The sequence below is a fragment of the Hypanus sabinus genome, chromosome 29 (genome assembly GCF_030144855.1).
Source record: "Hypanus sabinus isolate sHypSab1 chromosome 29, sHypSab1.hap1, whole genome shotgun sequence".
Lineage (NCBI taxonomy): Eukaryota > Metazoa > Chordata > Chondrichthyes > Myliobatiformes > Dasyatidae > Hypanus > Hypanus sabinus.
Window position 1 is genome coordinate 9601526 of NC_082734.1, and position 72089 is coordinate 9673614.

Sequence of the window (72089 nt, forward strand, 5' to 3'; positions counted from 1 at the left end):
AGCTTTATTTGTCATGTGTACATCAAAATATCTGTCTGTGGGGAAGACAAATTTCAGGGTGTCTCCTGCCTACGTACTTTAATAATAAATGTACTTTGAACTTTTTTTTGAACTTCAACTATCAAAACATACAGTGAATTTTGTTTCAAGGCAAATCGGCGGGGACTGTACTGGGGACAGCCCACGAGTGAACAAACTGGAACGAACTGGAGCACCCGAAGGGGAATCCCACATGGTTAGGGGTAAAATGTATAAACACATTTCAGACAGCAGTGAAATTGAACCCAGGATACTGGCGCCACGATAAACGTTAACCGTACAATAAGTGTGAAACTACCATGCTGCCTCTGGAATGGTGAAGAGCAGAGCTGAAGAAAAAAGAAGTTGAACTACCTGCTAGCAACCCCTGCACAACTCCGCACAATTACTTGAGGGCCGAGTTTCCACTTATTTCTCACTTGCTAAGTCAAATGAAAAACAGGACTAGACCGCTCCTCCCCTGTTACCCATTCAATAGAATTATGACTATCTGATTGTAATCTCAATTCCGATTCACTGATTTATTGGCGGACGTCGGGGAAGCTGCAGTGTCACCTGTTTACAGCCGCCAGGACAGAGATGTTGAAGCTGGTGCACTCCACCAGGGGGCGATATGGCACACTGTCCAGTCTGGAATTGGTGCTGTCCTCGACAAAAGACGAGCTGTATTGTGATCAACTGTAGACATCTGTGGCATTCACGGACTCGGGTCCTCAAGCTGCACTGTTGCCTGTTTACAGCCGCCAGGAGAGAGACATTGAAGCAAGTGTGCTCCACCTGGGGCAATATGTCACGGCATCCATGCTGGAGTCGGTGCTGCCCCCAGTGTTCGTCTGTCATAAGACAGGCTGTATTGTGGTCAACTGCAGAGTTCTATGGCATTCATTGACTCAGGGTCTTGACTTTTTTTTTCCATGGTTATAATTTACTGATATTTTACCTGTGCTATGTGTGACTGTCAGTACTGTGTTTTGCACCCTGGCCCTGGAGTAATGGTGCCTCGTTTGGCTCCATTCATGGGTATTGAATGACAATTAAATCTGAATTGAATTGAATTGAATTCTGCAATCTCATCTCCCCAGAATAATGTTTCTCACCTTTTCCCTGTCAAGGTTCTATTTACCTCTGTGTTAAAAATATTCAAAGACTCTGCTTGCACTTTCAAGTTTTCCCTCTTTGCTGCCTTAGAGTAACATTGACTACTAGATATTCCCAAGGGAATATTTCAACTTCCTCTCCACCTCCACCCTGTCATGATCCCTCAGGGTCACGTTTACCCTATTTCAATGAAGTTACCTGTCACTCTTCTGAGCTTTACCAGGAACAAGCTTTGCTCATTCAACAAACACAAAATACTGGAGGAACTCAGCAAGTCAGGCAGAACCGATGGAGGGGAATAAAGAGCTGATGCTCCGGGCCGTAAAAGAAAGGGGGCAGAAGCTTTCCCTCCATTCCCTTCCATTGATGCTGCCCGTTGAATTCCTCCAGCATTTCGTGTGTGTTGCTCAAGATTTCCAGCATCTGCAGAATCTCTTGATTGGGCTTATTCAACCCTTCCTCATTAAAAAAATACACCCTATTTCATATAAGAGTCCTGTAAATCTTCTCCAAACTATCCTGAAGGCATTTTGATCCTTCCTTAAACAAAGAGATCCAGTACAGAGCACAGTGCTCTGTCCTCCGTATGTGGTCTCACTGATGCTCCATATCTAGTGTCTAGTCTCTAGTGTCTCATAACTGAAGAAGACTAACCTCTCTATTTGAATATTCTGCCCCTGTCTAATAAATAAAAACATTAGGCTAGATTCCCCAATTATAGTACCTGTGTTCAAGCCTCTTGGGAGTCATATGCTGGGACAATTAGATGAGTTCCGATGATGGATCTCAGTCTAAAACATCGACTGTTTATTCCCCTAATAGACGCCTGACCTGCTGAGTTCCGCCAGCATGTTGTGTGTGTGGCTCTGGATTTCAAGCATCTGCAGAATCTCTTGTGTTTAGATCTTTACCTTAGAGTGTTCCAATCAATCACTGTTCAGATTAAATTTCTCTTACTTAATTTTTATACCAAAATGGACAAATTCACATTTATCACATTATGCTCAATTTGCCAGATTTACCCACACATTTAACCTATCTATATCCCTTCGTAGCCTCCTGCTGAACAGTGCCAAGGGATGACCTTGTTCTGAATATTTTTGTGTTGCTGCTGGTTTTTATGCTCCATCTGTAGCAGTCTCTTGGTAATAGAAGTAATATTTCAGGGCTGGGAGGGAAGGAATTAGCTCCTTCAACACGTTCTGATGAAATATTGCTTCATTGACCAGGACTAGCTGTCCGGTGAACTATGTCCATTATGGAAATGAAATCAATTGGACAATTCATTCAAGTTAATAACCAGCTGAGCTTTCCCAATGGCCCAGTGATTGATGAGAGAAAGGAAGGGCCTACAGTTCTGTAGTGTTTTTCTCAACCTCAAGATGTCCCTCAGGGTTTCTGCCAAACAAGTTCCTCCTGAAACATAGTTGGTGAGGGTAGTTTATCAATTCCCAACCTTAAAACTTAGGCTTCAAGTTTTACTCCAGCAGCTAAGATCTAGGTTGACATACTAATGGTTGACATGGGGATTGCTACAATGCTGGAGATGTCATCTTTCAGATGAAATGATCAACTGAGCCCCTGATATAGACTCAGTGGGGACTGTGTTAGGTACACCTGTAAACCTTCTCATTAATACAAATATCCAATTGACCAATCAGGTGCCAGCAAGTCAATGGATAAAAGCATGCAGACATGGTCAAGAGGTTCAGTTGTTGTTCAGCCCAAACATCAGAATGGAGAAGACATGTGATCTAAGTGACTTTGACTGTGAAATGATTGTTGGTGCCAGTTGAGATAGTTTGAGTATCTCAGAAACACCTGGGATTTCCATGCACAATAGTCTCTAGAGTTTACAGAGAGTGGCATGGAAGACAAACAAAAACATCAAGTAAGTGGCAGCTCGGTGGGGCTGGAAACGCCTTGTTAATGAAAGGATCCAGAGAAGAATGGTCAGACTAGTTCAAACTGACGGGAACGCGGTAGTAACTCAAAAAAAAAACGTGCAGTGTGCAGAAGAGCATCTCTGAATGCTCAGTGCGTCAAACCTTGAAGTGGATGGACTGCAGTAGCAGAAGACCAGGAGCATACACTCAGTGGCTACTTTAATAGATACAGCAGGTACCTAATGTACAATGTCCTGTGTATGTTACTCAAAATGGATTTTTTTGGTTTGTTAAGAGTAGGAATGCTTCTTTGATAAGTGTTTCTCTCACAGTTGTTTTGCTTTATACTTGTTGATATGGTAATTGTATTCATTTGTTAACCAATGGGGAATGTTATTTTGTCTTGTGAGGCTGGGAACTTGGGGGAGGGGTTTTTCACGGGCTTTTGGTAGCGCTCAGGAGGAAGACGTCGAGGAAGGTGGACGTGCGCTGCACTGCTCGGAAGACCACCGGGGGTGGTCCTAGGTGCGAAGACGTGGAGAGTCGGGAGGAAGACGCCGAGGAAGGTGGATGTGCGCTGCACTGCTCGGAAGACCACTGGGGGTGGTCCTAGGTGCGAAATCATGGAGGTCGGAGGCAAGCGACGAGGGGTCGAATGGTTCGATGTTTGAGCTCCAACGATGTGCACTAAACTGACTGAACTTTGATAAGTTGGCGCCTTTTTGTTTTTTTTCCCTTGCATATATATTGTATTGCCTAATACTCTTTTAATTTTAGTAAACTCTTTAAAGTGTATTTCATAACGGTATTTGTTGTGGGTTTGATACTGTGGGCGGGCGCGGGGCATAAACTCGATTCTCACAGCACCTGCGTGTACGGGAGGTGGGATTGGTGTGTGGCTGGATCTCCTTTTCCCCTAGACATATACCAGCCTGTTGGGTAAGTGTTACACTAATAAAGTGAACACTGAACGTATACTACCATGTGCTACCTGACAAGTCACTATATACAACCTTAGGATTCATTTTCTTGGTAGTATACGGTGACAAGCGCATACTTTGATATAAATTTACTTTGAACTTTGAATGTCCCCTCAAATGGACATAAACTGCTCTTGATTTACGTAATGGTTCCCGCTACCTAAAAGTGCTCCTCACGGTACAGCATGCGACTCAAACAGCCTCTGAAAACCAATTCCAACTCCTGGCCTTCTCGTGTGGCTTAGCCTCTAAGCCCGGCGGAACTGTTTCTACTGACAGGAGAAGGGGCGAAGGCGGGTCCTGGCGCCTTAAAACCAGTGCTTTGGGTAGATGGAGCTCATCAGCCTGGGTAGGCAGTCCATCTAAGAGAGGGAAAACTCTGATTTCAAACCTCTGCAGCCTTGCGGCCATACCCACTCATGGGGAAGGCTTCGGGAGTAAACCCTGAGGACAATTCTGGAGCTGGAGTCCCTAAGGCAGTCCAACGTTGCCTTCAACCTCGTTCTGGCAACTCCTGTGATGACACCAGTGCCGAGTTGTATCGGCCCTTGACCTTCCCTCGGTGGCATGGAGAGGGGAGACTCGCTGCATGGGCAACTGCCGGTCTTCCATACAACCTTACCCAGGCCTGCACCCTGGAGAAGACTTTCCAAGCACAGATCCATGGTCTCGTGAGACTAATGGACGCCACCATTAACATCACATGTACCAAGAAGCACGCGTGGCAAGGTGGAAATACGACTCTACCAAAGGAGGTGTAAGGTGCTCCTTCCCTCTGCTAGCCTGCTGGTCACCCTTGGGCAAGGTGTAGCACCTGCTTAGACCCCCTGATCAGGGTCACGTGAAGCCACGAGAGCAGGTAGTGGATGGCCATATGAGCAGCTGGTCCTGGTTATGTGACCACTGACGTCAGGCAGACAATCTCTGAAGAGTATTGATAATGGCTGGGGTCACCCGTCTAGTAAAGATACTGCCCAGAAGAAGGCAATGGCAAATAGTTCTGTAGAATCATGGTCATGGATAGACCATGGTCACCCTTGTAAATACAACATGCACAACACTGACCAAGGTCCAGTGAGAAGCTTCTCTTGCATACTGTTTGTATGGATCAAATCTGCATTGAGCTAGGATAAGGTAAAACAATGCCAATGCAGAATAAAGTGTAAAAGTTACTGAAAAAGTGCAGACAAGTAAACAAAGTTCAAGATCATAATGAGTTCGATTGTAAGGGCAAGAGTCCATCTTAGTGCACAGAAGGTCCCTTCAAGACTATGATAGTGGAATATGAGCCTGGTGAGATCTTCTGTTCAGTGGGAGAGGGGAGAAGAGAGAAAGCCAGAGGTGAGTGGGGTCTTTGATTATGTTGGCTGATTTACTGAGGCAGCGAGAGGTACAAACAGAGTCAATAGAGGGGAGGCCAATTCCCGTGATGTGCTGAGCTATATTATGTCCAAAACTCTGCAGTTTCTTGCAGTCAAGTGCAGAGCAGTTGCCATACCAAGCTGTTATCCATCCACACTGAATGCTTTCTATGGTATGTTGATAACAATTAGTAAGGATCGAAAGGGACTTGCCCGATTTCTTTATCTCCTGAGAAGGTAGATATTAGTGAGCTTCCTTGATCATTCCATCAATGCAGTTTGGTTCAGGACAAGCCGTTGATGACCTTCACTCCTAGGAATGTGATGCTCTCAACCTCTCAATGTCAGCACTGTTGATGTAGACAGAAACATGTGCACCAACCCCTTACTGAAGTCCATGGCCAGCTCTTTTGTTGACCATGAGGGGAAGGTTGTTGTCATGACACCGTGTCACTCAGCTCTCTTTCTCCATCCTATACTCCAACCCATTGTTATTTTAGATGTGACCCACTACAGTGATATCATCTGTAAACTTGTACGTGGAATTAGAGCAGAATCTGGGCAGGCAGTCATGGGAACAGGGGGCTGAGGACACAGTCATGTGGAGCAGCAGTGCTCAGAATAATCGTGATGGAGGTCCTATTAAAAGAATGCACTCTGTTTCCATGTCTGGACTTATCTTAGATATAATCATTATCACACTGAAATTTGTGGGATCTTTCTATGTGTGAAATGGCTCCTATGTATCCTACACAGTGCTTTATATGGGAATGGTGCCTCACTCTCAGTCCTTTCCCCCTTCCTTATTCCTACCTCCTCCCTTTATTTCTTTCTCCTTCACGTTGCCTTTCATTCATTCTTTCCTTTTGCCACTGTCTCTGGGACTGTTGAATGACCTGATTAAGAGTCTGGAGAGACCTTCATCCAGTTCCTGCCATGCTTCCTTCTCACCGCTGCCTTTGGGAAGGATCTGCAGGAGACTTGGGTCTCTCACCATCAGGCTCAGGAACAGATATTACCCCTCAACCATCAGGCTCCTGAACCAGCGTGGATAACTTTACTCACCTCAATGCTGAACTGATTCCACAACTTGGACTCAATTTCAAGAACTCTACAACTCATGTTCTCAATTTTTATTCAACCGTAGAACTGTAAGATGCGGGAGCAACATTTGGCTCATTGAATCTGCTCCACTATTTCATCATGGCTGATCCATTTCTCTCTGAGCGCCAATCTCTGGCCTTCTTCCCGTAACTCTTCAAGCCCTGACTAATCAAAAATCTATCAACCTCTGCCTTAAAAATACCAAATGACTTGGACCCATAATTACCGGTGGCAACAAAATTTCACATTTATTTTGGTATTTGTTTTTGTTATTTTGTTTTTCTCTTTACATTTGCACAATTTGTGTCTTTGCACATTGGTTGTTCATCCATCTTTGTGTGTAGTTTATTTTGTTGATTCTATTGAGTTTCTTTGTACTCACTGTGAATGCCCGCAAGTAAATGAATCTCAGGGTAGTATATGGTGACGTAATGTACCTAGATAATAAATTTTCTTTGAACTTTGAACTTTGATAGGCATGAATCTGAGGACCTGAAACAGAGGTTGTAATGCTGAGGCTTTATAAGGCTTTGGCCAAACCGCATACGTAGTCCATGGGCATTTAAAGTCAAGAACACAAGGAAGTTACTTATTGCTATTTATTTATAATCACATTTGCACAGTTTGCATTGTTTACAGTTACTGTTCTGTAGATTTGCCAACTATGGCTGCAGATAAAGAACATCAAGGTTATACGTGGTGATGTGTATGAACTTGAATTTCTTTGAACTTTGAAGTATTCTGATGCTGGAAATCCAAAGTACCACACATGGAATGCTGGCGGAACTCTGCAGATCAGGCATCATCCATGGAAAAGAGTAAACAATCAACATTTTGGGAGAAGATCCTTCTTCAGGGCGGAGAAGATAGGGGGAAGATGCCAAAATAAAAAGGTGGTAGGAGATGAAAGAGGCCAGCTGGACGGTGGTAGGTCAAGTCAGATGGGTGGGAAAAGTCAAGGGCTGGAGAAGAAAGAATCTGATAGGAGGAGAGTAGACAGTAGGAGAAAAGGAAGGAGGAGGGGACACGGAGAAGAAGAGGAAGGTCAGAGTGGGGAATACAGGAGGGGGTGTGGGAATTTGTTCACCGGAAGGAGAAATTGATATTCATATTATTAGCTTGGAAGGTAGCAAGATGGGAAATAAGGTTTTGCTCTTCCAATCTGAGGGTGGCCTCATCTTGGCACAAGAAGAGGCAATGGACTGGCATGTTGGAATGGGAATGGGAATTGGAATCAAAACGTTTGGCCACAGGAAAGTCCCAGTAGTGGTGGATGGTACGGAGGTGCCTTAAAATCAAATCATTGTTTAATCCGGAATCCATGTCATGCAGCAAACAGAGACCACGCTTCAGAAGTAATACATTCAGTGCAAGGTGCTTTGGGACGACCTGCCAATGTTCAAAATGCAAAGAGACAAAAACCAGCACATTGCATTGCGAGGAAATGACTAAAGCCAAATGGTTAATTAGTTTCCTGGGTTATCAATGGTTCTTAACTGTCGGCTGAAAAGATTGACTAATTTGAAAGTTTTGTTGCGTTTCATAGCTGCTTTTCAGAATTGTCACATATAATGAACGTATTTAGTGTTTTGTTAATCGCTGTTTATCAGCAAGATATTTGATTGAATCAAGATTGCTAAAGTAACAAATAATGATTAGTTTGTTAATCTAATAGCACAGTGTTAAGCTGGATATTGTGAGCAGTGCTAAATGAAAGATACTTTGCTGTACAGATAATGCTCTCATATTCCCTGCACCTCCTGTTCATAAAGTCTTTGAAGCTGAAGGGCCTGTACAGTTCTGTATTTTTATACTGTATGTTCTGTGTTCCAAGTCTAAGTTACTGGTAATTGTTGACGAATCATTGACTATAGAACCATAACACCATAAGGCATAGAGTAGAATTAGGCCATTCAGCCCATCAAGTCTGCTCTGTTATGCAGTCAGGGCTGATTTATTTTCCTTTTTAATCCTGTTCTCCTGCCTCCTTCACTTAGCCTTTGATGTCCTTACTAATCATGAACCTATCAATCTTAGCTTTAAATAAACTCAATGACTTGGCCTCCACAGCCATCCATGCCAATGAATTCCACAGATTCACCACATTCTGGCTAAAGAAATTCCTCCTCATCTCTGTTCTAAAGGAATGTCCTTTTATTCTGAGGTTGTGCCCTGTAGTTGTCCACTCTCCCACTATTGGGAATATACTCTCCAACAAGGCCTTTCAATATTCGGCAATTTCAGTGAGTTCCCCCACCCCATTCTTCTAAATTCTAGCAGGTACAGGTCCAGAGACATCAAATGCTTCTCATAAGTTAACTGTTTCATTTCCCGGGTCATTCTCGTAAACCTCTGGACCATCTCCAATGCCAAGGCATCTTTTTCTTAGATACGGAGCCCAAATCTGCTCACAGTACTCCAAATGTGGACTCAGCAATGCCTTATAAAGCTTCAGCATGGACTTGATATTTTTCTTCGCGATTGCAATAGTTAAGACCATAAGACATAGGAGCAGAATTAGGCCATTCAGCCTATTGAGTCTGCTTTGCCATTCCTTCATGGCTGACCCCGATCCCACTCAACCCAATAAACCTGTCAAATAAATACCCTTTCTTTTCAAATCTCTTACTTCCTTCAACTATATAACCCCTCCTTGAACATTTGCACTCATCAATTCTAGTCTCTTACTTATCCCTGAATTCACTTGCACCATCATCTTCAATTGAGTGAATGCTTGACAATGGAATATTGTCCATGGGAGGGGGGAAGGAGGGGGTTGGGGTTCTTGATTCTATCATTCATTCTTTGGGGTTTTTTGTTTCGTGGATGTTTCTGTGAAGAGTAAGTTTCTGTGTAGGAGGGGACTATGTTGAAAAATAAATGTGCTAGGTTCTCTAAAATTGACTCCTTCTACTTTAGGCCACAAATTTATCAATCACCCCTCGTATGTCACTATATACGACCCTGAGATTCATCTTCTTGTGGGCATACTCAGCAAATTTATAGAATAATAACCATAACAGACTCAACGAAAGATAGCCCAACTAGCGGGTTCAACCAGATTGCAAAAGACAACAAATACAAATACAAATACAAATACAAATGCAAATACAAAAAGAAGAAACAATAATAATAAATAAACAAGCAATAACTATTCAGAACATGAGTTGAAGGGTCCCTGAAAGTAAGTCCATAGTTTGTGGGAACGTTTCAATGGTGAGGCAAGTGAAGATGAGTGAAGTTTTCACCTTTGGTATTGTGAGGGTTAGCAAGTTTTAGGCATGCTATATTGGTACTGGAAGCATAAGGCTGCTTAGCATAATCCTCACTGGTTTAATATGATGCTAAAGACACATTATAGTGTTTCAATATACAGCTGACAAATAAAGCTAATCTTCTTCCCCTTCTTCTACTTCATTTCCTATTGATAATACTCCTGTGCTCCTTGGGATGTTCCACTAAAGAAACTTTACACCAACAATGTTCATGGAAAGAGTGCTTTTAACTAACTGAAAGATCCCAGTTGAGACCAGTGGAGTGATGATAAAAGCTGTCGATAATCTAATAGGGGGACAATAAAGCAGATGACCAAAATCATTCATTAATGAGACAGGTTTTACAGAAGGATCGAGAAATATTTAGGAAACATTTCCTGGGCCAAATCAGCAGAAGTTCCATAGCTGCCAAAGATGGAATAATGGAATGATAGAATTTATTTGATTACTATCACAGGCAAGAGTTAGCGGAATGCAGAAATTTCAAGTCATTATTAATCAGGAGTTTATCAAGGATTAAGAATCAACTTTATTCACCATACAGATTTAGATGATTTAGATTTAGAAATTTTCTGTGGTGCGTTGGTGTGAAATGAAACAAAAAGGCAACAATATTTATCAATTATAAAGAATAAATAATTATATAAAGTAACGCGCACGTGCACGCACACACACGCACACACACACGCACACACGCGCGCGCCACACACACACACACACACACACACACACACACACACACACACACACACACACACACACACACACACACACACACACACACACACACACACACACACACACCCCTACCTACCTACCTGGTGGAACTCAGCAGGTCAGGCTGCATCAATTGAAATCAATAAACAGTCGACATTTCAGGCCAAGATGCTTCTTCAGGACTGAGAAGGAAGGGGAAAGATGCCGGAATATAAAGGTGGAGTGAGGGAAAAAAGATCACTGGAGGGTGATAGGTGAAGCCAGGTGAGTGGGACAGGTGAAGGAGGAATCTGATAGGAGAGGAGAGTGGACCATAGGAGAAAGGGAAGGAGAAAGGGACCCATGGAGAAATAATAGGCAGGAGAGAAGAAGTAAAAGGTCAGAGTGGGGAACAGAGGAAGGGGATGGGGAGGAAATGTTCCTCTAGCATTTTGTGTGTTGCATTAGGTTTCTAGGATTTGCAGATATTCTCATGTTAATAACTATACAACTAAGAAATTAGTGGCAATTTTCAAATAAGGAGACACAAGTGCAATGGCCAGATCTGAAATCAATGGAGAGAATTTGAAAACTGAGGTCTTGCTCTGCCTAGGGTCAATGTCAGACAGTAAGCAGAGGGGGTGAGTTAATGGAGCTTGGTGAAGTAGACTGGGATGGTGGTAAGAATGGAGTAGGTAGAATGAGGGACGGAGGGAAGGAGTGTCCTGGAGTCATTATTTACAAGTAACAAAAGCATGGATGAGGGTTAATAGGAGATGAGTAGAGCAAACGTCCGTAGGATTTGGAGATCTCTGTGCCTCAGTGACCTGGAGAGTTGTGTTGGCTGGAGTCAGGGCCTTGTGCTTTGCCTCTTGATGGGGTCATCCATGCCAAACAGGTCAAAGGGTAGAGGCCAAGATAAGACTGGTCCACTGGTCCTCCAGGTTCAGGGGTTCAGCTCAGGGCTAACATTCTGACTGGTCAAAAAACAATTGTTAAGGGAACAGCAGTGAAGAATCCTTCTATACAGATGTTGCTGTCCATTACACCAGCAGCAGAGGGAAGTCAGGTACTGTGAGAGGAAAACAGAACACCCAGAAGAAACGGGAACAATGGGTAAACACCTAACAGGCGGTGGAGGGAATTGAACCGGGAAATGATTCCCATAGGGGCTTCATCATCAATCTCAGGTGAGACTGCTAGGAGGACCCCACTCCTCCAGTTGCCCATCAAGATCCAAGATTAAAGCTTTACTATCACACAGAGTGAAATGCATGATTTGTGTTAAAAACCAACACTGATGATTATTTATAGGTTTCTGTGTTGTGTTTTACCACATGCATTTGGAATTGTATTTGAACTATTAGTATAATGTTTTTGATTTATGTGCTGTGTGGGTGCACTGTGTCCGGAGATGCATTGTTTTGTTTGGTTGTATATGTGTACAGTCAGGTGACAATAAACTTGAACTTGAACACACCTGTGCTGGGAGCACCCTGTAAGTGCTGCTACACATGACAACATATCATGCCCACAATGTTCGGCAGATCAATATGGAACTCAACAAGCCCTGTTCCTGCCCTGCTCTCACCCTCACATATATAGAGTCCTCTAACTCCCAATACTTCCTCTTCAGCCTCCCAGCCTCCAGCGAACTGGGGGCTCAACCTCAGGCACACACCCACCTGGACTTCACTGCCTTTGATGCCCCACACTGTCACAGCAATGGCCACTATTAGCTTGAGTAACGGCAACTCAATTCCCAGCTAGACGCATTCCAGGAAATGTTGTTGATTGTGAAAGAGGTTGTTGTAGATCACAGGGGATCTGGATCAAGGAAATGGGGAGTGGAAAATGGATTTCAATACGGTTAAATGTGAGGTATTGCATTTTGGAAAGTCAAACCAGTGTAGGAATTGTACCATGCATAATGGTAGGGCACGAGGGAATGCATCAGAACAGAGGGAACTAGGAGCACAAGTGCATACTTCATTGAAATCAGCGTCACTGGTAGACAGGCTAGTGAAAGATATTTACCACACCTTTGTCTATGGTGAGTATATGGACAAGCTGCCACAGGAAGTGGTTGAAACAGGTGTCATTTAAGAAGCACTTGCTTTAAATCCGGAGCAACACACTGAAAGTGCTGGAGAAATTCAACAAGTCAGTCAGCATCTATGGAAATGAAAAATAAACAGTCAGTATTTTGGGCCAGACCCCTCTTACATGATGGATTGGGATTGGGATATAGATATGGGCTGAATGCAGGAAAATGACAATAGCTGGGTGCGCACCATGGTCGGCTTGATCTGGTTGGGTTGAAGGCCCTGTATTTGTGCTGTATTTGTCATGCCTGTATGGGCAAGCTCCTCCCAGTCTCCACTCCGCTAGCAGGAGTCACCTGCCACTTGGTTCCAACTCATCACCTGCAGCCTATTTAAATCCAGTTCTCATCCGCAATCCTCGTTCACCAGCCAGCCTCAACCAGTTGTCCTGAGCCTTCATTTACCCTGTTGCCTTATCATGCTGAGTATTTGTTCTCTCATTTTGTGGTCCCTTGTGGCTTATTATTTTGTAGTTTATTATTAAAGTTAACGCTCACTGCTAAATCATCTCCATGCTCTGCATTTCAGTCAAGCCTATTCTACATTTCCTGATAGTATTGCTCTGTGACTTAAGGTGAATTCAACAGTTTCAGACAGTCAGCTTTCAGAATCAGAATCAGGTTTAATATCACTGGCATATGTAGTGAAATTTGTTAACTTTGAGGCAGCAATACAATGCAATACATGATAATAGAAAAACCCTGTGAATTACACTGTAAATATATAAATATAGTAGTTAAATTAAATAAGTAGTACAAAAATAGAAATTAAAAAAGAAGTATTGAGGTAGTGTTCATGGGTTCAGTGTCCATTCAGGCATTAGATAGCAGACGGGAAGAAGCTGTTTCTGAATCGTTGAGTGTGTGCCTTCAGGCTTCTGTACCTCCTTCCTGATGGCAGCAATGAGATCAAGTCATAGCCTTTCTTGTTTGTATCAGAATTAGTTGATAAGGTAAAAGGTCCTCATATTGAAACATGAACTTGATTTGCCACTACACAGATTGTTCCGACAATTCTTAATTAATACTTGTAACGAGATCATAGGAGGCCACTTGGCCCATCAAATCCATGCTAATCCCTGGGGAGCTCTCCTATTTGTCCAGTTGCCCCTCTCCTTATTTCTCTGTACTCCTGCTGTTGTGTTTTGTAATGCCAAAGCATTAAACTAATTTGAATAAAAAGACAAGAACACCCTGAGAATGTGAGTCATAGTTCGTGTTTACTTTATGCAAGGTGTGCACAAATCACATGGTAGTGAGATGCCGTATGCAATTCACCTATTTTTATATACAACATATAATGAATTATGTAATCAAACAAGAATGTTTAGTCTACCAATACATATAGAAGATTAAATATTACTGAGTATTCAATATACAACAGCAGCAATTTTGCATATGCTCAACAATTCTGGAATCCCAACATTCTCTGACTTATTTTAGATTTCCAGCTTCTGCAGTGTTTTGCTCCTCTAGTTTGTATCAGACTGTTCCAGCCTTGTTTTAATTTCTTGTTTATTACTTAATGAGATGCATCACGGAATACATCCTTCCGGCCCTTCTATTTAGATATCCCCAATTTTTAACTCTAGCCAAATCACAGGACAATTTACAATGACCAATTAACCTGCCGGTCAGTACATCTTTGGATTGTGGGAGGAAACCAGAGCACCTGGAGTAAATCTACATGGCCACAGGGAGAATATACAAGCCCCTTGCAGGCAGCAGTGGGAAATGAACCTGGGTTGCTGGTACTGAAAGGGTGGAGCTTGAGGAAACCAATTGTTCTCTCTCCCCTTCAGTTTTTGTCTTCTGCCGTCCACACCTCCTCCAGAAAGGTCAGCTGCAACTGTTACATACTCACTTTTGAACACGGGACTGTGGGATGATGTAATTATCTCATGACCGTTGGGTGATGTTATGTTATGTGATGGCATGTTCCAAACCATATTTAAACCAAACCCGCGGTCTGTGATGCAGTTCTCATTTTTATTTTTGTGCAACGTTGTTGTTGCCGGTCGGTGGTGTGCAGGTTCCACTGGTTTTGTTTGTTGCACATTTATTTTTCCCTTACAGTCCAGTATCGGAGAGTGAAGGCATTACCAGAGTTATCAAGTTCAAAGGATTGGATAAAGTTAATGTTGTTCAATGTTTTGGGGAATGATAGACCTTTGTGACTTCATTCAGGAATTGTGGCATGCACATTTGAGTTAAACCCCTGCAAGGTCGGGAAGGTTTGTGCAGTGACCACCCTCCAGTCAAAAGGTCAGTTCCTTTTATTTCCTCGTGATTTCTGTGAACAAGGCATCTCTCAGCTATGGGATCGGCAGATTTGTCATTACTTTGAAGGAATCATTGTTTCGGGGAAGTCTCTCCTTACTAACTGTATAAATCACATGGACTTTTTGAATTTATCACCTTAAGTCTGTGCTTGGATGAGAACTCATTAAGAACAGTTTCTAAGTTTGACTGTGAGATATTGCCACCTAACTGTTAACTTCTGGTTAAGTTAGTCGTTTGTTTAATTTTCTAAGTTTTGAGTGGAGGTTAATAAATCTCAGGATTTGTTTTAAACTCTGTCTCAGTTTCATATTCATTGCTGCTGCATTCATAACACAGTTGACAAGCGTTCACCACCCTCTCTCAGCCAGCCGCACCAACTCTTGTGGCATTCAGTTTCTCCTATCTTCATCCTATCATAGATATTCCCTTTGTTCTAACTACTCCTTCCCTTTCTCTTCAACTTTTTTTTCAACTTCTATTTTAACATAACATTGTCTATGAAGATCCATACAGTCAAGTCTATGGTATTTCCAATTGTGATGTATGGCTATGAGAGCTGGACTATAAGGAAGGCTGAATACAAAAGAATCGACACCTTTGAACTTGAATGCTGGAAGAAAGTGTTAAGACTTTCGCTGGACAGCAAGAAGATCCAACTAGTCAATACTTGAAGAAATACAGCCAGACTGCTCACTAGGAGGCTTGATTTTGAGACAAAAGCTCAAGTGTTTTGACCACATCATGAGAAGACAGGATTCCTTAGAGAAGACTCTCATGTTAGGTAAAACAAAAGGTAAAAGAAGGAGAGGACAACAGAGGCTACAATGGATAGATAATATTACTCAGACAATGTGTGTGACCTTGGAAAGATATGATCTTAGAGAGGCAGTTTCCAACAAGGAGGCTTGGTGTGCAGGAGTCCATGAGGTCACGAAGAGTCAGACTCAACGACTGAACAACCACAGATTTTAATTTATCACACCAGTGGCTATACTTCATTAGGAGCTTGAGGAGATTTGGTATGCCATGAAGGACTCTAGCAAATGTCCACTGATGTACCATTGAGAGCATTCTGACTGGTTGCATCACTGCCTGAAGAGACAGCCTACATTGGAGAGGTTGACACCCTGACACAGCGGTGCCAAGATGACAACCTCTCCCTCAGTGTCCAAAATACAAAAGAGCTGATTGTGCATTACAGGAGGAACAGAGACAGGCTTGCCCTGATCAACATCAGTGGGTCTGCAGTTGTGAGGGTGAGTAGTTTCAAGTTCCTCAGCATACACATCACCGAAGATCTCACCTGGACTGTACACACCGGCTGTGAGAAAAAAAAAAGCACAGCAGCGTCTCTTCCATCTCAGGCAGCTGAAAATGATCAGCGTGAGCACCAAATCCTCAAGACCTTCTGCAGGGGCACCATTGGGAGCATCCTGACCTGTTGTATCACTGCCTGGCACGGGAACTGCACCAACCGTGATCGCTGGGCACCACAGAAAGTGGTACCAACAGCCCAGCACCTCTGTGGGTGTGAACCTCCCTCCAGTGAGGATATTTATAGCAGCAGGTGTGTAAAGAAGGCCTGGAAGATCATTGGGGACACCAGTCACCCCAACTATAAACTGTTCCAGCTGCTTCCATCTGGCAAACGATACTGCAGCATTAAAGCCAGGAACAACAGGCTACGGGACAGCTTCTTTCTTCAAGCCATTGGACTTTTAAGTTCACATGTCTGTACATTGTGAAGGTGTCATAATGCAAAGGTTTTTATTCCCTCACATTGTGGGATGAATGCATGATTCAAATAAGTTCTATAATTTCATTCTATACTAAGGATCCAATGCACAGAATGGAAAGAGGCAGCAGAGGGTTGTAGGCTTAGCCAGCTCTATCATGAGCTTAACCAGCACAGCCATCAAGGGAATCTTCAAAAGATGATGCCTCAAGAAGGTGGCATCTATCATGAAGGACCTTACCAGTCTGGGACTGGCCCTCTTCACATTGCCACCATTAGCGAGGAAGTATAGGAGTCTGAAGATCCACTCTCAGCATTTTAATGAAACAGCTTCTTCCCCTCTGCCATCAGGTTTCTGAATGGCCCATAAGCATGTCCGCATTATTCCTCTTTTGCTCTATGTATTTATATTTTTGTTGTAACATATTAATTTTTGTGTCTTGGTATGGCTGTCACAAGGCAACAACTTCCATGATGTATGTCAGTGAGGGTCAACCTGATTCTGATGAAAGGCTCGGGGTTTCTCTCTCCCCACACGTGTTGCCTGATCTGCTGAGTATTTCCACTGTCTTTGGCTTTTATTTTAGCTTTTCATCATCAGCCCCTATTTTCCCCTTCAATCTTTCTCTGCCCTGGGCCCTGCTCTGGGCCATGTTCCACAATTTCATCAGACTCTGAGTAAAGAAATCTATTCCTCATCTCTCTTTCCCAGAGCTCTGAACCTGAAATGTTAATTCTTCTCTTTCTACAGATGCTCAAAATTTCCTTTCTTACTTGAAAGATTAGCTTTATTTGTCACATATACAGTGCTGTATTTGTTAATGTGGAGTGAAGAACAAGTTTGTAAATCTGGTGGGAGCAAAGGATGTTGGGAATGGTAAGGGTGGAGTGCTGTGGGAGGGATGTGGGACAGGTGGCAGAGAAAGAGTACCGGGGGTGTGTGTGTGTGTGGTGTGGGTTTGGACATACCCAGCCCTGAGAGACCAGACAAGGCCATATCATTCCATACAATTGGTTTATTGATCATTACAGAATGTCTCTCTGGCGCTTCCCTCCCCTTTTCCCTGTCACAATTCCCATCTCCCTGCCTCCTTCCCACTCTCAGTCCACAACAGAGACACAAATCAGAATCAGGTTTATTATCACTCACATATATCATGAAATTTGATTTTTTTTGCGGCAACAGTACAGGGCAATACATAAAATTACTACAGTACTGTGCAAAAGTCTTAGTCTCCCTAGCTATAAATATATGTGTGTGTCTAAGACTTGCCCAGGATTGTGCATTGAAACATCAAAACATACGGTGAAATGCGTCATTTGAATCAGAGGCCAACACAGTTCAAGGATGTGCTGAGGACAGCTCGCAAGGGTTGCCCTGGTCCCAGCACCAACAGAGCAGGCCCACAACTTATTAACCTAAATTATATGTCTTTAGGCTGTGGGAGAAAACCAGAGAACCCAGAGGAAACTCATGTAGTCATGGGGAGAACGTACAAACTCCTTAAAGACAGCGGCAGAAATTGAACACCGATCGCTGATCGCTGTCGCGCTAACTGCTATGCTATCGTGCCACCCTTCAAATTCGTATCACCTGCAGATTTTTCTGGGTTTTCTCATATTCTCCTACTGATTATCATGCTAATGATGCCTGCTTCTGCATTCGGTAACACGAAAACATCTGTACCTGTCCTGAATCAGAATCAGATTGGGGCGGCACGCGAGCATAGTGGTTGGCATAGCGCTTTACAGCGGCAGTGAGCCGGCCTCAATTCCTGGCTTTTAAACTTTACAAACTGTAAGGAGTTTGTCCGTTCTTCCTGTGACCACATAGATTGCCTCTGGGTGTTCCAGTTTCCTTCCACATTCCAAAGATGTAGGAGTTATTGTTAGTCTGCGGTGGGCATGCTAGGTTGGCACTGGAAAAGTGGCATCACTCGCGAGCAGTCCCCAGCACATCCTTGGACTATGTTGGCCGTTGATGCAAACGATGCTCTGGGGCAGTGTGGTAGCATAGTGCTAACCACAACACTTTACAATACAGGTGAATGGGGTTCCCACCTCTGCCTGTAAGGAGTTTGCCCACTTTCCCCTGTAACCACAAGGGTTTCCTCCCACAATCCAAAGACGTACCAGTTGGTAGGTTAATTGGTCGTTGTAAATTGTCCCATGAATAGGCAAGGGTTAAGTCGGGGTTTGCTGGGCGATGTGGATCGAAGGGCCGGAAGGGCCTATTCTGCACTGTATCTCAAAAAATAAATTAATTAAATACCGAATCAGATTCAGGTTTATTATCACTGACATATGTCCTGAAATTTGTTGTTTTGTGGCAGCAAGCCATAAGAAATTACTTTAAGTTATAAACTAGTGCAAAAGGTGAACAAAGAGGTAGTTTTCATGGGATCATGGACTGTTCAGAAATCTGATGGCGATTTGATGGCAGAAATCTGATGATACTTTGTCCATCTCTTTTATAATCGCAAGGATGTCGGCCAGGTTGCTCCTCTACCTACTCATTAGCCTGCCCTTAATGAAGTCCTTGGCTTCAGAATATTTCCTATTTCAAAGTTCATGTCTATTGGCTTCAGATTCTGATGGAGCAGCCTGTGTGGTGCTGCTGGAGGCTGTATCACACAGTTTACACACTAATATGCACACTTTCGACTATTCCTTGTTCCAAGTGTAATTGCTGGCCAAGGCAGAATCGGGTCCCCAGCCAAATGCCTTGAAGCCCAGATGCCTGGGGCCTCCCACTGCATCTGTTAGTCCTGGCGCAGCCTGCCTTAATTCCCTTGCTCCACGCAGTTTGTAGAATTTCAGATCAGAGCCTTGGGTTATGATCACGCCACAGCAATCTAATTCCAATTGGAGCCTGAACTGAGCCTTCATTTCCTCTTTGTTCCACAGATACTGCCAACACTGACAGCTCTTTCCACGTCTTCCTTCACGCTCCCACTCCCAGCCCACCCTATTCCCCCAGCACACATTTAGTATCAGAGTATGTATACATAAACATTCCTTGGGATTTGTCTTCTTGCAGGCGGCCACAAGACAAGGTACACAGTAGAACCCGTTAAAAGCCCCACACAACAAAGACCAGAAAACACCAAATGTGCAAAAAAGAGATAAAATTGTGCAAACGATTAAAAAGTAAACAAATAACAAGCAGACTGAACTGCAGAGTCCCTGAAAGTGAGTCCACGGCCACCGAGCCCGTCCCGCACTGAGACAAGTGAGGGCAGTCCAGGAGCGCAATGGAGTCTGTTCAGAGCTGAGGTGAGCGAACCTCACAGAGTAGTGAGCTGAACAGCAGTTCATCCTTTGCCCTCAGCCTTGACGCCTTGATCTTTTTTTCCTCTCTGGCTTGGCACTTAAGTCGGCCAACTGTTCAGACCTGCCAGTCCCTACCCATTTTCAGAGATGGGAACTCGGCTTTTAAAGCAAGTTCAGTTCTCTGCCTTAAAACCTTGACCAAATTCAATAGGTGCAACTGCAGGTTCTTGATTAGTCAGGGCATCAGAGGTTATGGTGGAGGGGGCAGGAGAATGGGGTTGAAAGAGGTAATGGCTGCAAAAGGGTCTTTTAAAAGGCTCCTGGAGCCTAGAAAAATAGAGGGCTATGGGCAACCTGAGGTGATTTCTAAAGTAAGTACATGTTCGGCACAGCTTTGTGGGCTGAAGGGCCTGTATTGTGCTGAAGGTTTTCTATGTCTACGTTCTATGGAATGGTGGAGCAGACTCGATGGGCTGAATGGCCAAATTCTGCTTCATCTCTTATGATTTTATGAATGTTGTCATATGTTAGGATATGAGTGTCGGTGTGCAACTTAGCGTAGCAGTTAGCACAACGCTATTATAGCTCAGGGCGTCGGAGTTCAGAGTTCAATTCCCACTGTTGTCTGTAAGGAGTTTCTACGTTCTCTCCATGACTGCTTGGGTTTCCTCTGAGTGCTCCAGTTTCTTCCCACAGTCCAAAGACATACTGGTTAGTAGGTTAATTGGTCATTGTGAGTTGTCCTGTGATTAGGCTGGGGTTAAGTAGATGGGTTGCTGCGTTTTGAGGCTCACTGGGCTGGAAAGGCCTGTCCCGCGCTGTATCGCTAAATAAATAAATAAATGAGGTCTTGAATGCAGTGTGGACTGTTTCGTTTGTGGAGGAGTTGTGAATGGGGTGGAACATTTCTCTACCAGCAAACACCCCCACATTCAACCTTATGGTGAACAAGAGGTCATTGATGAAGCAGTTAAAGAAGCCTAGGACACTGAGGGACTCCTGGAGTGATGTCCTGGAAACCAAAGGTTAAAGAACAAAGTCGGTCAGCCTGGAAGTCGTTGGCATGCCCAGAAGTCAGAAGCCTGATATCTGTGGGTGTTTGAGTCTGGGCCTGGGACAACCCCCAGGTCAGTGAGTCCTGCGATCAGAAGTTCAGAATTTGAGCCCAAACCATGTTCGGCAAGTCCTGGGGTCATTACAGAAAGATGAAGCCCAAGGTTGAAGAGCATATCAAAGCGGTCAAAGCACAATGGGTCACGGAAGTGCCTGGAGGTCAGAGTCCGGGCCAGGGACAGGAAGCTCAAGGCCCGTAGCAGGCCTGTCCTGTGGTTGGGGGGTGGGGGAGGGGAAGAAAAGGAGCTTGATATGCTGTTGCTGTGTTGTTGATGTTGTTTGTGCTTTTCTGATGACGATTGTGGGCAGAATCAGAACCAAAACCAGGTTTCATATCATTGGCGTAAGTCATGAAATTTGTTGTTCTGCGGCAGCAGTACAATGCAAGACATAATAATTAAAAACTATAAATTACAATAAGATATAAACAAAAAAGAAAATTAAATTAAATTAATAGTGCAAAAACGAGGGGCAAAAGAACTGAGGTAGTGTTCAGGATTGATTGAATTAACCTGCAGAAAGGTGTAAATGGAGCCAGCTCCATCGTGAGCACTAGCCTCTGTAATATCCAGGACATCTTCAAGGAGTGATGCCTCAAAAAGGCAGCGTCCATCATTAAGGACCCCCACCACCCAGGACATGCCCTCTTCTCATAGCCACCATCAGGAAGGAGGTACAGAAGCCTGAAGACACACACTCAACGATTCAGGAACAGCTTCTTCCCCTTTTCCATCTGATTTCTGAATGGACGTTGAACCCATGAACACTACCTCACTACTTTTTTGCACTACTTATTTAATTTAACATTATATATATAGTATTTCTTGCTGTAATTCAGTTTTTATTATGTATTGCATTGTTCTACTGCCATGTAACAACCAATTTCACGATATATGCTAGTGATATTAAACCTGATTCTGATTCGTGTTGGCGCCAGAACGTGTGTGATGACACTCGCGGACTGCCCCCAGCACTTCCTTAGGCTGTGTGGTCAGTAAACGCGAACGACACATTTCACTGCATGGTTCGATTTATGTGTGATAAATAGCTATGAATCTGGAATAATTGACCTTCATTAACCTCCACCATCCTCCTTTGTAAGTGGCATATCGCCAAAGCTTAAGAGCAATTGATGCCCAGTAACTTCAGCTTTACTAGATTTTCATGTTGCTACACTCACTATCCCCTCACCTCTGCAATTCAACATTGCTCGATTGTTATTGACAATATTGATAATTGATGATTTGCAATTGATGACTGGAGCAACACCCACCAAGTGCCGGAGGAATTCAGCAGATCAGGCAGTGTCTATGGAAATGAATATAAATGATCAACATTTTGGGCTAAGACCCTTCTTCAGGGCTGTGAAGGAAGGGGGAAGATGCCAGAATATAAAGTTGAGGGAGGGGGAAAGAGGCTAGCTGGAAGGTGATAGGTGAAGCCAGGTGGGTGGGAAAGGAGAGGAGAGTGAACCATTGGAGAAAGGGAAGGAGGAGGGGCCCCAAGGGCAAGTGATAGGCAGGTGAGTTGAGGTGAAAGGTCAGAGTGGGGAATAGAGGAAGTGGGGGAAGGGGTTAATTTTTTTCCCATATCCATGCCACCAGGCTGGAGCCTACTCAGATGGAACATAAGGTGTTGCTCCTCCACCCTGAGGGTGGTTTCATCTCGGCACAAGAGGAGCGGCAATGTCGGAATGGGAATGGGAATCAGCATTAAAATGTGCAGCCACTTGGAAGATGGACCTTGTAGTTTAACTTGGTCCAGTTTTGAGCTGTCCCAAACTCTCAAGCATGGATTGAGTCACGCCATTTCTTATCGAATTTTGCTGCCTCAGCTCAAAGTTGGCTAGTTCATTTGGCTAGTTCAAGGTGCTCAAGTGTGTTGACAGAATAAACAAACAGAAGCTGGTTCCAGTGGAAGTGAAGTCAGAAACTGGAGGGTCGTGTTATTAAAAATGCAAACACAAGGAAATCTGCAGATGCTGGAGATTCAAGCAACACACACAAAATGCTGGTGGAACACAGCAGACTAGGCAGCATCTATAGGGAGAAGTACAGCCAATGTTTCGGGCTGAGACCCTTCGACAGGACTGTACTTCTTCCTATAGATGCTGCCTGGCCTGCTGCGTTTCACCAGCATTTTGTGTGTGTGGGTTGTGTTTTTAAAGAAGGCTGGAAGAGGACGTATTTTCCAGTGTAGAGATGCGGAACCTGGAATGCTCCACTTGAAGAGGTGGATAAAGGAGATTGCATGTGAACTGTCAAAAGGGCAAAGGGCAGTGTACTCAGTGGCCATTATATTAGGTACCCCCTGTACCTAATAAAGTGGCCACTGAGTGTATCCGAGTGGCAGAGTGGAGATGTGTCTCTACCTAAGGAGGAGTAAGGTGCTCCTTCCCTTGGCTAACCTGAAGGTCACCCTTGGGTGAGGTGTTAGCACCTGCTTAGCTCCCTCTCACCCTGATCAGGGTCATGTGAAGCCGTGGGAGCAGGTGGTGGATGCTCACATGAGCAGCCGGTGCCCATCACAAATCCTGGTTATGCGACCACTGACACCAGGCAGACAATCTCTGAAGAATGTTGATAATGGCTGGGGTCACCCGTCTCATAAAGACACTGCCCAGAAGAAAGATTTGCCAAGATTCGAAGAAAAAATTTTCAAGACAATCATGGTCATGGAAAGACCGTGATCACCCACTTCTAGTTTTGGCATGTTGTGTGTTCAGAGATGCTGTTCTGCACACCACCGCTGTAATGCGTGATTATTTGAGTTACTGTCATCTTCCTGTCAACTTGAACCAGTCTGTTCTCATCTCTCATGAACAAGGCATTTTTGCCCACAGAACTGCTGCTGACTGGATATTTTCTGGTTTTTGCACCACTTTGCACCTTGTAAACTCTAGAGACCATTGTGTGTGAAAATCTCAGTAATCAGCAGTTTCTGATTGGTATTGAGGGAACACTGTGCTGGAGGGGGGACAGGTACTGAGGGAACACTGCACTCTGGGGAGCACTGGTATTGAGGGAACTCTGCACTGTGGGATTACAGTTGGTAGTGAGAGAACGCTGTGCTGCAGGTGGTTTGGACTGAGGAAATAATGGGCTGTGGGAGAGCTGGTAGTGAGGGAACTTTGCATTGTGGGAGGGATTGTAGTGAGGGAACTTTGCACTGTGGGAGGGGTGGTAGTGAGGGAACTTTGCACTGTGGGAGAGCTGGTAGTGAGGAAACTTTGCACTGTGGGAGAGCTGATAGTGAGGGAACTTTGTGCCGTGGGAGAAGTGGTAGTGAGGGAACTTTGAGCTGTGGGAGGGGTGGCATTGAGGGAACTTTGCACTGTGGGAGGGGTGGTAGTAAGGGAACTTTGCACTGTGGGAGAGCTGGTAGTGAGGGAACTTTGCACTGTGGGAGAGCTGGTAGTGAGGAAACTTTGCACTGTGGGAGAGCTGATAGTGAGGGAACTTTGTGCCGTGGGAGAAGTGGTAGTGAGGGAACTTTGAGCTGTGGGAGGGGTGGCATTGAGGGAACTTTGCACTGTGGGAGGGGTGGTAGTAAGGGAACTTTGCACTGTGGGAGAGCTGGTAGTGAGGGAACTTTGCACTGTGGGAGAGCTGATAGTGAGGGAACTTTGCACTGTGGGAGAGCTGATAGTGAGGGAACTTTGCACTGTGGGAGAGCTGGTAGTGAGGGAACTTTGCAGTGTGGGAGAGCTGGTAGTGAGGGAACTTTGCACTGCGGGAGAGCTGGTAGTGAGGGAACTTTGCAGTGTGGGAGAGCTGGTAGTGAGGGAACTTTGCAGTGTGGGAGAGCTGGTAGTGAGGGAACTTTGCGCTATAGGAGGGGTAGCACTGTAGGTGATCCACACTCTCTGAGGCAGTACTGAGGGAGTTCTCTACCTGTTGGAGGGGCACTCCTGAGAGGTTGCTGCACAGTTGGAGCAGCCACATTGTGAGAGGCTCAGTGCTGATGGAATTCTGCACTGTGTTTCGGAAGCATCCTTCCAAGGAAACCAAAGGGATTTCACATTTGCCTGACTATTTTCCTGCCAACACCACACAAGCTGGTTGCTTGTTCAAGATCATAATTCCCTTTATGGGAGGTTGCTGGGTGTAATATGAGTTTTGTATATAACAATATAGCCGCTATAAAACGCAAGTCTTGGATATTACAGCACAGTACAGGCCCTTTGGCCCACAATGTTGTACTGACTGTTTAACTGACTCTTAAGATCAATCTAACCCAGGGGTTCCCACCCCTGTTTATACCACTAACCGAGGGGTCTGTGGATCCCAGTTTGGGAACCCCTGATCTCACCCTTCTGACCTACATAGCTCTCCATTAGTGTGCTGATCTAAAAGAATACAGAGCATTTCCCCCTTTTCTGCACCAAAGAAACAGATTGGAAAAGCATAACCAACATCCAGCCTTCCCGCTTTGCCTCTGTTTCCTGGATTTGTCCTTACCCTGCATGCTCTCATAACTTCACATCCTTGGAGCTCAAATCGGAGCATTTTCAGTCATTGGGTTTCACGAGGAAGTGGAAAAGATCTGACTTGAATCCTCTGGAGTGTAGTACGTATGATTCTGTCAATGTGTCCTGGCACTCAAGTGCACCTTGTAAATTAATGTCAGTTCCAAGGACGTGGTGGTATATCCTCTGTCAGAGATGCAATGCCTGTCAAGAGCACAACATCTTCATGGCTATCACCAGGATTTAAAGCTAACGCTCAGTCCCAAGAATCATACCTTAGTGCCAAAAAGACAAATGAATACCCCTTTCCCAGAACTAATGAGCTCGCATTTCTGTCTTCTTTGATCAGCACAGCATTCTCAATTTTAAAAGGGTACCTACCATCACTGGCTGCCTCTCACAGGGACTCTCTCTCCAACAGTGCCCTGCTGACGACGCAGCGCTCCCACAGCTTTCTGCCTCAGGTTGAGCTTTATTTCTCCCATGTACATTAGAACATACAGCCACAAGCAGGGCTTCCCTGTGGCCAGGTATTTTACTTCCTACTCCCATTCTGACGTGTTAGTCCAGTGCCAAAATGAGGCCACCCTCAGGGTGGAGGGAGCAACACCTTATATCCCATCTGGGACCCTTCCAATCGGATGGCATGAATATCGATTTCTCCTTCCTGTAAAAAAAACTTCCCCTCCCATCTCCCCTCTATTCCCCACTCTGACCTTTTACCTCTTCTCACGTGCCTATTACTTCCCCCTGGGTCCCCTCCTCCTTCCCTTTCTCCTGTGGTCCACTCTCCTTTCCTATCAGATTCCTTCTTCTCCAGCCCCTGACCTTTCCCACCCACCTGGCTTCACCTATCACCTTTCAGCTGCCCTCCTTCCCCTCTCCCCTCACCTCTTTATTTTGGGAATTTTCCCTTTCTTCTCAGTCCTAAAGAAAGGTCTCGGGCTGAAACGTCGACTACTGATTTATTTCCATAGATGCTGCCCGACCTGCTGAGTTCCTCCAGCATTTTGTGTGCGTTGCTCTGGATTTCCAGCATCTGCAGACTTCCTTGTGTTTACCTACAACGAAATGCCTGATTTCCGAAGGATGGGCCAGGGGATTGGGCAGCCCGCAAGCGTTGCTACACTTTCCAGTGGCCTCATAACATGTCTATAATGCTCAGCAGAACAATGCAGAGCGCAATAAAACCAAACGCAAGTGCCAAGGCAACAACAAACCACCCACCCACACCCGTGGACAGTCCTCCAACTCCAGGACAGGCTTCCAGTCTCCAAGCTTCGACTTCCAGATCAATCTTTGGTATCAGCCCCCAGGCAAGCTGATGTTGGGACTATCTTTCAGATAGTGCAGTGCTTCCTCTGACAAATCTGTGTTCCTGTAGTAGTGTCTCACCAGCATTAAATACTGCCTCAGTACATCCAAAGTTCTTCCATAAGTACCGGCCTTCAGACAGTGCTCGGTTCTATTAGAACTAACCGTCCATCAATGCTGCCTCTTGGCCAGTGCTGCATGGCACCAGTATTGCCCCTTCCATAATGCTGTGTTTTATCAGTACAGCCCCTCCAACAGCAAGCGCGCCTCCCATCCAGGCTAATGCCGCATTCAACGTCAAGCCAAAGCGAAAATCAGTTTATTATCAAAGTCCACACTTGATACCAAATACTACCTTGAAATCCATTTTTTGCAGGCATTTATAGGAAAATTAAAAAAAAAGAATCATCAATGAAAAGCTATTCACAAAGGCTGACAATTAATGTGCAAAAGAAGACAAATTGTGCAAGTTATTAAAAAAGTTATTTGGAGATATAGTACAGATTAGCTCCTTCCAGTCCATCGAGCCGTTTCAACCCAGCAGTCCCCAATTCAACCTAATCACGGGACAAGTTACAATGACCAATTAACCTACCGAATTGGTAAGTCTTTTTTGTACTGTGGGAGGAAACCAGAGCACATGGAGGAAACCCACACATTCCATGGTGAGGCAGTACAGATTCTTTACAGGTGACGTCAGAATTGAACTCTGAAATCCAATGCCCCGAGCTGTACGGGCGTCATGGCAACCGCTGGGCTACCATCATGGCTTTTTCGTAAGAAATAAATAATGCTGAGAACATGACTGCCCCTCCAACAGTGGTGTATTTTATCAGTACTATCCTCCCACAGTGGGGTATGCCATCAGTCCTGCCCCTCCCACAGTGGGGTATCTATCAGTACTACCTCCCTGATCAAGCAATAACCTATCCTTTGGACAGGACAGTGGTGAATCATGCAGGGCATCATTTAAGACATAAACAGTTAATTCTTCAATAAACCCAGGAGGTTCTGCCAGAGCTGTAAATGTGGAGTAACATACACAAAATGCTGCAGGAGTTCAGGAGGTCAAGCAGCTTCTATGGAGAGAAATTTACAGTCGACGTTTTGGGCTGAGACCCTTTGTTGGGACCCTTCTTAAATTTGTGCTATATAGGCAATATCACTGTATAGCACTGAATAATAGCAAACAGAGTAACGTCAGGAGTCCTTGCCTTCACCCTTGTTCAACTCTGCTGAACCCAATCCAAAACTAGTGATCTTACCAGGGCACTTCCACATCTCACAGATCACTGCAACACTACCCAGCATGTTCACCCACTGAGCTATCCATTAATGGCTATAATGTGGAGGATGATGATTAGGATCGAGGTTTAGGTCTCATGTTTGCAGTTAGATTTATGAAATGATTAAGGCTGGTTTAGTATTTAAGTTAATTAATGATTAGTAGATTAAGATTTTAGCTTCATGGCAAGTACTAGAATTCATCATTAGATTCGGTGCCAAGGTTTAATGTTAGGATTATTGTTTTGTTAAGGTGGTGAGGTGGGGATACGTCTCTACCAAAGGAGGTGTACGGAGCTCCTTCCCGCTGCGGGTCACCCTTGGGCAAAGTGTAGCACCTGCTTAGCCCCCTCCGCTCAGGTTCAAGTGAAGCCATGAGACAGGTGGATGGCCGTATGTACAGCTGTTGCATATCACAAGTCCTAGTTATGTGACCACTGATGCCAGGTAGACGGTCTCTGGAGAGTATTGATAGTGGCTAGGGGTCACCCATCTTGTAAAGACACTGCCCAGAAGAAAGCAATGGGAAACCACTTCAGCAGAAAAAATTGCCAAGAGCAATCATTGGACATGGAAAGACCATGATTGCCCATGTCATACAACATGACACATAATGAACAAGCAACTGTTTTGTTATTGAGGATTATTAGTTAGCATTTTTGAGTTAGTGTTAGGATTTATGATTAGATTTAGATTTTAGTGTTATTGATGAAATGTAATATTAGGGTTAATATTAGAATCAGTAGTTAAGTTCTTACAGAAACATTGGCATGATGCTAAGCTAGGGCACATCATCAGTGATGTTACCTGGGGTCATTAGGTGTTTCGGGTCTTTCAACATCATAAATCCTCACCCAAGCAACCCGACCGGGGTTGATCAGACCCCGGCCTGTGCACTAGCAGCAACCCACAGATCTGCCCTCTTTATCCAGAGCCATCTTGACGCTTTCTCTGCTGCATCTGTGGTGGTAGAAACGGCTCTCCTTCCTCTCCCTCCCGTGATTCCAAGTGCAGTGTATACTTTGCAGAGCGACTGGCCTGCAAAGCCATGACACCCGACCTCCACGGGCCAACACTTTGCTCTCCAGCCTCTTCTTTGGCAGTTGTTCTTCAGATCCTCATACTTGGCTCTTTTCTGCTCGTAGGCCTCCTCCATGCGTTCTTCCCACGGCACGGTAAGCTCAAGCATAAGAACGTGCTTCGATGAGTGGGACCACAACACAATGTCGAGCCACAATGTCGTCTCTGTGATGTGGGGAGGGAACTGCAGCTGTTTTCCCAGGTCTGCTTTTAGCTTCCAGTCCTGCACAGTGAAGAGCAACCCAGTTGCTTTCTGGTGTTCCATTGGTCTTTCCCCCTCTTTGACAAAGCAGATGGTATTCTTGACTAGACTTGTTTTCTGGCAGATGTTCAGGCTGCTGAAGATTGTCTCAGCAATTGTCCGGAGGACCTGGTCATGCTGCCAGCGATAACGGCCATCAGTAAGAGCTCAGAGTGTGCTGTAGCGTACTGGTCTTCTCACAGAGGGGGCAAGCTGGTCATTCTGCAAGACCCCAGCAGTGCAGATTGGATGGGCTAGGAAGGATGTCATAAACAGTTAGTATGAATGTTTAGAATTAAAATTTAGGATAACTAGATAACCTTTAGTTTCATGGTCAGTGATTAGCATGATTAAAAAGTGTTTAATTCTGAAGTTTAGAGGTACATTTTTAACATTTATGGATAGTGTCCAGTCCTGATGGAGGGTCTCAGCCTGAAATGTCGATTGTCTAATTTTTTCCACAGATGCTGCCCGACCTGCTGAGATCCTCTAGCATTTTGTGTGTGTTGCTTTGGATTTCCAGCATCTGCAGAACCCCTTGTGTTTTAGACTAGTGGTTTGAGTTTAGTATTAGGACTGCGATTTTGTTCCACGTTGTTATCACAAGGTATGTCAATTTGTTTTATTGCTGCCTAATTGACTTTCAGCAGGTCACTGTGTGCCTACCTTGTCTTCATGTGTGAGCCTGGTTGATGAATGTCAATGGGGTGTGTGACTTTGCTATCCTGTTCTCTGTGGGCTTGTAGCAACATCTGATCCACCTAATCAGCAGCTCATTCCCGCTGTGACTTGGCTTCCACCCCCACCTTCTCAAGGTCATCAAGGGCTGGGCAGTGAATGCTGGCCTGGCCGCTGATGTGCAAATCCCAGTGGGGAGCAGGTGGTGTTTCAGGTCATGCAGCTGCCTCGAGGATCCGGCAACGCTGCTTCAATCCTGAACTTCAGTTCTGCTGCGTACAGTTTACATGTTCTTCCTCTGCCAATGTGGGTTTCCCGGGATGCTCCCGTTTATTCCCACATTGCAAGCGCGTGCTGATTGGTAGAATAACTATCCACCGTTCCTTATACCTAGTAGCTTTTGCACCCTAGTTGTTTGCCAGTCTTTATTTGTGAGCAGTTTTTAAAAATTGATTCTATTGTATTTACTTGTTTTACTGTTAATTATGCCACTTTCTGCTCGTTACGCCACTGGAGGTCCTCCATCTCTAGGCTTCCTTCCTCAAGTTAGTGGCTTCCTCTTGGTTTTCACTACTGTCAGAGATGCAAGTCCCAAATGCATCTGAGGAATATCGTCGATGAAGGATTCTTCATCGCTGTTTCCGAAACTAGCTCATTTTAGCAGTCAGGGTTGTTAGTTTTGAGCTGAACCTCCGAAACTGGAGGACCGGTGTTCCACTTTTAATCTAGCCTCTACCCTTTGACCTGTTTGGCATGGGTGACCCTACCAAGAGCCAAAGCATAAAGCCCTGACTCCAGCCAACATAGCTCCCCGGGTCATTGAGGCACGCAAGCCTCCAAACCACGACAAGGTTGTGGTCTTCTTGGAGGTTTACTGTGAATGCCTGCAGGAAAATGAATCTCAGGGTTGTAAATGTTGACATATCCATACTTGGATAATAAATTTACTTTGAACTTTGGCTGGTGGGAGAATCAAGGGAGGGTTGACAAGCATATGAGGGTGAATTAGTGGAGGAATTGGAAAGATTTTGGTTGCTCTTGGGGGAATTGGAAAGATGTCAATTGCTCTGAGAGCTGTCATAGGCTTGATGGGTCCAACGGCCTCCTTCTAAGTCACTAGGCGTTAATGAATTATTTTTGAAAGAAATTCAGAGTAGCTTCACCTGCAATCCTTGGCACCAAATGGGAGATTTCCATCATATTCATTTCTGACAGAGAAATAATGGATCAGGAACTGCAGTGGGCTTTTCCAGGATCAGTATTCACCAGGTGATGCTCCCTGGAGAAAAGCATCTTTGCAAAGTTACTGCCAGACTGGAGAGGATAGCTCTCACAAAGAGCAGATTCTGCTTCTAATATGTTCAGTATAGCAGCTGCTTAATTAGGCCTAGATAATATTTCCCTTGTTTTGTCCTTCTGCGAGAGCTCAAGCAAAATAAATCAACACAAGGAGTAGTCCTTTAACCCCCTGAGTCTGCTCTGCTGTTTAATAAGGTCAGTGTGACCCCTCAATGAGAGCCCATTTCCCTATCCAAGCCCCATGTGCCTTAATTTACTTAAAAGACTACAAATATATCTATCTCAGTTCCAAATACACTCACTGTTCACCATCACACCCTCTAGCTCAGATACCAATGATTTTTATTTCTCTCTTAGAAGAAATTTCTCTTTCTCGTGGCAATAGCCAATCACAAATCTCTGCAGATGTACCATGGAGATCATTCTAACCGACTGCATCACTGTCTGGTATGGGAAAGGGGTGAGGGTGGGGCTACTGCACAGGATTGAAATAAGCTGCAGAGAGTTGTAAACAGTCAGCTCCATCGTGGACATCAAGTTCCATTGTACCCAGGACATCTTCAAGGAGCGATGTCTCAAAAAGGTGGCATCCATCATTAATGACCTCCATCACCCAGATCATGCCTTGTTCTCATTGCAACCATCAAGGAGGAGGTACAGAACCCTGAAGGCACACACTCAATGTTTCAGGAACAGCTTCTTTCCCTCTGCCAATGAATTTCTGAATGGACATTGAACCCATGAACACTACCTCACTGCTTTTTATTTCTATTTTTGCACTACTTATTTAATTTAACTATTTAATATATATATTTACTGTAATTTAGTTTTTCTCTATTATTACTCTATTTTCTCTATCATACTGCTTCCATAAAGACAACAATTTTCATAACATATGCCAGTGATATTAAACCTGATTCTGACTCTGATTCTGATCTGTGACTCCAGAATCTGCCCTGTAAGAAGAAAGTGGTCTCTCAGCATTTATCTTGTAAATTCCTCTCAGAATCTTGAGGGACAGCAATGGAAGATTGTCACTGCTTGGTCTTGTTTCAACCCGGTCTGGCTCTCCATTCACATCACTCTCACTGGCAGTGATGGAAAGGAACAATTTTACTGCAGCTCAACCCAGGGTTTGATGCCAGTGAAGCACTGAAGTTTTGTTAACAAGGAATTTCCGCTCACAAGACTGCCACCCACCGAATGTTTGCTTTGTTTTTGGCACCATTCTCTGTAAATGCGAGACACTGTTGTGTGTAAAACCCTAGGAGACCCTGAAATACTCAAGCCACCCCATCTGGCACGAACAATAATTCCACAAAGTCACTTAAACCACATTCTTTCCTTTCTCTGATGATTGATCTGAACAACTGAACCTCTTGACCATGTCTGCATGCTTTTATGCATTGAGTTGCTGCCACGTGATTGACTGATTAGATATTTGTATTAACATGCAGGTGTATTGAATTTATTTGAATTGACTTTATTACTTACCTCCTTCATATATTTGAGGAGTAAAAATCTTTACATTACGTCTCCATCTAAGCATGCAATGTGCAATTTGTGGTAATTTATAATAAATATTATGTACTACAGGATAGTCAATATGACATAGAAATACAATTGCATCAGCATGAATTAATCAGTCTGATGACCTGGTGGAAGAAGCTGTCCCGGAGCCTGTTGGTCCTGGCTTTTATGCTGCAATACTGTTTCCCGGATGGTAGCAGCTTGAACAGTCTTTGGTTGGGTGACTCAGATCCCGAATGACCCTTCAGGCCCTTTTTACACACCTGTCTTTGTAAATGTCTTGAAGAGTGGTAGTTGTAGTCACAACTACAAATGCGCTGGGCTATCTGCACCACTCTCTGCAGAGTCCTACGATTGAGGGAAGTACAGTTCCCAATCCAGGCAGTGATGCAGTCAGTCAGGATGCTCTCAGTTATTCCCCTGTAAAAAGTCTTGAGGATTTGGGGGCCCATACCATACTTCTTCAACTGTCTGAGGTGAAATAGGCGTTGTTGTGCCAAATTAAGTGGCCACCAAGTGTATACAAGGCAACAAATGGCTTGGCAAATTTCAGAAATGAAAAGGCCTTAAGACGTGTGTAAAATAATTATCTGCAGTAATGCTCATCATCCATATAGTCAGCCAGACCTTCTCTACTGCCACCAGTCTCTCATTCTATAACTGACAAAGTTATATGTCAATCTATGCTTGTTCCACTTCCTGGCACTTTTAAAATTTTATTTATTTCTGCCTCCGGATTAAAATGGAGGTGTCAGTGTAGTGACACAGTAATTACTGTTGTTGCTGTACAGCTTCACCACCTTTGATTTGATCCAGGCTTCAGTGCTCTCCACTTTGCATTTTCTCTCTGTCACTGTATAGTCCCTAGGACCTTAAACCATAGGAGCAGAGTTAGGCCATTTGGGTCTACTCTGCCATTCAGTCATTGCTGAACTAATATCACTCTTAACCCCATTCCCCTGCCTTCTTCCCATAACCTTTGACTAAAAGATTACTTTCCAAAACCGTACCTATCAAGAACCAATCCGCTTTAAATATACTTGGCCTCCACAGCCATACATGGCAATGAAGTCCATTGGTTCACCACCCCTCTGGCTAAAGAAATTCCTCCTCATCGCTATTCAAAAAGGACATCTTTCTATTCTGAGGCTGTACCCATGGTCTTAGACTCCCCACTAGATGAAACATCCTTTCCACATCCACTCTATCTAGGCCTTTCAATATTCAATAAGTTTCAATGAGATCCCCCATCATTCTTCTAAACTCGAGGATGTACAGGCCCAGAGCCATCAAATGCCCTTGATACGATAACATTTTCATTCCCAGGATCATTCTGGGATCCCAGGAAGCTCCTCTGGATCCTCTCCAATGACCTTAGATAATGAAAGGGTTGGCTATTTTCTAAATGGAGGGAAATTCAAAGAACTGAGGCACAAGAGGACTTAGGAGACCTTAAGCAGGGTTTCCTAAAGGTTAATTTGCAGTTTGAGTCTGTGGTGAGGAAGGCAAATGCAATATTAGCATTCATTTCAAGGGGACTAGAATATAAAAACAAGGATGTAATGTTGAGACTTTATAAGGCTTTGTAGAGGCCTCACTTGGAGTATCGTGAGCAGTTTTGGGCCCCTTATCTTGGAAAGAATATGCTGAAATTGAAGAGTGTTCAAAAGAGGTTCATGTAAATGATTCCAGGATTGAATGGCTTGTCAAATGAGGAGCGTTTGATGGCTCTGGGCCTGTATTCACTGGAATTCAGAGGAATGAAGGGTGACCTCATTAAAACCTATTGAATCGTGAACGGACTTGATAGGGTGGATATGAAGAGGATGTTTCCTGTGGTTGGAGAGTCTAGGACCAGAGGACACAGCCTCAGAATAGAAGGACATCCTTTTAGAACGGAGATGAGGAGAAATTTCTTTAGCCAGAGGTGATGAATCTGTGGAATTCAGCCACAGGCAGCTGTGGAGGCCAAGTCATTATGTATACTTAAAGCAGAGGTTGATAAATTCTTGATTGGTCAGGGCATGGAGATGGCAGGAGATTGGGGCTGAGAGGAAAAATGGATCTGCTGTGATGAAATGGCAGAGCAGACAATGGGCCAAAGGGCCTAATTCTGCTCTTATTTTTATGGTCTTATGGTCTTATAAGTGGTCCAGAAATGCTCATAATACTCCAAATCTAGTCTGACCAGTGCCTTGTAAAGCTTCTGCATTACATCCTCGCATTTATATTCTAGTCCTCTTGAAATGAATATTGCTCCAAAGACAGTATCCAAAGACCTGTTGTTTGTGAGGTTGATTTGTTTGTTTAAATTATCTCTAGTGTGGGTTGGTGGCAGAAAAATCAGAGGATTTGATCATCATGTGAAAAGGAATAGTTTGCAAGGAAATAAATAAGACTGAGCGAATTTCGCAGAGAGCTGTCATTGACTCAATGGGCTGAATGGCCTCTTTTCAGTGATAAGGAAATATAACAGGAAAATATCAAACATATATTGCTCACTCTGTAACTACATCTTATTGCCAGTGGAGGCATTGCATCTCTCCTACTCTTAATATAATTACAGTGACACAGATTAGCACAGGCAGTCTTCATTATGTGTACGAACATGAGAATGATATAGAAGTATAACATTTGAACAGATGGTGTGGCTTCAAAATGGCTCCAGTCCAGTTATCTCCTTTCCTCAGCCTCACTTCACCTTAACACATCGGTCTTAAATTTCCCTTGTGCTTTGACTGGAGAAGTATTGAGCACAGATCACATAAGCAAGCTACCAGGAAAGTTACGTAAACGGCAAAATCCTGCAGTACTTGACACTGCTGAGTTTAAGGGTAGAAGAAGTCCAATGCACTCAATGATAAAAAAGTTCTTAGTTTTTGAGCCAGCCCCTGCTACTTACACCCATGTGACCAATTAACCTATGAACTCATACGCCTTTGGAATGTGGGAGGAAACCAGAACAGCCAGAGGAACTCTGTGGTGTCATGGGTAGACAGACAGTATCAGAATTGAACCTATGTCACTGGCACTGTAATAGCTTTCCGTTAACTATCACGCTGACGTGCCGTTCCCATTAGTTATTATTAAGTTTGTGAGAGCAACCTCGATGGGCCAAATGGCCTCATTCGGCTCCAGTGCTTTATGCCTTATGTTTCTGGATTACATAATGTAAACAAGGGCACATGCTCTTAGCGTGCTGATATAAAGCACAGAGCTAAATAGAAAGCAAAACACATCAAAATGAGGAGAAGTCTGGAGACTGGGGCTGAGAAGGAAAATGGATCAGCCATGATGAAATGGTAGGGAAGATCTGATGGGCCAAATGGTCTAATTCTGCTCCTGTATTTTATGGTAGAAAAGAGATGGCACCAGGTTGATTGAGCCTCCGTCGTCCAGGGTCAACTATGGATGTTGCATCCCAGCTCTCTAGATACAGAAGCCTGAGCAGTACGATAGGGAGAGCAAGCTGTTGCCCACCTAACAGGCAACAGGCTCCCCCTCTCTCCACTCTCCAAAAGGAACAGCAGAGCATTACAGTTTGGCACCAGCAGCATGCAGGAGCTGCCAGTCAGCGTTGAACTCAGTGTAGGACTGACTAAGGGACTCTCCGGATTTTTTCCCTTGGGGTTTATTCCTGAAGCTTTCCCCATGAGTGGGTATCGCCGCAAGGCAGCGGAGGTTTGCGATCAAAGTCTTCCTCCTCCTAGATGAGCTGACGGGCCCCATCTGCCCAAAGTGACTGGTTTTGAGGCACCAATAACCTGCCTTTGCCCCTTCTCAGTAGAAATGGTCCCACCAGGCTTAGTAGCTAAGCCACATTTGAAGGCCAGGAGCAGGACTTGGTTGTCAGAGTCTAACTGAGACACACACCATTGGGATCATTTAATAGGTAGTGGGAGCCTATCTCAGCTATCATCCCCAGCTATAACGAAGGAACCAAAGGGTAACGGACCTGAGGCGCATTGATATTATACAGCGAGCCACAGTGGTGGGAGTAAATTGGCAGTAGAGGGCTTAAAAGCCGGGGAGAATCTCCCAAATCTGGTAGCAACACGTCAGATGGTATTGTTATTGCAGTTTGTTGCCATCTATTCCTTCCCACTCCCTAGCAACTATCTAAAATTGAACTAAACACTTGACAACCTGGAGTCAGATTTGGCCCTGAGATGCGCTCTAGGCCACACTTCTACTTCTCTCTTTTCCATCTCCATGATTTTGCCACACCACACCCCAACCCCAGCTCATCTCCCACAGTGTCGGTTCCTGCAGCCAGGACTTTTCCATTGACTCTTTTCTCCCCAGTCCTCAGTAACCACAAGCTTGTCTGTTATTCTACTGCCATGTGACCTTAGTTCACTTCCACCAGCCCTAGTCACGTTCATCCTGGATTTCCGATCCATTCAAGGTCTTCCACCCACCACCAATCCTCTTCTTCCTCTGTAACCTCCTCCAATCCTTCGAGAGTTTTGCACTCTTCCATTTCCTGCTCATCCTAAATTTAATCTTCAGATCGAAAGGGGTTCTTTTGGGTTTCTTGTTTTCTGGCTGACTGTAAGGAGATAAAATTTCAAGGTCATATAATTGATAATAAGTGTACTTTGAACTTTGAGCTACAGATTCATTTTAATTGTGATATATCCATTGAAACGTACAGTGAAATGCGCAGTTTCCAATAGAACTAACATGACCTAAGGAAGTGCTGGGGGCAGCCCACAAGTGTGGCCACACTTTCTGACGACAGCGTAGCGTGCCCACAATGCTCGGCAGAACAACACAGAACAGAGCAAGCAACAAAACAGCAACTTCAAAACAGGCCCAGTTCCTCCCATCCTCCTAACCACTTGTCTGCATCTGCAGTCCTCCAACCCAAGGCCTCCAGCCTCCAGTGGATTCACAGACACTGGGCTTCAATTTTCCCAGTGGACTCGTGGCTCCTGCAATCGGCCTCGTTTTCCGGACTTCTGATCAGCCTTAGGGCTTCGGTCTTTGGTATCATCCCCAGGACTCGCCTATGACAATGAATGAGAACTCTAATGTGGATCTTGCCACCATGACTGGTCCCGGGCCCTTAGCTCTGGGATTCCCCATCTTGAACAATGGAGATGATTATGGGCTTCAAGAAGACTCAGGTTGAACAGTCTCCTCTGCACATCAATCTCTCTACCGTGGAGAGAGTGAAGAGCACAAAGTTCCTTGGTGTGCAGATTATAGATGATCTATCCTGGACCTACAACACTTCCTCATTAGTCAAAGAGGCACAGCAGCCTCTGCACTTTCTGAGTCGATTGAGGTATGCAAGGCACCATGCCCTTATTCTAACAAGTTTCTACAGAAGCACCATCGAGAGTATGCTGTCTGGCTGCATTATTGTATAATTTGGGAGATGCAAGGCATTGGACCATAAGACCTTACTGAGGATAGTTAAAACTGCCAAGAGGATCACAGGGGTCTCTCTCCTCCCTCAGGTTCTGTCGGCTGCATAAGTCTAGGGAAGACAACCTCTAGCCCCACCAAATGTATGAGACTGAGGTGCAAAACCTCCTGTTTGGTGGATGCTACATGATGTGTTACAAATCAGTTCCACGAAATAACGGACAGTATGCCACATGCAATTAAATGACTTAGCTTTATAATTCTTAATTTGACCAAAGGGTTAGTAAAGTAAAACAAAAAGAAATGGGCCCATTTTAATGAAGCAGTCTAACATGCAGAAGTTGGAGTGCACGGCTTCCCTTCCGTTGGCCCTCCATCGATTTCCCCGGGCTTCGTTGACCCCCGGCCCCACTCCAAGTCCACTCCTTTCTGGCATCTTCTCTCTCCATCTTCTGCCAAACAAAAGACCCAGATCATCCTTGGTATCAGGCACACAACAAGAAAAAAAAGCTCCCTTCATTGAACGGCGTACATTCCAAAGCCTCTGTTATCTCTAGCCATAACCCAAACATTGCTGCTACAGAAAAAAGCATTACATTAGCAGTGCTTCTACAGAAAGACCGTTACATTAGCAGTGATACCTTTCCCAGGGTATTACATTAAGGATGTCTGACATAATCTTTTTGGCCCACTACTATCAAGAAGGAGCTACAGGAGCATTAGGACTAGGCCCACCAGACTGAGTAGCAGCTTCCTCCCTGAAACTAACGAATACCCTGCCACCAACAAGGTCTCGTCACTAGGACAGTGACCTGTTTACTATTTACTGTACTGGTTACTGTTTACCTGTGCTGTGCACTACAGGCACTTCAAACTATATTTTATTAACTTATTTGTTGTAATATTTTGTTTAATATGCTGTGCAACATTCCTTCTAATTTTTTTAAAGCTGCATGGACCAACCATTGTTCTGAGCAGGAGATTTTTACATGGTCTGAAAACTGTGTGATGCTTTAAATGTTTTTTAAAAAAATATACACACTATGATTATTGACTAGATGACACCGCTATTCAGCAAGCTGGCAGTTTATTAACAATGAGCTTCTGACTCCCATTCTGCGTTTACTGTTACAATCTGTAATGGTATCTTAACTTGAAAAACTGACAACGTACATACAGTGAATCTCCAAAAAGTTCCAAAGTAAGGGTTGTGATACATCTATTGTTTAGAAAATTTATGGATTATATTCATTAACACATAATTAATTACAGGTTATTTCAAATTATATTAACATAGATTTCAAAATTATATCAGCATAATTTCAAAATTATATTAACAACATATAAAAGAAAATTCTAGCTATGTGGCAACAAAGTCTATGTGAGCAGGAGCATTTCAGCTACCCATGCAGCTTAGAGGGAATCGTGGTGCTCTGTGTGATAAATGTTTTGTGGGATTAACATTGTTTTATTTGGTTGTATGTATGTACAGGTAAATGACATTAAACTTAAACCTCTCCGCCGCTCTTTCTTTTCTTAAGAAATCCTTTAAATCCTCCCTCTTTAACAAAGCCTTTTGGCCAGCTTCACTGTTACCTTGCTTGGCTCAGTGTTCACTATTGGTTTGGAATGCATCGCTGAAGGACCCTGGGAAATTTATTATATTAAGAGAACCAGCATGCACGCAACATCTTGTTATCATGCATTGCTTCTGAGAAGGGCAGGCACTCAGCTGTGCTATGTGGTTCGAGGCTTGATTCACACAGTAGCATAGGGGTCAATGTTACGCCATTCCAGCACCATCAATACCAATCAGGGCCCAAACACAAGAGATTCTGCAGATGCTTGAATTCCAGAGCAACACACACAAAGTGCTGGAGGAACTCAGCAAGTCAGGCAGCATCTGTGGAAAGTTCTACGGCAGGGGGACGGGAACCAGGGCTGAGGATGGGGCAGTTGGTGAACAACTAGATGCAGTGTGCTGGGAAGGACAGGCAGATGATAGGGCACAATTGCAGTCAGTGGGGTGATTTGCAGAGTAATATGGGGACAACATCGAAAAGGGTGACAACTTTAGGACTGAAGGTGTTATTGTTGAATGTAAGCAGTATATGGGGAAAGGTAGATGATCTTGTAGCACAGTTAGAGATTGTTAGGTATGATGTTGTGGATGAAAGAAGATCATAGTTAGGAGCTTAACATCCAAGAATACGCACTGTGCCGAAAGGACAGGCAAGTAGGTAGACGGGGTGGGGTGGCTCTGTTGGTAAAAAGTGAAATCAAATCCTTAGAAAGATGCAACATAGGTACATTTACATTTAATGTCAGAGAAATGTATACAATATACATCCTGAAATTCGCATAGCAAAGCAAACATCCACAAAAACAGAGGAATGCCCCAAAGAATGAATGACAATTAAATGTTAGAACCCCAAAGCCCCCTCGATCCCCCCTCCCATGCATAAGCAACAGCAAAGCAATGACCCCCCCCCCCCCATCAACGAAGAAGCCTTGGCACTCCCAACCGAACACTCAAGCATGCAGCAAAGCATCAGTAAAAACACAGAACTGCAGTGCCCCAAAAACTACTCATTCACTGGTTTTCAACATACCCCAGGCGCTCTCTCTCCCTAATAGGGGAAAAAGAGGTGTCCCCGTTTCACATGGGATCGGAAGATGTAGAATCCTTGTGGGTAGAGTTAAGAAACTACAAGTATAAAAAGACCCTGATGGGAGTTGTATACAGACCTCCAAACAAGTGCTAGGATTTGGGCTGCAAATTGCAACAGGAGATAGAAAACGCATGTCAAAAGGGCAATGTTACGATAGTTATGAGGGACTTCAATATGCAGGTACATTTGGAAAATCAGTTTGAATGTGGATCCCAAGAGAGAGAATTTTTAGAATGCTTATAAGATGGGTATTTAGAGCAGCAAGTGGTTGAGCCCAGTAGAGGAAAAAGGCAATTCTAGTTAGGATGCTATGTAACGAGACAGATTTGATTACAGAGTTTAAGATAAAGGAGCCCTTAGGAGACAGTGATCGTAATATGATAGGCTTCTCCCTCTCCAATTGCACTGTGGTGTAAGGGGAATTATAGAGGCATGAGAGAGGAGCTGACCAGAATTGATTAGAAGGGGGCACTAGCAGGGATGAAGACAGAACAGCAATGGCTGGAGTTTAGACCATAAGACTATAAGACAAAGGAGCAGAAGTCAGCCATTCGGACCATCGAGTCTGCTCCGCCATTTCATCATGAGCTGATCCAATCTCCCCTTTAGTCCCATTCCCCCCCCTTCTCACCATAACCTTTGATGCCCTGGCTACTCAGATACCTATCAATCTCTGCCTTAAATACACCCAATGACTTGGCGTTCACTGCCACCCATGGCAACAAATTCCACAGATTCAACACCCTCTGGCTAAGATAAATTCTTCGCATCTCTGTTCTGAATGGGCGCCCTTCAATCCTTAAGTCATACCTTCTCGTACTAGACTCCCCCACCATGGGAAACAATTTTGCCGCATCCACTCTGTCCATGCCTTTCAACATTCGAAATGTTTCTATGAGGTCCCACCTCATTCTTCTAAACTCCAAGGAGTACAATCCAAGAGCGGCCAAACGTTCCTCATATGTTAACCCTCTCATTCCCGGAATCATTCTAGTGAATCTTCTCTCAACCCTCTCCAACATCAGCACATCCTTTCTTAAATTAGGAGCACAAAACTGAACACAGTACTCCAAATGAGGTCTTACCAGTGCCTTATAGAGCCTCAACATCATATCCCTGCTCCTATACTCTATTCCTCTAGAAATGAATGCCAACATTGCATTTGCCTTATTCACTACCGACTCAACCTGGAGGTTAACCTTAAGGGTATCCTGCACGAGGACTCCCAAATCCCGTTGCATTTCAGAACTTTGAATTCTCTCTCCACTTAAATAATAGTCTGCCTGTTTATTTCTTCTACTAAAGTGCATGACCATACACTTTCCAACATTGTAATTCATTTGCCACTTCTTTGCCCATTCCCCCAATCTATCCAAGTCTCTCCGCAGACTCTCTGTTTCCTCAGCACTACTGGACCCTCCACCTATGTTGGTATCTTTCTGGGAGAAATTTGGAAGGTGCAGGAAAGATACATCCCAAAGAAGAAGAAGAAATAAGCTAAAGGCAGGATGATGCAACCCTGGCTGATAAGGGAAGTCAAAGACAGTATAAAAGCCAAAGAGAAAGCATATAATAGAGCAAAAATTAGTTGGAAGATAAAGGTTTGGGAAGCTTTTAAAATTAACTGAAGGTATTTAACCAAAAAGCCATAACTGGTCAGAGCATGAAGGGATATGGGGAGAAGGCAAGAGATCGGGGCTGAGAGGAAAATTGGATCAGCCATGATGAAATGGCGGAGCAGACTCCATCAGCCAAATAGCCTAAATCTGCTCCTATATCTTATAGTCTTATAAAGAGGGAAAAGATAAGATATGAAGGTAAGCTATCCAATATCAAAGTATATTATTATAATATCAAAGGTGAGAGTAGATATAGCATTGCTGGAAAATGATGCTGGAGTGGTAGTAATGGGGGAGGGGCAAGGAAATTCAGATGAACTAGATTAGTATTTTTCATTTGCCTTCACTGTGGAAGACACTAGCAGGATGTTGGTAGTTCAAGAGTGTCAGCAGGCATAAGTGAGTGCAATTGCTATTACTAGAGGGAAGGTGATTGGGAAGCTGAAATGTCTAAAGGTAGATAAGTCACTTGGACTAGATGGACTACATCCCAGGGTTCTGAAAGAGGTAGCTAAAGAGATTGGGGAGGTATCTTTCAAGCAACACTGCATTCTGGAATGCTTCCAGATGACTGGAAAAGTGCAAATGTCACTCCATTCTTCAAGAGTGTAAGGAAGCAGAAGAAAGTAAATTATAGGCCAGTTATCCTGACCCCAGTGGTTGGGAAGATGTTGGAGCCGATTGTTAAAGATAAGGTCTCAAGTTACTTGGAGGCAATTGGTCATAGTCAGCATGGTTTCCTTAAGGGAAAATGTATGACAGATCTGTTGGAATTCTTTGAGGAAATAACAGTCAGGGTAGACAAAGGAGAATCGGTGAATGTAGTGTACTTTGATTTTCAGAAGGCCTTTGACAAGGTACAGCACACAAGGCTGCTTAACAAGAAAAGTGCACATGTTATTACAGGAAAGATACTAGGATGGATAGAGGATTGACTTATTGGCAGGAGGCAAAGAGCCGGAATAAGGGGAGCCTCTTCTGGTTGGCTGCCAGGACTAGTGGTGTTCTGCAGAGGTTAATGTTTGGACTGTTTCCTTTCACATTATATGTCAATGATTTGGATGTCAGAATTGATCATTTTGTTGGCCAGGTTTGCAGACGATACAAAGACAGGTGGAGGTGCAGGTAGTCTGAGAAAGCAGGAAAGCTGCAGAAGGACTCAGACAGATTAGAATGGGCAGAGAAGTAGGAGATGGAATACAGTTGGGATGTGTATGGTCATTCTCTTTGGTAGAAGGAACAAAAACATAGACTACTTACCAAAAGGGCAGAAAATTGAAAAATCAGAGGTGCAAAGGGACTTCAGAGTACATGTACAGGATTCCCTGAAGGTTAACTTGCAGGTTGAATCTGTGGTGAAGAGGGCAAATGCAATGTTAGCATTCATTTTGAGAGGACTAGAATATAAAAGCAAGGATGCAATGCTGAGGCTTTATAAGGCATCATTTGGAGTATTGTGAGCAGTTTTGAGCCCCTTATCTAAGGAAGGATGTGCTGACATTTGAAAGGGTTCAAAGGAGATTCATGAGAGTGACTCTGGGAATGAATATGTTAATTTATAAGGAGTGTTTGATGGCCCTGGGCCTGTACTCACTGGAAGTTAGAAGAGTGTAGGGAGATTTCATTGAAATCTATCGAACGTTGAAAGGCCTCGACAGAGTGGATGTGGAGAGAATGTTTCCTATGGTGGGAGAGTCCAAGACCAGAGGACACAGCCTCAAAAGAGAGGAGCGGCCTTTTAGAATGGAGATGAGGAGGAATTTCTTTAGCCAGAGAGTGGTGAATCTTTGGAATAAATTGCTACAAGTGCTCATGGAAGCCAAGTCATTGGGTGTATTGAAGGTGGAGGTTGATAGGTTCTTGATTAGTCAGGGTGTGAAAGGTTATGGGGAGAAAGGTTGAGAGGGAAATGGATCAGCTATGGTGGAATGGTGGAGCAGACTCAATGGGACAAATGGCCTAATTCTGCTCCTATATTTTATGGCCTTATGGAAATGAATAAACTGTTGACATTTTGGGCCAAGACCCTTCTTTGGGATTGGAAATGTTGCCAAAATAAAAAGGTGGGGTAGGGGAGGGAGCACTAGCTCAGTGATGGGTCAACCCAGATGGTGAGAAAGATAAAGGGCTGGAGAAAAAGGAATCTGTTGGAGGGGAGAGTGGACCATGAGAGAAAGGGGCAAAATGAGGGGAGGTGATAGGCTGGTGAGGAGAAGAGGAAAGTGGTCAGAGTGAGGAATAGAGGAAGAGGGAAAAGATTACCAAAAGGAGAAACCAATGTTCATGCCATCAGGTTGGAGGCTACCCAGACAGAATATGAGGTGTTACTCCTCCAACTGGAGCGTGGCCTCAGCGTAGCAAAAGAGGAGGCCGTGTACTGTCTTGTTGGAATGGGAATGGGAATACCAATCAAAATGGCTGGCCACCAGGAAATTCCACTCCTGGCGGTTGGAGCAGAGTTGCTCAATGAGGTGGCACCCCAACTTATTCCGGGTTTGACTAATGTAGAGGAGTCTGCGTTGGCAGCACTGGATACAATAGCTGACTGCAACAGATTCACAGGTGAAGTGTTGCCTCACCTGGAAGGGCTGCTTGGGGTCCTGAATGGAGGTAAGGAAGGAGATATATAGGCATTTTGATTGCTTGCAGGAATATGAGCCATGAGGGAGAATAGTGGGGAGGGACAAATGGATAAGGAAACCGCAGAGGGATTAAATTCCTGCCACCATCTGGAAGGAGTTTGTACATTCTCCCTGTGACTGTGTATACCTCCTTGGATATTCCAAAAAACATAGAGTTGGGGTGAGGACAGAGAGTTGTGTACTTGCTATGTTGGTGACAGAAACGTGGCGACACTTGTGGGCTGCCCAGTGGAATCCTCACAGATTTGATTTGATGCAAATGATCCATTTCACCGTATGTTTCCACGTACATGTGACAAAAAAGTGAATCTTTATAAAATCTCTGATTCCAGATTCCCAGGGCTCAGTACGAAGGTTACTCACGAATACCTGGTTTTAGCAGAATGTGGGTGAAGAGGATCAAATTTCTGGTCTCCATTGCAACCATTCCATTGTCAGGTTACCTCCCCACCCACATTCCCAGCTTATCTACCTCTCGCTGTGCAGAGTGAGGTGAGCTCCTGGAACGAGCTGCCAGAGCAAGTGGTCATGGTGGGAGGAATTTAAGAGGCCTTTGGATAGTTACACAGAGGCTTGGAAGCTTAAGTGCTGAGCCTGGGCAGCTGGACCAGCAGGGAAGATGCAGTAGTTATCATAGACAAATTAGCCTGTGGTGCTTTACTCTGCGACCCTTGGCCTCTGACCTCATCCTGCCCTCCCCCATGCCCAATCTCTCAATGATATCCTCCCACGCATGAAAAATCATTAATAAAAATGCAAGTATTGCGTTCAGCTGGCATTTGCCAGACGACATTTCACCTCCTGCCCATACCCAGCCCCACACTCGCATGCCCCACTCCCTATAAATACTGCAGCAATGTGGAGCAAACTAAAGAAAGTGCCGGATAACTTCATCTCTTCAAAGCTTCCCAAAGGAGCAGGTCATTCCAATTTGACACAGAGCCATGACAACCAAAAGCTTGGTTAAAGAGGTGGGGAATTATATAATATCTCAGGGCCTCCTGTGGTGGCTTAGCAACAATAAAGAATTTTTTTATTGCAATTTACAGGATGTGACAGCCAAACTGTATATGTGGCAAGGTCCTACAAACAACAACAACTAGACCATCAGGATGGTGACAGAGGGATAAATGTTGGCTCTGATACATGGGCTCCCTTCTCATTTTCAAACTAAGGGCATGCAGAGTGCTTACTTCATGTGAGTGAACAGATAGGGGGTTGGATTAATGTTCATGTGAAAGGTGCTATCTTCAACAACACGGCTATTGCTCAATCGTGTCAGTTTTAAAGTGCAGTTCTACCTCAGTACTGTCCCTCTGACAGTGACACACTCCCTCAGTACTGTCCCTCTGACAGTGTGACACGCCCTCAGTACTGTCCCTCTGACAGTGTGACACTCCCTCAGTACTGTCCCTCTGACAGTGACACTCCCTCAGTACTGTCCCTCTGAGAGTGTGACACTCCATCAGTAGTGTCCCTCTGACAGTGAGGCACTCCCTCAGTACTGTCCCTCTGACAGTGTGACAGGCCCTCAGTACTGTCCCTCTGACAGTGTGACACTCCCTCAGTACTGTCCCTCTGACAGTGAGACACTCCCTCAGTACTGTCCCTCTGACAGTGTGACACTCCCTCAGTAGTGTCCCTCTGACAGTGACACACTCCCTCAGTACTGTCCCTCTGACAGTGTGACACGCCCTCAGTACTGTCCCTCTGACAGGGAGACACTCCCTCAGTACTGTCCTTCTGACAGTGAGGCACTCCCTCAGTACTGTCCTTCTGACAGTGAGGCACTCCCTCAATACTATCCCCATGACAGTGAGGCACTCCCTCAGTACTGTCGCTCTGACAGGGAGACACTCCCACACTACTGTCCCTCTGACAGTGTGACACTCCCTCACTACTGTCCCTCTGACAGTGTGACTCTCCCTCAGTACAGTCCCTCTGACAGTGAGACACTACCTCAGTACTGTCCCTCTGACAGTGAGACACTCCCTCAGTACTGTCCCTCTGACAGTGAGACACTCCCTCAGTACTATCCTGCTGACAGTGAGGCACTCCGTCAGTACTGTCCCTCTGACAGTGTGACATTCCCTCAATACTGTCACTCAGACAGGGAGACACTCCCTCAGTACTACCCTGCTGACACTGAGGCAATACCTCATTACTGTCCCTCTGACAGTGAGGCACTCCCTCAGTACTATACTTCTGACAGTGAGGCACTCCCTCTGTACTGTCCCTCTGACAGTGAGGAACCCGCTCAGTACTGTCCCTCTGACAGTGAGACACTTCGTCAGTACTGTCCCTCTGACAGTGTGACACTCCCTCAGTAATGTCCCTCTGACGGTGAGAAACTCCCTCAGTACAGTTCCTCTGACAGTGAGGCACTCCCTCAGTACTATCCTTCTGACAGTGAGACACGCCCTCAGTACAGTCCCTCTGACGGTGTGGATCTCCATCCGTACTGTCCCTCTGACAGTGAGACACTCCCTCAGTACTGTCCCTCTGACAGAACGACACTCTCTTGGTCCTGTCCCTCTGACAGAACGACACTCTCTTGGTCCTGTCCCTCTGACAGTGAGACACTCCCTCAGTACTGTCCCCTGACAGTGTGGCACTCCCTCAGTACTGTCCCTCTGACAGTGTGACACTCCCTCAGTACTGTCCCTCTGACAGTGAGACACTCCCTCAGTACTGTCCCTCTGACAGTGTGGATCTCCATCCGTACTGTCCCTCTGACAGTGTGACACTCCTTCATTAACGTCAGTCTGACAGTGAGACACTCCCTCAGTACTGTCCCTCTGACAGAACGACACTCTCTTGGTCCTGTCCCTCTGACAGTGAGACACTCCCTCAATACTGCCCCACTGAAAGTGAGACACTCCCTCAGTACTGTCCCTCTGACGGTGAGACACCCCCTCAGTACTGTGCCTCTGATGATGAGACACTCCCTCAGTACTGTCCCTCTGACAGTGTGACACTCCCTCAGTACTGACCCTCGGACAGTGTGACACTCCCTCTGTACTGACCCTCTGACAGTGTGACTCTCCCTCAGTACTGTACCTCTAACAGTAAGACGCTCCCTCAGTACTGTCCCTCTGACAGAGTGACACTCTCTCGGTCCTGTCCCTCTGAAAGTGAGACACACCCTCAGTACTGTCCCTTTGACAGTGAGGCACCCCATCAGTACTGTCCCTCTGACAGTGAGACACTCCCTCGGTACTGTCCCTCTGATGGTGAGACACTCCCTCAGTAATGTCCCGCTAAAAGTGAGGGACTCCCTCAATACCGATCCTCTGACGGTGTGACACTCCCTCAGTACTGTCCCTCTGACGGTGTGACACTCTCTCAGTACTGTCTCTCTGATGGTGTGACACTCCCTCAGTACTGTCCAACTGACAGTGTGACACTCCCTCAGTACTGTCCAACTGACAGTGAGACACTCCCTCAGTACTGTCCCTCTGACAGTGAGGCACTCCCTCAGTGCTGTCCCTCTGTCATGGAGACACTCCCTCAGTAGGCCCTCTGACAGGGTGACACTCACTCAATACTAACCTTCTGACAGTGAGGCACTTCCGCAGTACTGTCCCTCTGACAGTCAGACACTCCCTCAGTACTGTCCCTCTGACAGTGTGACACCCCTCAGTACTGTCCCTCTGACAGTGTGACACTCCCTCAGTACCGGCCCTGGGACAGTGAGGCACCCCATCAGTACTGTCCCTCTGACTGTCAGGCACCCGCTCAGTACTGTCCTTCTGACAGTGAGGAATCCCCTCGGTACTGTCCCTCTGACGGTGAGACACTCCCTCTGTACTGTCCTTCTGACAGTGAGACATCCCCTCGGTACTGTCCCTCTGACAGTGAGGCATCCCCTCCGTACTGTCCTTCTGTCAGTGAGGCACACCCTCAGTAATGTCCCTCTGACAGTGTGGATCTCCCTCTGTACTGTCCCTCTGACAGTGAGACACTCCCTCAGTACCTTCCCTATGATAGTGAGACACTCCCTCAGTACTGTCCCTCTGACAGCGAGGCAGTACTGTCCCTCTGACAGTGTGACACTCCCTCAATACTATCCATCTGACAGTGAGGCACTCCCTCAGTACTGTCCCTTTGAAAGTGAGACACTCCCTCAGTACTGACCCTCTGACAGTGTGACACTCCCTCAGTACTGTCCCTCTGACAGTGAGACTCCCTCTGTACTGACCCTCTGACAGTGTGACTCTCCCTCAGTACTGTCCCTCTGACAGTAAGATGCTCCCTCAGTAGTCCGTCTGACAGAGTGACACTCCCTCGATCCTGTCCCTCTGAAAGTGAGACACTCCCTCAGTACTGTCCCTCTGACAGTATGACACTCCCTCAATACAATCCTTCTGACAGTGAGGCACTCCCTCAATACTGTTCCTCTGACAGTGAAACACTCCTTCAGTACTGTCCCTCTGACAGTGTGACACTCCCTCAGTACTGTCCCTCTGACGGTGAGGCACTCCCTCAGTACTGTCCCTCTGATGGTGAGACACTCCCTCAGTACCTTCCCTATGATAGTGAGACACTCCCTCAGTACTGTCCCTCTGACAGTGAGGCAGTACTGTCCCTCTGACAGTGTGACACTCCCTCAATACTATCCATCTGACAGTGAGGCACTCCCTCAGTACTGTCCCTTTGAAAGTGAGACACTCCCTCAGTACTGACCCTCTGACAGTGTGACACTCCCTCAGTACTGTCCCTCTGACAGTGAGACACTCCCTCAGTACTGACCCTCTGACGGTGAGACACTCCCTCAGTACTGTCCCTCTGACAGTCAGACACTCCTTCAGTACTGTCCCTCTGACGGTGAGACACTCCCTCAGTACTGTCCCTCTGACAGTCAGACTCTCCCTCAGTACTGTTCCTCTGCCAGTGAGACACTCCCTCAGTACTGTCCCTCTGCCGGTGTGACACTCCCTCAGTACTGTCCCTCTGACGGTGAGACACTCCCTCAGTACTGTCCCTCTGACAGTGTGACACTCCCTCAGTACTGTCCCTCTGACAGTGTGACACTCCCTCAGTACTGTCCCTCTGACAGTGAGACACTCCCTCAGTCCTGTCCCTCTGACAGTGTGACTCTCCCTCAGTACTGTCCCTCTGACAGTGAGACACTCCCTCAGTACTGTCCCTCTGACAGTGAGACACTCCCTCTGTACTGACCCTCTGACAGTGTGACTCTCCCTCAGTACTGTCCCTCTGACAGAGGCACTCCCTCAGTACTGTCCGTCTGACAGTGAGACACTCCCTCAGTACCGTCCATCTGACATTGCGACACTCCCTCAGTACTGTCCCTACATTCCCTCTGACAGTGTGGCACTCCCTCTGTACTGTCCCTCTGACAGTGTGGCACTCCCTCAGTACTGTCCCTCTGACAGTAAGATGCTCCCTCAGTAGTCCGTCTGACAGAGTGACACTCTCTCGATCCTGTCCCTCTGAAAGTGAGACACCCCCTCAGTACTGTCCCTCTGACAGTATGACACTCCCTCAATACAATCCTTCTGACAGTGAGGCACTCCCTCAATACTGTTCCTCTGACAGTGAAACACTCCTTCAGTACTGTCCCTCTGACAGCGAGGCAGTACTGTCCCTCTGACAGTGTGACACTCCCTCAATACTATCCATCTGACAGTGAGGCACTCCCTCAGTACTGTCCCTTTGAAAGTGAGACACTCCCTCAGTACTGACCCTCTGACAGCGAGGCAGTACTGTCCCTCTGACAGTGTGACACTCCCTCAATACAATCCTTCTGACAGTGATGCACTCCCTTAATACTGTTCCTCTGACAGTGAAACACTCCTTCAGTACTGTCCCTCTGACAGTGTGACACTCCCTCAGTACTGTCCCTCTGACAGTGAGGCACTCCCTCAGTACTGTCCGTCTGACAGTGTGACACTCCCTCAGTACTCTCCCTGTGACGGTGAGGCACTCCCTCAGTACTGTCCCTCTGATGGTGAGACACTCCCTCAGTACCTTCCCTATGATAGTGAGACACTCCCTCAGTACTGTCCCTCTGACAGCGAGGCAGTACTGTCCCTCTGACAGTGTGACACTCCCTCAATACTATCCATCTGACAGTGAGGCACTCCCTCAGTACTGTCCCTTTGAAAGTGAGACACTCCCTCAGTACTGACCCTCTGACAGTGTGACACTCCCTCAGTACTGTCCCTCTGACAGTGAGACACTCCCTCAGTACTGTCCCTCTGACAGTCAGACTCTCCCTCAGTACTGTCCCTCTGATGGTGAGACACTCCCTCAGTACTGTCCCTCTGATGGTGAGACACTCCCTCAGTACTGTCCGTCTGACAGTGAGACACTCCCTCAGTACTGTCCCTCTGACGGTGAGACACTCCCTCAGTACTGTTCCTCTGCCAGTGAGACACTCCCTCAGTACTGTCCCTCTGCCAGTGTGACACTCCCTCAGTACTGTCCCTCTGACAGTGAGACACTCCCTCAGTCCTGTCCCTCTGACAGTGTGACACTCCCTCAGTACTGTCCCTCTGACAGTGAGACACTCCCTCAGTCCTGTCCCTCTGACAGTGAGGCATTCTCTCAGTACTGTCCCTCTGACAGTGTGACACTCCCTCAGTACTGTCCCTCTGACTGTGAGGCACTCCCTCAGTACTGTCCCTCTGACAGTGAGACACTCCCTCAGTCCTGTCCCTCTGACAGTGTGACACTCCCTCAGTACTGTCCCTCTGACAGTGAGACACTCCCTCAGTCCTGTCCCTCTGACAGTGTGACACTCCCTCAGAACTGTCCCTCTGACAGTCAGACTCTCCCTCAGTACTGTCCCTCTGACGGTGAGGCACTCCCTCAGTACTGTCCCTCTGACGGTGAGACTCTCCCTCAGTACTGTCTCTCTGACGGTGAGGCACTCCCTCAGTACTGTCCCTCTGACGGTGAGACACTCCCTCAGTACTGTCCCTCTGCCGTTGAGACACTCCCTCAGTACTGTCCCTCTGACAGTGAGACACTCCCTCAGTACTGTCCCTCTGCCGTTGAGACACTCCCTCAGTACTGTCCCTCTGACAGTGAGACACTCCCTCAGTACTGTCCCTCTGACGGTGAGACATTCCCTCAGTACTGTCCCTCTGACAGTCTGACACTCCCTCAGTACTGTCCCTCTGATGGTGAGACACTCCCTCAGTACTGTCCCTCTGACAGTCAGACACTCCCTCAGTACTGTCCCTCTGACGGTGAGACACTCCCTCAGTACCGTCCCTCTGACATTCAGACATCCCCTCGGTACTGTCCTTCTTACAGTGTGGCACTCCCTCGATACTGTCCTCCAGTTGATACATTATGTCCTCAGTATGGTACCTTCCCAACAGTGTCTGTTTCTGGAGTTCTGTGGAGCCAATACGCTTTCCCACCCATGATAGACAGCAGCACTGGGAAGGTACATGTTTCCGCATCTCACTCTGGCACAAAGTATCCGGCTACCAATAAACTGCCAATTCTTTAGAAGAAATATAGAAAGGGTTAAAAGCGAACATTGAATTTTCCAAACTTCTTGGAAAATTTCACTGGCTACGGACTCTCCAGGGTGGCTGTAAGCTTAGTATCTCCAAGCTCTGGGTAAAACTCTCTATCTTGTACGCCTACAAGCTCCAAATTGGGGGCACTGAGATTTCCTTTTTGACAGCAAGGCTTTCCATTTTCTGAAAGACGATCTCGACCGAGGATTGTTTATACCTTTGCAAAGCTCTTGCGCTTTCCGTGGTTTCCCTCTGACCAAGAATTAGTCCACAGGGGCTGATTGTTCACGCATTTGCGTGTTAAGTGGAGTAACTAACAGTGGCCGGCTTTCTGTTCCGCTAGATGTCTTCTGGCCGCTAATTGAAACAAAGAGCATAAGCGAGTGTGAGAGAGGGAGAGTGCTGCGGAGAATATGAATGATCATTTTCTCCCTGTGTCAGCAACCTTGTCAGGCTGCAGGCTTTTTGAGAGACAGCTTCTAATTGGGATAGATCGGAATCTTTAAGCTGTGGTCCAGGGTTGCTTCTCCCTGTGGGATTAGTATCTTTGATTATGCAGCTGAATAGTTTCTCAGCTTTCGCCGTTTAAGGGAACACAGTCACTTGCTTTCTTCTGCGTTAGCTATGCCCCCCTCTCTCACCTCCAAGCTGGACACTATGGGTTCATATCTTAAAGTTTATTAAAGTAAATTTATTATCAAAGTACATATATAGCACCATATACAACCCTGAGATTTGATTTCTTGCAGGCATTCTCAATAAATCCATAATTGAATAATAACCATAGTAGAATTAATGAAAGACCACACCAACTTGGGCTTTCAACCAGAGTGCAGAGGAGAACAAACTGTACAAATAATAAATAAGTAAGCAGTAAATATGAAAAACATGAGATGAAGAGTCCTTGAAAGTGTGTCCATGGATTATAGGAACAGTTCAATGATGGGACTAGTGAAGGTGAATGAAGTTAGACCCTTTGGTTCAAAAGCCTGATGACTGAGGGGTGATAACTGTCCCTGATTCTGGTAGTGTGAGTCCTGATGCTCCTGTACTTTCTTACTAATGGTAGCAGAAAGAAGAGATCGTGACCTGGGTGGTGAAGGCCCTTGATGATGGATGCTGGTTTCCTGCAACAGCGCTCTATATAGATGTGATCAGTGGAGGGAAGGGCTTTACCCATATGGACTGGGCCACCATATTCCCTAGTTTTTGTAGGATTTTCCATTCTAGGGCTTTGGTGTTTCCATACCAGACTGTGGTGGAGCCAGTCAATATACTCTCCAACTCTCCAGGGGAGTGTTGTACTGTCAGGAGCATCATCTTTTGTGAAACCAACACACTCTACAGTGGTCGTTAAAAGTCCCACATGAAGATTAACTCTTTGGAGGTTAGATGAACAAGGGGTGATCTTACAGAGGTGTATAAAATACTGAGAGATAGAGATAGGGTTAACACACTCAGTCCTTTTCCCAAGGTAGAAGAGTCAAGATCCAGAAGCCATAGGATTGAGATGACAGTAGGAGAGGTATAAAAGGAACTGAAGGGCGACTTAATTTACACAAAGGATGGTATCTATGTGGTTGAGTTGGGTAGAATAACAACTTTTAAGAGATAGTTGGACATGTGCATAGATAGAAATGCTCTACGGGCCAATTCTTTATGAATAGAACAAGCTCGGAAGGGCATATTGGTGAGCATGGACCATTGGGCCCAAAATGCTGAATGACTCTCGTCTATGTCACTTTTGATCAAGGGAGTTCTCCTCAATGCAATGGGGCTAATATTTATCCATCTACCAATAGAGTAAAAAGTAAATGCGCTATTCAAATGAAAGACCTACATTTGCTTGCCCCTGAGGGTTTATGAAAATGAGCTCATGTGCACATCTCATGTTTAGTCATGGCCAAGGCTGCCATAGTTAACAGTCAGTGAAGAACAAAACTTAATTACACTCAGTGACCATTTTATTAGGTACACCTGTTCACCTGCTCGCTAATGCAAATATCTAATCAGCCATTTGAACAGCAACTCAATGCAGAAAAGCATGCCAATATGGTCAAGAAGTTCAGTTGTTCAAACCAAGCATCAGAATGGGGAAGAAATGTGATCTAAGTGACTTTGACCGACGAGTGATTTTTTTTGGTGCCAGATGTGGTGGTTTGAGTATCTCAGAAACTGCTGATAACCTGGAATTTTCATGCAGAGCATTCTCTCAGAGTTTACAGAGAATAGTGTGAAAAACAAAAAAAGAATGCATGAGTGGCAATTTTGTAGGTGAAAATGCATTGTTAATGAGAGATGTCAAAGGAGAATGGCTGGGATAGTTCAAGCTGACAGGAAGGGAACAGTATCTCAAATAACGACTCATTACAACAGTGGTGTGGAGAAGGGCATTCCTAATCAACAGCATATTCGAACCTTGGAGTAAATGGGCTACAGCATTAGAAGATCATGAAAATACACTCAGTGGCCACTCTATTGGCTACAGGAAGCTCTTAATAAAGTGGTCTCTGAGCATACATTTCTATAGTGCCATTCACCCCCCCCCCCACTTTGAGGGAGCTCCAAAGCATTTAGCCCCAATGGAGTATTCTTGTGTGAAACTCAGCAAGGATTTGTGCACAGCAAGCTCCCACAACCAGTAGTAATGACAATCCATTATCATTAACATTGATAGACTTATCAATAATGACCAGGTAACTAGGGATAACTCCTGCTCATCAGAATGAGGTTTAATATCACTGGGTATATTTGGAGCAGAGGTTGATAGGTTCTTGGTTAGTAAGGGTGTCAACGTTTATTGAGAGAAGGCAAGAGAATGGGATTGAGAGGATTAGCATGATGAAAGGTGGAACTGACTCAATGGCCCAAATGGCCTAATTCTGCTCCTGATGTCTTATGGATCTTTTTTAAAATTTGGAGGTGAGAGAGCACTGAAGACTGAGAAGTTTCTCTAATACCAGTCTGATTCATCAACATAACCCCTCGGCGGGCATTCAATAGTTACTTGAGTTAACCTGGGAATAGAATCAGCTCAAACCTGATCATCTTTCTCTTCCTAAACCAAATAAGATTCTATGACAATCTGGCAGAATCTAAACCACATTTAATGACCATAGCTTTCAGAGTCTCCGACTGCTGTTTTAACATTTCAACTCATTAGCCCTCTGGCTTGTCAGATGGTGCGATGATGTTTCCCTGGTTACCCGATCAAGAACAAGGGGGCAGAGTTTACAGTAAGGGATCTCCCATTTAAAACAGGCTCATGAGTATTTGGAATTCTCTACCCAAGGTGGCTATGAAGGTTGAGCACTGAAACTATTCAAGAGTCAGAAAGGGAGATTTTGACCTATGAGGGTTGGGGGTAAGTCCAGGGTTATGGGAAGCATGCTGGAAAATGGAGCTGTGCCAAAATCAAAATCTTATTGATAGAGGAACAGGCAACTTGTTTTCAATTAGTGCAGAGTTCTGATTTAATAAAGCAGTAACAGGATCACAACGATGTTACAGCTATCCATTTGGATGTAGAGTCACGTGCTGATGTGAAGACCCTGGAATGATTGATTGGTGCCAGATGGGACTAACTTTTATTTGTCACATGCATATCAAAAGATTGAAGCATACAGTGAAATGTGTTGCTTACTTCAACGATGTACACACCACACAAGCATCGACACACTTCCGCCGACATTTCTACAATTTACTAATCCTAACCTGTACATAATTGGAATGGGGGGGGAGGAACTGGAGCAGTAGGAGAAAACTCACGCTGTCAGGGGAGAACGTACAAGACGGTGGTGGAACTGAACTGGGATCACTGGCACGGTAAAGAGTTGCACTCACTGCTACTATGGTTCCACCATTAATAAGGATGGTGCCTGGATTGGGGAGCATGCCTTATGAAAGTAGGTTGAGTGAACTCGGCCTTTTCTCCTTGGAGTGACAGAGGATGAGAGGTGACCTGATAGATGATGAGAGGCATTGATCGTGTGGATAGCCAGAGGCTTTTTCCTAGGGCTGAAATGGCTGACATGAAGGGGCATAGTTTGAAGAGGCATGGAAGTAGGTACAAGGGGGATGTCAGGGGTAAGTTTTTCACACAGAGAGTGGTGGGTGTGTGGAATGCACTGCTGGTGAAGATGGTAGAGGTGGATACAATAGGGTCTTTTAATAGATACATGGAGCTTAGAAAAATACAGGGCTATGCGGTAGTGAAATTCTAGGCAGTTTCTAGAGTAGGTTATGTGGTTGTCACAACAATGTGGGCTGAAGGGCCTGTAATATGCTGTAGACTTCTATGTTCTATTAACATAATAACAGGAATGGTTGCTTAGTTGCTGGAGAAAGGCCTGGGACCATCTCATTCATCCCCTGCCTTAGAATGTACAATATGGAAATGAACATTCAAAGGTTCAAAGGTCGAATTTAATGTCAGAGAAACATATACAATATACATCCTGAAATGCTTTTTCTTCGCAAACATCCATGAAAACAGAGGTGCCCCAAAGAATAACGACAGTTAAACATAAGAACCCTAAAGACCCCCCCAGCTCCCCTCCCTCCTGCGATTAAGTGACAGAAAGCAACCTCCTTCCCCCCACCAGCAAAAGAAAAGCATTATCACCACTACTGAGCACTCAAGTTTGAGCAAAGCAACAACAAAGACACAGATTTGCAGTTATCCCAAAGACTTTGCATTTCACCCAGTATTTGACATACCACAGGCTCTCTCTCTCTCCCTAATAAGGGAGAAGGAGGTGGCTCCTTCAGCCCAGTGCTCCATGGACACAAGGAGTAGTCCCTCACTTATCTTTGATGATTGGTCACAAACCACATTCATGTACTGAGAGGCAGTTTTGTAATATTAGCCTAATGGTTAGCACAACACTTTGCAGTGCCAGTGACCCAAGTTCAATTCCTGCCACTGCCTGTAAGGAGTTTGTGTGTTCTCCCCGTGGCTATGTGGATTTCCTAGCAGATGCTCCGGTTTCCTCCCACAGAGACGTACCAGTTGGTAGGTCACAAACACGAGGATATCTGCAGCTGTTGGAAATCCAAGGCAAAACTCACAAAGTGCTGGAGGAACTCAGCAGGCCATACAGCATCTGCAGAAAAGAGTAAACAGTCAATGTTTCGGGCCGAGACTCTTCATCGGGACCGAAGTGTCGACTGCTTACTCTTTTCTACAGATGCTGCCTGGCCTTCTGAGTTCCTCCAGCATTTTGTGTGTGTGTGTTCCAGTTGGTAGATTGTAAATTGTCCTGTGATTAGGCTGGGATTAACTCGGGGGATTGCTGGGTGGTGTGACTCAAAAGTCTGGAAGGGCCTATTCCACGCTGTAGCTCAATAAGTAGATAAATAAAATTCCAAAGCCCCTTTCCTTGTTTAAAAATTTCTCCATGTTCCTTTCTCCTCAGTCTCCTTCAATCTGGGACATGTCCAGTTCCATCTCCCCTATAATCCTTTTGTAGTGTTAAAGAGTCCAATGAGGCCATGACAACCATCAAACACCCATTTATACACTTACTGCGTTTTATTCTCTTCACTTCCATCAGCTTCTCTCAAATTCCCATCTCCTACTCATCTATACATCTAGGATCTCTTACAGTAGTCAATTAACCAACATTTCATTTGGGTGTGACTGTAAGAATGTTAGACATTGGAGCAGAATTAAATCTGTGCCACCATTTAACTTACTCACTTACCCTCTCAACCCCATTGTCCAGCCTTCTCTCCATAACCTTTGTCAGCCTTACTAATCAAGAACCTATCAACTTCCACTTTAAATGTACCCAATGTTTTGGCCTCCACAGCCATCTGTGGCAATGAATTCCACAGATTCATCACTCTCTGGCTCAAGAAATTCCTCATCTCTGTATTAAAGGGCTGCCCAATTCTGAGGCTGTGTACTCTAGACTCTCCCGCTTTTGGAAGCATCCTCTCCACATCCACTCTGTCTCAGCCTTTCATGTGGGAGGAAACCAGAGCACTTGGGGAAAACTATGGGGTCACAGAGAGAACCTGCAAACTCCACAGAGAGCACCGGAAGTCTGTATTAAATCCAGTTCACTGGAGCCATGAGGGAGCAGCGCCACAAACTGCATACCATGTAGCTCATAGCAAAACCTCGTACCGTAAGATGCTGGGTGTAAAGTCTGGCATTCCCTCTACTCACCTCCTCTCCCTTTAAGATGCTATTTAAAGTCTACCCCTTTGATCAGCTGCCTGGAATCTCTTTATATGCACAAGAGATCCTGCAGATGCTGGAAATCCAGAGCAACACACAAAATGCAGGAGGAACTCAGCAGGTCAGGCAGTATCTAAAACAGTCACTGTTTCAGGCTGAGATCCTTCATCAGGACTGGAAAAGAAGAGGGGAGGAAGCCAGTATGAGAAGGTGGTGTTCAAGCTATCAGGTGGGAGGTGAGGCCCATTGAGGCAGAAGATGGGTGTTAGATGAGGGGACTGGGGTGAAGTGAAAAGCTGGGAGGTGATAGGTGGAGAAGGTAAAAGTGCTGAAGAAAACTGGAGTCAGATAAGAGAGGAGAGAGGACCATGCAAGAAAGGGGAGGAGGGGGGGGGGGCTCCAGAAGGAGGTGATAGGCAGGAGATGTTGCTCCTCCAACCTGAGAGTGGCTTCATGATGGCAGTAGATCCTCATGATCTGACATACCACAGTGGAAAGCAGAATTAAAATAGGTTTTAATTCTAGTGTGAAAACCCGCAGATACAGTAGGAAAAAAACCCGTGACAGACTTGCAGGTGAAGCGTCACCTCACCTGGAAGGATTGATTGGGACCCGGAGAGAGCAGGTGTATGGGTAGATGGAGCACTTGTCCCACTTGCAGGGATAAATACAGGGGGTGGGGGGAGGAACGAATGTACAAGGGAACCATGTAAAGAGGAATCCCTAGGGAAAGTGGAGGGTGGGAGAAGGGATGAGTTGGGGGCAGAGAGAGGATGAGGTTTAGTGGTAGGATTCCATTGAAGAAGTCAGAGGTTACGGAGGAAGAAGAGCTGGATGCAGATGCTCGTTTTGGAATGGTCGTTTTGTCTGATAAATGCACCAAGGAACATTTAGGTTAAAGATTTTATTTAAATATTTCTTGATATTGTTGATACCAAAAGCCGCATATTCTCAGCAAAGACCTTCCTATCAAATGTGAAACTCTTCTTGATCTGAGTTCTGCAGACAATGGGTGTTTTACACAGGAATAAGAGGTCCTGGGGAGAGTAGGAAGGAGACCTGGTGGCAGTAATCTTTTTGAGCTGTTGAGCAGTGACCCACCAAACTGGGCAGACAATGTCATTAGCTGTGGTTCAAAAGAATCAAAGGTTCATTTTATTATCAAAGTATACAACCCTAAAATTCTTCTCCTCCAGCTATGTAGCATGGTCATCAGCCCCCAAATCCCTGCTCCCTGTACAAAAATGGAACAGGCACATTGACCTCCAAATCCCCCTCCCCACACACAAGAAAACAAGAATAATCAGGCAAAAAGCACAGCTCATAAAAAAAACCTATGAGATTGGGAAAATGTCTATCATTTAAGTCCATGTCAAAATGCAGTGAATGTGGGTAAGATTCTCCGGGCCCAGCACTGATCAGATCTCTCAGTTACATAGTACTGACTGGAAAGATATGATTTATCTTCTGAAGGGAAGTGAAAGACAACTGCTAATTTATTCTTGTTATAGAATCTGTCATTAAAATGAAAAACCTACATTATTGGATAACAGAAAGATGGCTTGCTGAGAGAATTGTGCTGAATTGCTAGTTTTATTTACCCAGTTAGATTTTGCAGAAAATTGTTTGTGTGTCAGACTTACCCTAACTATTATTCATTGAGAGCCCAGTGCCCCATCCCTCACATCACTTCAATTTAAAGGTGCTGATTCCAGAACCTCGAGCGAGAAGAAGACATTTGTCGCATTTATTCAACGATATTGACTTTGGTTATTTTGACGTGTCAGCATACAGCGGACAGCCCTCACTAAGTGGCTCTTCACAGAATGACAACTTTGTTTGCATGCAAAAAGCTGGAGGAAGTCAATGGGTCAAGTAGCATCTGTGAAGGGTTATGGGCAGTCAACAGTTCAGGTCAAGGCCCTTCATCTGGACTGGTCATTTTCCTTCATAGATGCAAGGAGTTCCTGCAACTTTGTCCTGTTCTGCTCCAGATTCCAGCATCTGCAGTCCCTTGTGTCTCTGTATTCTGAGACTCTGAAGCTGGGGGCAGATTTGACATAGGAAACAGGAGTAGGTTTGGAGCTTTTGAGCCTTCGAGGCTGCTCTGCCATTCAGTGCGATTTTGGCTCATCCTCCATTGTGATTTCTACTTTCTTCTCAAGTTCTATTGTCAGCAGAGTTTCAGATGACGACAAGAGGGCGTACATATCAGCTAGTTGAGTGGTGTCACAGCAAAGTCCTTACATTCAGCGTCAGTAAGACCACAAAACTGATTGTGGGCTTCAGAAAGGGTAAGATAAGGGAACACACACTAGTCCTCATAGAGGTATCAGAAGTAGAAAGAGTGAGTAATTTCAAGTCCCTGGGAGTCAACATCTCTATGGTTCTATCCTGGACCCAACATATCGATGCAGCTATAAAGAAGCCATGGCGGCAGCTATATTTCATTGGGAGTTTGGTACAGCATCAAAAGTACTTGCAAATTTCTATAGATGTGGTGTGGAGAGCATTCTAACTGGCTCCATCACCTTCTCTGGTGGGTGGTGGGGGGTGGTTGGGGAGATGGCTGCAGCACAGGGTCAAAGTAAGCTGCAAAGACTTGTAAACTCAGTGAGCTCCATCATGGGTACCAGCCTCTGTAGAATCCAGGACATCTTCAAGGAGCGATGCCTCAAAAAGGCGGCATCACCATTAAGGGCCTCCGACACCCAGGTCATGCCTTGTTCTCATTGCTACCATCAGGGAGGAGGTACAGGAGCCTGAAGGCACACACTCAATGATTCAGGAACAGCTTCTTCCTCTCTGCCATCTGTTTTCTGTATGGACACTGAACCTTATTACTTGGCCAAAATGCTCAATTTTGGTTTCATCAGACCATAGAACCTTCTTTAAGTTGACTTCAGAGTCTCCCACATGCCTTCCAGTAAACTCTAGCCAGGATTTCACATGAGTTTTTTCAATAGTGGCTTTCTCTTTGTCATTCTCCCATAAAGCTGTGACTGGTGAAGCACCCGGGCAACAGTTGTTGTATCCGCAGTCTCTCCCATCTCAGCTGCTGAAGCTTGTAACTCCTCCAGAGATGTCATAGGTATCTTGGTGTCCTCCCTCACTAGTCCCCTTCTTGCACATTCACTCAGTTTTCGAGGACGGCCTGCTCTAGGTAGATTTACAGCTGTGCCATATTCTTCCCATTTCTTGATGATTGACTTAACTGTGCTCCGAGGGATATTCAGTGACTTGGAAATTTCCTTGTATCCATCTCCTGGCTTGTGCTTTTCAATAACCATTTCATGTAGCTGCTTGGAGTGTTCTTTTGTCTCCATGTGTAATTTTTGCCAGGATACTGACTCACCAGCAGTTGGACCTTCCAGATACGGGTGTATTTTTACTACAATCAATTGAAACACCTTGACTGCACACAGGTCTCCAAAAACAGAAACCCTTTAACTAATTATGTGACTTATAAAACCAATTGGCTGCACCAGTGAAGATTTGGTGTGTCATGTTAAAGGGGGGGGGGGGGAGGTGGTGAATACTTATGCAATCAACTATGTTGTGCTTTATATTTGTAATAATTTAGATCATTTTGTAGTGATCTGTTTTCACCTTGAAATGAAAGAGACTTTTTCTGTTGATCAGTGTCAAAACAAAAGAAATTATATCCAGTGTGATTCAATGTTGTAACATAATAAAACATGAAAACATCTGGGGAGAGTGAATACTTTTTATGGGTACTGTATATGCTTACTGTAATTCACAGTTTTAGTCTTTATTAGTATACATTTCATTGCTGCTACAAAGTCAACAAATCTCATGACTTAGGGTGGAGATATTAAAGCTGATTCTGACTCAGGTTCAATATCTGTGAATCCATGTCTGCTGGAAGCCAGAGGTGAAAGGCGGCCTCTCCTGGGGTTAGAGGACTGTATGTGCGTGGGTGGGTGGGAGGGAGGGAGGGAGTTGACTGGGCTTGTCTTGCCTTGTTGATTGTTGTGTTCTGTGTTGTTCTGTTGAGCATGTCAGACATGCTGCGTTGGCGCCAAAAAGTGTGGTGAAAACTTGTGGGCTGCCCCACGCACATCCTTTGGTTGCTAACGCAAATGATGCATTTCACTCCACGTTTCGGAGTACACACAATCGATAAAGCTGAATCTGAGTCTGAAGAGCTCTACACCAGATGAAGGACCCCCAAGCGAAGTCAACGTTTCATGTAGAAAACATGGCAGCCAATCGTGGGCACTGTGGCAGCGTAGCTGTTAGCGCAATGTTAATATAGCTCGGGGCATTCCGGGATTCAGAGTTCACTTCCAGCATCGTTCTGTAAGGAGTCCTCTCCATGGAGTGTGCGGGTTTTCCCCCACGTGCTCCGGTTTCCTCCCACAGTCCAAAGATGTACTGGCTAGGTTATTTGGTCATTGTAAATTGTCCTGTGCCTGGGTTAGGGTTAAATCAGGGTTGTGAGGTTGCTGGGACATCACGGCTCAAAGGGCCGAAAGGGCCTATTCTGCTCTGTCTCACTAAGTAAATAAATAAACAAGATTCTGCAGACAACAAAGTAATGCTGACTGGATAATCTGTTTTACTGATGACGGTTGTGGACTGAATGTGGAATTCTGCTCTTCAAAATGAGGTTTAGTTATATTTATCGAAAGGGACAGACACGGCTTTGCTTTAACATTGCATCCAAAAAAAAGGCATCCTTTATGAGGGTGTAGCTTTCCCTTACCCAGCACTGGAGGTGTCATAAACATAAGAGGTTCTGCAGATGTCAAAAATCCAGAGAAGCACATAAGATGATGGAGGAACTCAGCAGGTCAGGCAGCATCTATGGAAATGAATGAACAGTCAACACCTTGGGCCGAGGCCCGTCTTCAGGACTGGAAAGGAGGGGGAAAAGACAGCAGAATGAACAGGCGAGAGGAGGGAAGGAGGCTAGCTGGAAGGCGATAGGTGAAGCCAGGTGGGCGGGAAAGGCAACAGGCTGGAGAAGAAGGAATCTGATAGGAGAGGAGAGTGGACCATAGGAGAAAGGGAAGGAGTATCACCAGGACAGATGAGGAGAAGAGGTAAGTGGCCAGAGTGGGGGATAGAAGAAGAGTTAACGGGGAGGGAAAATAATTCCCAGAAGGAGAAGTTGATGTTCGTGCCATCTTGTTGGTGGGTACCTTGACGGAATAAGAGGTGTTTGTCCTTCAGTGTGAGAATGACACACAGTCATAGAGAAATACAGCAGAGACAGGCCCTTCAGCCCAATTAGTCCATGCTGACCAAGATTTCCAGTTTCAGCCTCATGCATGTTCCATATCATTCCTAACTAACAACAAATCTACTGATCTCAGACCTGACCCCTAGCACCATATGCAAAGCTCTCCCTAATTTCCCAATGGTAGTTCATTTTTGGTGTAAGAAATACTTTTTTCTCTGTAGCTTCCCCCCATTATGCATTCAGTGGCCACTTTTTTAGGTACTGAGTGTATGTTCATGGTCTTCTTCTGCTGCAGCCCATCCACTTCAAGGTTCAACGTATTGAGATGCTTTTCTGCACACCAATGTTGTAACGTGTGGTTATTTGAGTTCCTGTCACCTTCCTGTCAGGTTGAACCAGTCTGACCATTCTCCTCTGACCTCACTCATTAACAAGGCAGTTTCACCCACAGAGCTGCCACTCACTAGTATTTTTTTTGTCTTTTGCACCATTCTTTGTGAAGTCAAGAGACTGTTGTACATGAAAATCCAAGGGGATCAGCAATTTCTGAGATACTCAAACCACCCCATCTGGCACCAACAATCATTCTACAGTCAGTCACTCAGATCTCATTTCTTCCCCATTCTGATGTTCAATCCGAACAAAAATGGAACCTCTTGACCTTGTCTGCGTGTTTTTGTGTATTGAGTTGCTGCCACATGATTGGCTGATTAGAAAGTTGCATAAACGAGCAGGTGTACCTAATAAAGTGGACACTGAGTGTACTTCCAACATCTCAATCAGATTTAATTCATGCTGTGCCACACAGCTACACCCCTCAATCTATCCCTAGCCTAATCACAGGACAATTCACAATGACCAATTAACTTACCAACTGGTACGACTTTGGACTGTGGGAGGAAACCAGAGCACCCAGAGGAGACTCACACGACCACGGGGAGAACATACAATCTCCTTTCAGGCAGTAGCAGGAATTGAACCTAGGTTATTGGTACCGTAAAGCATGGTGTTAACCATTGCGTTACTGTGCCACCTTTTCCACGGATTCTGCCTGACCTGCTGAGTGTTTCTGTCAATTTCTGTCCTCTGTTCCTTTCCCTTCCATATGACCATCCAGCCTGCTCTCAGTGCATCTATTCTGTTTGTCTCAAGCATGGCCGTTGGGAGTAAGTTCTCCATTCTCACCACCAGCCGAAAGCTGCTAGCTGGTTAACATCAGCAGGAGTATCATTGCACTGGGGAATTAATAGAAAGGCTGAAGGAGAGAAAGAGAGATTTGCATTTCTGTGGCATCCCTCAGTGCCTCAGCACACCCCGAAGTTCATTACAGGCACTCTGTAATGCCTGTGCACCATATGCACAGCAAGCTCCCCCAAACAGTGACAGATAATATTAGCTTTGGATTCTGAGAAGATAATTCCACTGCCTATTCCCATTCTGACATGGCTACCCATGACCTCCTCTACTGCCATGATGAGGCCACTGGATAGATTCTATCGATGTGAGGTGGAGAGTATATTGACTGGTTGCATCACAGCCTGGTACAGCAATACCAAGGCCCTTGAATGGAAATTCCTACAGAAAGTAGTGGATACAGCCCAGTCCATCACGGATAAAGCCTTCCCAACCATTGAGCACATCTATATGAAACACTGTCACAGGAAAGCAGCATCCATCATCAGGGACCCACACCAATCAGGTCATGCTCTCTTCTTGCTACTGCTGTTAGGAAGAATGTACTAGGCTTCAGGTCTCACACTACTAGGTTCAGGGACATTTACAACCCCTCAACCATTTGACTTTTGAACCAAAGAGGATAACTCCACTTGCCCCTTCACTGAAATGTTCCCACAACCAATAGCATCACTTTCACAGACTCTTAATCTTACCTTCTCAATATTTGTTGCCTATTTATTTATTATTATTATTATTATTATTATTTCTTCTTTTTGTATTTGCATGGTTTGGTCACTTCTGCACTCTGGTTGAACACCCTAGTCGGGCAGTCTTTCATTGATTCTGGTATGATTATTATTCTACAGATTTATTCAGTATACCCATAAAAAATGAACCTCAGGGTTGTATATGGTGGCATAGATGTTCTTTGATAATGTTTACTTTGAAATTTGAACTCTCAAGTTGACCAAACAACACCTCATATTCCGTCTGGGTAGTCTCCAACCGGACGGCACAAGCACCAACATCCAGTAACCTCTCCTTCCAACCCATCTCCTTTTCCATTCCTCTCTCTAGCTCCCCTATTACCCCTTCTCTTTTCCTCACCTGCCTATCACCTCCCCCTGCTGCCCCTCCTCCTTCACTTTCTCCTGTGGTCCACTCTCCTGTCAGATTCCTTCTTCCTCAGCCCTTTACCTCTTCCACCGATCACCTCCCAGCTTCTCACTTCACCCCACCTTCCGTCCCCTTCACCAGGCCACCTTATTACCTCTGGTTTGTACTTCTTCCCCTTCCCCCCACCGTTTTATTCTAACTTCTTCCCCGTACCCCCAGTCCATGTATTTGGGTATTTGATCGTGGGAATTTAAACTGGAGGCGGAGGTTTTTTTTATGAGGTCGAGTTGCGAGCTCGAAATCAACCCGGCACGGATGGAGAGCACACTTGCGAGCGGTCTGTCACTGGATCGAACTCGGGAACCTCTGTTCTCGAGCCCGTTGCTGAGCTCACTGCACCACCAGCCGACCTTGGTTGAAAACGGTTCTTTATTCCTCTCCATAGATGCTGCCTGGCCTGTTGAGTTCCTCCAGCATTGTGTGCATGTTACTCTGGATTTCCAGCATCTGCAGGATCTCTTGTGCTTATCCCCTCTCTATTTCTGGCTGCAGGATCAAATCCATTTGACAGACCTTTCTTAATACGTTTACATTCAAAATTATGATGGGTGTGGAAAAGGTAAATGCAACCAGACTTTTTCCACTGAGACTGTGAGAAGTTGGGTTGTGTGAAGGTGTGGTTGGGCGGGTTAATGGATGGTAATGGATGGAGGTGTTGGCTGATCATTCTATACATAAGCTGAGCTTATGTATTTATATTTATTATACTTTTTGATTGTGCTTTTTTTAAAGCTGCATTGAATCCAGAGTAACAATCATTTTCTTCTCTTTTACACCCATGTACTGAAAAATGACAATAAACAATCTTGAATCTTGACTAGGTCCTAGGTTGAGGGTAAAAGGTGAAATATCTAAGGGGAACATGAGGGGGAGCTTTGCCACTCAGAGGGCGGGGAGAGCGGGGAGCGAGCTGCCAGTGGAAGTGGTGGATGTGGGCTCAATTTCTACACTTAAGAGAAGTTTGGATAAGCACACGGTTGGGGAGGGTTACAGAGGGCAATGCAATAGGAATATGCTTACTCATAGTTTGGCATGGACTAGATGGGCAGAGGTGTCTGTTTCTGTGCTGTGGCACTCTATAACTCCAAAGCCAGATCTTCGCTGTGCCAGAGCAGCCTTTGGCCAACTGTGTTTGAAGACCTCAAGTCCAGCAGAAGTCAGCAGTACAGTTAGTGTAACTTGTTACAGAGCGGGCTGTAAGATGTGGGTTCCATTCCTGATGCTGTCTATAAGGAGTTTATATAATTGCCATGAACATACTGGTTTTCTCCAGGTGCTCTGGGTTCCTCCCTTAAGAGGAGCATGGATGGGAGACGAATGGAGGGTGATGGTCCACGTATGAGTCAATGAGTCTGGGCAGAATAATAATTCAGTACAGACTAGATGGGCTGAAGGGTCTGTTTCTGTGCTGTACTGCTCTATGACACTATCTCATCCAGTCGAACCAACGATACCTTGGCTACAGTTCTCCAGAGAGCAGCCTGAACTCACGGTCCTCACTCGTCAAGTCGAAACCACTTACCAGAGTCAGTGGGGGTGCACTGTGATGTGCTGCTGCGAGGGGCAGATAAAGGGCGATAATGATTAGTTTTATCTGTCACGCGTACATTGAAGTATCAAAGCGAGAAGTGTCGTTTGTGTTAAATTTAATTCTCCGGTATCAAGTTCTCAGAAGTAGCCTTTGTGCTGCCTTTTATGCAAGGTTCTTGATAGTTCTTTCTCTAGCAAAATACCAGATTATTCTCCCATCATACATTACTAATTCCTGCTGAGTGCTTCCCTTCAATTGATCCCTGCAACCCAGGAGGCGTCGTGTTCCAAGCCCCCTTCAATCATCTCCACCTGTCTCCATCCCTCAATCCTTCCTCTCAGTCAATACTCCTGGCTCTCCTGTGGCATGCAGGTTAACTGCCTCATACCAGAGCTCGACATCCATCTTGTCCTGGGGTGAGATTTCATTCCCATCCTGGCAGTTCTACAGTCGTAGAGGCACAGCACTATTCAGCCAAATGAGTCCACACTAACAACCACCCGTCTACACTAGTTCTACATTAATCTCATATTCTTTTTATTCCCCATGCATTCTCGTCATCTTTTATCTATTTGCTATCTTTACTAACAAATCTGACTGTGAAATTAGTTTGGGTGTCCGGAGTGGCAGAAATGACAGCTCTCCCCCTAAGGGTTGGAACCAGTAGATTAGATTGTTTGAGAGGAAACTGAGAATTAGAATCAGAATCTGCCATGTTGGTCTATGGTCTCCTCTTGTGCCAAGATGAAGCCACCCTCAGGCTGCAGGAGCGACACCTTATATTCTGTCTTGCTGACCTCCAACCAGAAGGAATGAATATCGATTTCTTCTTCTGGTAATTTTTTCCCTCCCCCTCCTGTCGTCTTCTATTTCCCAGTCTGGCCTTTCACCTCTTCTCACCAGCCTATTGCCCCGCCCCCCCCCGGGTCCGCTCTCCTCTCCTATCATATCCCCTCTTCTCCAGCTCTTTACTTTTACCACTCACCTTGTTTTAGAATCAGAATCAGGTTTATTATCGCTGACACGCAGAGTAGCATGACATTTGTTGTTGATAGCAACGATGCATAGCTTGTACATCAAGGTATCAAAACATATGGTAAAATGCACCATTTGCATCAAATTTAATCAGCAGGGATTGTGCAAGTGTCACCATGCTTCCGGTGCCAACATAGCATGCCCACAACTTACCATATATCTTTGGAATGTGGCAGGAAACTGGAGTGGGTGAAATTGACACGGTCATGTGGAGAACGTACAAACTCCATACAGACAGAGGTGGGAATTGAATCTGGGTCGCTGGCACTGTAATAACAGTACACTAATCACTACACTGCTGTGCAAGGTCAATAGGGACTCTTAAGAGAAGCTTTGATGGGTACATGGATGAGAGATTTGGAACGCTACAGTCTGGAAACAGGTAGAAGAGACCAGGCAGAACAGGCTAGCATGGACTAGATGGGCCAAAGAGCCTGTTTCTGTGCTTTAATGTTCTATGACTCTGCAACATAAAAGTTACTGTAAGCTACTAATAAAGCTTGCACAAGAGGATGGTTGTACAAGGGAAAAGAGAGCTGAACGAAATTACCAGGAAAATCTCAGCAGGTCAGGTGGCATCTGTGGAAGATATGACAGCAGCTATATTTCATTAGGTGTTTGAGGAGATTTGGTATGTCACCAAAGACACTTGCAAATTTCTACAGATCTACCATGGAGAGCATTCTAACTGGCTGCATCACCACCTGGTATGGGGGTAGTGGGGGCGTGCTACGCAGGATTGAAGAAAGCTACAGAGAGTTGTAAACTTAGCCAGCTCAAACATGGGCACTAGCCTCGAGTATCCGGGACATTTTCAAGGAGCGATGCCTCAGAAAGGCAACATCCATTATTAAGGACCTCCACCACCGAAGACATGCTTTATTTTCATTGCTACCATCAGGAAAGAGATACAGGAGTCTGAAGGCATACACCCAATGATTCAGGAGCAGCTTCTTGTCCTCTGCCATCCGATTTCTGAATGGACGTTGAACCCATGAACACTACCTCACTACTTTACTATTTCTATGTTTGCACTACTTACTTACTTAAACAATTTTATGTATTTTTTTCTGTAATTCATGTTTTTTTCTATTATTATGTATTACATTGTATTGCTGCTGCAAAGACAACAAATTTCACGGCATATGCTGGTGATATTAAACCTGATTCTGATTCTGAAATGGGGTCATTGTTTAAAGTCAAAGTTGCTTCATCTGAGCCAGTCTGAAGCATTCACTGTTTCTCTTGCAAACCCACAGGAGGTTAGTGTATACGCACAGGGAGAACATGCAAACTCTGCAAAGACAGCGCTGGAGTTCAGGCTTGAACCCCCGTCGCTGGAACTATGAGGTAGCTGGACTATTAATTGTATTTCTTGCTGCCTCCTTTGACAAGGTTCCACACGGAAGGTTAGTTAGGAAGGTTCAATCGTTAGGTATTAATATTGAAGTAGTAAAATGGATTCAACAGTGGTTGGATGGGAGATGTCAGAGAGTAGTGGTGAATAACTGTTTGTCAGGTTGGAGGCTGGTGACTAGTGGTGTGCTTCAGGGATCTAAACTGGATCCAATGTTGTTTGTCATATACATTAATGATCTGGATGATGGGGTGGTAAATTGGATTAGTAAGTATGCAGATGATACTAAGATAGGTGGCGTTCTGGATAATGAAGTAGTTTTTCAAAGCTTGCAGGGAGATTTAGACCAGTTAGAAGAGTGGGCTGAAAGATGGCAGATGGAGTTTAATGCTGATAAGTGTGAGGTGCTACATTTTGGTAGGAATAATCAAAATAGGACATACATAGTAAATGGTAGGGCAATGAAGAATGCAATAGAACAGAGTGATCTAGGAATAATGGTGCATAGTTCCCTAAAGGTGGGATCTCATGTGGATAGGGTGATGAAGAAAGCTTTTGGTATGCAGGGCTCTATAAATCAGAGGATTGAGTATAGGAGTTGGGATGTAATGTTAAAATTGTACAAGGCATTGGTGAGGCCAAATTTGGAGTATTGTGTACAGTTCTGGTCACCGAATTATAGGAAAGATGTCAACAAAATAAAGAGTACGGAGGAGATTTGCTAGAATGTTACCTGGGTTTCAGCACCTAAGTTACAGAGAAAGGTTGAACAAGTTAGGTCTTTATTCTTTGGAGCGTAGAAGGTTGAGGTGGGACTTGATAGAGGTATTTAAAATTACGAGAGGGATAGATAGAGTTGATGTGGATAGGCTTTTTTCATTGAGAGCAGGGGAGATTCAAACAAGAGGACATGAGTTGAGAGTTAGGGGGCAAAAGTTTAGGGGTAATATGAGGGGGAACTTCTTTACTCAGAGAGTGGTAGCTGTGTGGAAGGAGCTTCCAGTAGAAGTGGTAGAGGCAGGTTCGATTTTGTCATGTGAAAAAAATTGGATAGGTATATGGACAGGAAAGGAATGGAGGGTTATGGGCTGAGTGCAGGTCAGTGGGACTAGGTGAGAGTAAGCATTAGGCACGGACTAGAAGGGCTGAAATGGCCTGTTTCTGTGCTGTAATTGTTATATGGTAAAGTGGCCAACATAATCAAAGGCTTCACCCAACCCAGACATTCTCTCTTCTCCCCTCACTCATCAAGCTGAAGATACAAAAGTCTGAGAGCACGCACCACCAGGCTTGAAGGCAGTTTCTATTTCACTCTTATAAGACTATCGAATGGTTCCCTCGTACATAACATAGATTCTTGACCTCAAAATCTACCTCAGTATGATCTTACATCTCACTGTGTACCTGCACTGCACTTTCTGTAGCTGTTACGCCGTTATTCCGCTTTGGTACTGTTATACCTTGTTCTACCTCAATGCAACGTGATCTGGATGAACAGTATGCAAGACAAGCATTTCACTTTTATCCTGGATCTTGGTACATTGAACAATAATAAGCCAATCACCAAATCTTCCAGGGAACATGTGGAGTAATTGGGAAGAAGGATCAATTGGATGTTAAGGTGGAGGCAAGCAAATTCAGACTGGATCAAGGGCGTGTTTGGGAACTGAACCTACCAGGGAGGCAGATTCAGTGGGCCCAACCTTTCTGCCCGACCATGCGCTGATATGTAGTTGACCCTGTCCAGGGAGGATTCCCTCTCTCCACTG